Genomic DNA, 72,089 nt, shown 5'->3' with positions numbered 1-72,089 from the left:
CAATCGCCCGGCATTTCGCGCCTCACATTATCGGATCGCGCATCACACGCGTCAGCGACGTTAAACATAACGTTAAGACCGCTTAGCCGGGGTCGTTTATGGATAATGGACGTGGGATTTGCCTGCCTTCGTTTCTCACGCACGCGGCGCGATCCGTAAAGTGGATCGCATATTGAGTTTTCCTATATAATTTTAGTTATCATAAAACCTGATTGCTTCCGACAAATGCATTTCGCCACTCCATTTCAATTTATCTCCAAATTCTGACATTTGAATTTGTTCTACTTTTGTTTAAGTGATGATAATTTTATTTTAAAAAAAGTTATTAAATGTTATATTTTAAAAATAATAAATCAGGTCAAATGGGAAACATCTCTTTTTTCGTGTATATAGAATGTGAATTACATATTGAAAATTACATATTTAAACATATTATCAAGATTATATCTGCAAAATGAAATTATCCAGAGTGGCGTAACACAAATTTCTATTTTAGAATAGTAACCTCTTAGCATATTATTGATAAAATCTAAATCTATCTATACAATAAAGCTTCGATGCAGAATGTAGAACGATCTATTAACTTGCACGATCGAACATTTGACATATCCCAGTTAGGAAAAAGTAAACCGGATACCGCGGCGCACTATATCTGGCCCCCTTTCTGATAAATGCCTGTACAGAATAGATAGCTTGGGAAAACCACGAGTTTGTATATCCATAACTGATATCGACGCTGATAGTGATACGTGTCAAGATCTGCCAACTGCAAACTGAATAAAAGCATGTCGCGCACAGCTCGGTTGAAGTGCATCCGGCGGGGTGTATTCATCGGGACGCATCGCGTTGAAATGAGGATTGATACGTAACATAGGTCCGGTTTCGTCGCGTTTCATGAGACGCGACGTTAAGATGGTAATAGAATTTTCATGTAATCCTTAGTAATTCCCTTGCGGTTGCGCAGAAACCCTAGCAGGACGTGGTGGCTCTCCCTTGGAGAGTGCCCCCCTCTCGGGACATATGAGCGGAAAGTGCCCATTATTATCCTCTCTGTCTTTCATACAACGCTCCTTGTACCCGCTTTTAAATTCCCTCGAGGGTTAATTGTCGGATGTTTTGACGCGCGAGTTATCCACAAAGGGTTTTTACGGCTGGCCACAGTCACTAACAGCGAGCTCGAACTATTCATCGTCCGTTTCGTGAGATTGCGTGAAGTCGAGAATTTGAACGAACAAAGCGAAGAAATTAAATTTTTGGAAATAGAGAGTTTCTGCAATACCGTTTATCCCAGATACGGTGAACGCTGAAGTCACGTTATCTTTTTCTTCACACCTAATTAAAGAAAAGGATAACGCGACTTTAACGTTCACCGTATCAGGAATAAAAGGCAAAAATTCCCTATTGAGAACTCATTTACGTTAGATATCAATTAATACGAAACATTTTTTTATCATAATGTAATTTTTAAGCTTTCTTTTTTATTATTATGTCCAAATTATCTAAATTCTTTGGAATAAGGTTTCACTCTTTTAGTGATTTACTTCAAAAAATTTAGAGTACAGTAGCTTATTGATTTTTACACTCGAATTTCGCCATGTTGATTGAATTTCCCTACACTTTTATAATAAATATGAAACATTTTAATAATGCAACTTTAAATCAAGATTCTAATTGCATAATTTAAATAAGACTAAGTATTTATATAATCGTTTTATGGAAATTTAGTTTATTAAAAATACTTTCACTTATACATAATTATATATATTATAATTCGAGAGCTGCTTTACTTTCGATAATTTTGTCAAAACTGTTTGTTAATTAATCGGAAAATATGTGATTATAACTACAGTTGGACAATTCTAAAATAGCCTTTATGTGCCAACAAGCGTGTATAGTCGATTGCGGTCGCATATTTCGCGAATTATTCAGAGGATTATTATTTCGCAATGCCGCGTGTAAGCGGATTTATTAATACGTTTAATATATCTACCGATTCATCAGTTTGTGATGGTAATATCGTCACCGTGATATACCGTATCATACCGCGACGTTGTGTTTACAGAAGCGATTGGTATTTACGCAATGCAATTCTATGTTGTTTTAATTAATACGTCTCGTCCGCTTTGACGCACTATGTAGAAGACCATAGCATCTCTCTCGCTCTTTCGTTCAATAAAATTGTATATGTGCAAGCTATTTTCGGCTGATGTACTGTGATAAATTGGATCAAAACCGGGGTTGAACGATGAGGTCCTCTGCATACAGTTTTCACATCACGTAGGTGGAAAAATGCTAATTAATGTATTAATTCGCGCAACATAATATATTTATTGAAATAATGCAATAAATAGTTGCGCTCTTGTTTGAAACTCACTTCCTTTTAACTAAATTTTACGCTAAAATTTTTTAAAATTTACTTTAATTGCCTCTCTTTATCAATCTCTTAATTTTATTCAAATTGCTGCGATATAATCATTAATCCTGCTTTTTTGATGTAAATATCTGATTTTTTTCAAAGTTTCCCTAACAATTTTCCATTGCTTATAATACACTTTTCTTATTAATAAAGGTATATACATTGTTATTATTATCATTTATTTGATACCGTCATGTTTCTGAAAGTCTGGCGTTTCGATTGAAAAAAATTTCACAGTATGTTTATTTTTATAAAAGTTATATAAGCAATTGGATTGGATTAGATATATGTCATACATATCATTATATCATCCTCGCAGGCAGGTTTAGTTTAAAGGCTAATTTGAATATCTAATTTGTTCCAATTACATTATATTAAAAGTATAGAATAAACTTTATACAAAATAACTCATAAAATACTTTAATTAGTTCGTTTACTTCTTGTTAAATTTGAAGAAGGGGAACCGCCAAAGTTAATCAAAGGAAGCAGGAGGAAACGGAGAAAGAGCGTATGTCAGCTTCTCGCCTGACGCGAGATAATAAACCGAATCGATTCCCCTCTCGAAATTCGCAAGAAGACTCCAACGCGGGGCGGAAACTTGTGATTTCTGACTTCACGTGCTGCTTTTCTCATCGGTCTCACGCGCCCGACAATCTGTACCTCGCGGAGGATTACCTTTCCGCAACCCGCCGTCATCTCTTCAAAAAACACACTAACACTCCAATTGCACTCTCGCCATGCGCAACAGAGGGTGAGCCCGATAGATGGACGGACAGGGATGCAAGTGCTGGGCGAGCAACGACCTTGGTGTGGCTCGTGCCGCGCGCGCGTTCTTATAATGTTTTTCCAGAATAAATGGGCTTTGCGCTGGGCGCGGCGGTGGCGTCGGTTCCATGGGGTTCCCCGTAACCATGGCAACCCCGTAACGCCATTAAGCGGGCACGGGGTTTCTCTCTCCGGCACGGAGGGTATCTCCGGCAGGAGCAGCAGACGAGAGAAGGCCGTAACGCCGCTGTTACCCTCCCTCGCCTGTTCGACTATCCGAACTCGTTCCTCTCTTCGTCCGCTCCTCAAGTTTTGGAAGACTACGGTAAGGGAGCGAGAGAGGAAAGGAGGAAAACCCCATAAAAATAAATAACTCGCGAGTAGTAGCGGTATAAAGGTGATACGCGCCTGCTGCTTTCCCCTCGGCCTCAGCCTCTCATCGTCGACGAGATCCACCAGCCTAAAATACTGTATGCCCAACAAGTCGGCTAACACGCAATATTGTATCACACTGTCATTTGCTAAACGTGCGTGAAGTTATAAGTTTACAGCGATTAGGGTAATTCCGTTAAAAAACAATTTTGTAGCGTTAAGTCTTGATGGTTTATATAAATTTATTAATTGTGATATCTATATAAAATTTATAAAATATATATAACATTAAACTAGCGCCTACAGAAAAATCTTTTTTGTATTATCTAATTTATGTTTGATATATATATAATAGCGTATTTGTATACGCTATTATATGGTAAAATCGCCTGATATGAGATACCTTTTTTTAAAAACTTGTAATTTATTTAATTTGCAATCTTAACTCCTGTTTTTATGTCAATTTTATAGGAAATATATTCAAGATTTACTACCAAACGTTAGCGATCGATAGTAGCTATACTTTGTTGTATATGAAATTTTTTATCTAAAGTGCCGATTTTGCTCCTTCAAAAAAAGGGTTCTTAATATGAGATATAAGGATTTCATTGTGTAAGATGGTTTCTCATAACGGGAAACTAAAGAAAAAATAAAGATAAGCTTTTTATATACGCTTTTATTACATTATACATACAAGTAGGACAACAAAGAATTTAAATGTTATACATAATAATTATATAATTTTTCGATGTGTGTGTGAGTAATCTTAACAATAGAATCGTCATTTTTAATATTTTGTTCGTAGTATACTTTGAGATATTGAATTGTTTAGATGCTCTCATGTTAGCTATAGGAATATCCTGAGTATCTATAATATTACGACTTTCATGCCTTGCAGTTTCACGATCAACAAATCTAATCTTTACAGTTAAACAAATCATTATATCACGTGTTTTCCTATGAATACGATCTTACTCTATCACTGCACGTAGATTTTATTATCCAATAATTATTTTTGCATAATAAAACGACTACACGCATATTCTAATAATGCATTTTCTACTAAACAGGTTTCACGCTAAGAGTAAAAACTTGATGATAGAATCAGACACATGCGCTTATTAGTTTAGCAGAAACCCCGCTATCTCATATTAGGAACCTATTCCATAATAGGTTAACCTATTCATAGATGTTCAATATTCTATAACGTTGAAAAAACGATTACTTCTCATAATATTAATATAGGATAATGTCGTCTATTATGGAATAGGTTCCTAATATTGATTCAACTTGTTTAGTGAATACATTTAATTTAGCCAAAATTGACCAACCGACCGACGTTGTTGCCACGAGGCTACCTCTCTGCGTCTCCCCCGCCAGGCTTTAGTAATGTGATAGCGGTTGTATACGCACAATGGATATATACATGTATAAAACGAGAGTAATACGAAGCGAGTATACTCCGACTTCTGCAGTTACGTGTGGCTGGGTACCCTTATTAAAATGACCCGGTGACGCGTTGTCGCGTGAGCTGTATACGCAAGATCCGTCTGGAAATTTACGATTCGCCACGGCTTGTTTATCCGCGAACTTGCGCAGCACCCGCTTCATTTGGTCAGCGATCGACGAGTGCTGGTAAAACAAACGAAAAATCTCGTTACAGGGCGAATGAAATTTGGGTTATAATAAAATTTTATTGAATTGTTCTGATTGATTCCGACTTGTATTTACTGTGCAGGAAATTCGTCATAACATAATTTCCGTACAATGCGTTCAACACGACAATGGTCCACGTGAGTTAATCATCAAGACATTCTCTGCAATACTGTAACGTATATAATTTATTTAATGACGGCGAGAAAATCAGAACATTTCTAATCGTATTTAATTTCAGATAATTGTGCGCGTTCGATTGACTGTTCGAGAACATTTATTTTCCAAGGAAAGGAAAGAGAGGAAGGGTAAAACGAAAGGAAATCGATAGAACAATTACGAAAGTTTCGCTGCGTGAATCACGGCTCCAACCCAGACGTGCTCGTTTTTAATCTCGGTTACACTTTTTTAATTGTGCCTGAATAAAACAACAGATTTTTTCAGTTTTTTCGACGAAAATTAACCGAGACTCGCAAACATTTTAGAACAGAGAATACGACATGCTTTTAACATTTTATAACGTTTTGCGATGATAATGGAATGGTTCCACACCGCTTTCGCACTCGTATTTGCATTAATAACGCGGAATTATTCGCCTCGGTGAGGCATTTTAAGGAATTAGCAATTTATTTTGCACTCGCACGTTTTCCAAAATTTATGTGTTTTCATAATTTGTGTCGAGTTAATATTACATTGCTGCGTATTCTCGTGCATTCACGCATAATTAGCGATTAAGAGAAAAGGGTAGATATGACCCAGCATAATTGTGCTAACTTTACACTTTCGAATTAAAACATTATGACACTTTGGACAACGTATTTTCTGTGAAAGCAGGCCACTGAAGATTATATCCGATATATCTGTAGTCCATCCTTATATTTGAGATCGTAAGTATAATCTCTGTACCGTCATGTCGTTTGGTAGGATGTAATCTTAAGACCGCCCGTAACACTGATTTATGAGCGATATTCATAATTCGATCGTCTTAAATCTATTTATAGGCAATCTTAAGATTCCATCTAACCAATGAAATGACCGTACAGCGAGCGCGTACTCAAGAAAATCTTAAATTTTTATTTGCAGAACGTTTCGCTTTAGATTTTATGCTAAGAGCAACAGTATCTGCAATAATATTTCTACGTATTCCAATGATTAGTGTGATTTAAAAGAAATTATATGCACAAATTTTAGTAAACATATACATTTCAAATTAACATGCAATAATCCATTGGGCGCATATTCTATTTGACCATTTATAACCATTTATACAATCAAAATATACGTAGTACATCTCGTTATTATCCAGTATTTACAATTGCAATATAAATACATAAAATTCGTGAAATTTTAAATAGTGCATATTAATATTTACAATTATATGCACTGTGCGCACAAAATGTATACTCTGTAAATCTATGTAGTGTTTGCTGTTATTATGCTCTTATAATTTAACTTTATGAAAAATACGTAAAAGAGAGAGAGAGAGAGAGAGAGAGAGAGAGAGAGAGAGAGAGAGAGAGAATTATTACATACGATTATCTTTTTCCCCACCGTTCAACGACGACATTTCGGCAGACTTTCGCTAATTTCATCTCGTCGCTCGTTCCCAAGTCGAGACAATGTATTCGATGATCGTTAAAGGACAACAAAGGGGAAGCCAGGGACCGCGCCGGAGATTCGATAGAACAATTACAAAAGTTTCGTTTACTCGAGCGCCCTATGGAACCGCGCCCCGAGAGCAACGGCGCGATAGTAGTTAAGTAGGTCGATAGAGATAAATTTGATCTGTCTTTCGTATATATACAGAAGCCGGGCCACCGAATTCCGCCGGTTATCTGGCCGCTGTCAGTTATCTGTAGGATAATCTCGGCACGCATAAATCGTCTCTGCCCATTCTCGCTTAATGGCTGCATGCTCGCACAACGCTCTAGGAAACAAATTAAGTGCCACGCGCGCGTCCGTCTTCTCGTTTCCTTCCCTTCGTCTCATTCTTCTGCGTCACCCTGTGACGCATCCGCGAAAGAAACGAACCGGAACGAGCTCTCGACGACACGTGAGCCCTTAGCTCCAAAGTGTTTGAAGTCCAACTCGGTAATCTTATAGTTAGTACGCTAGAAATGCATTTCAGAGAGAGTTTATATGATAGTGTGTGTCCTATTATTTTTTTTACTTTCTCACGTAAGGTGCCTGTTAAAAAATATTCTAGGGGAAGTCTTGAACAAGTGAACGCGCGTTTTTAAAGCAAATATTTAGATACAATTTCATTCAAGTATTTTATGTCAAAATTAATTCTTGTAATTGATGATGACTTATTTGCTTTAAAGAAAACTTAATTTGATTTCTGTTACTACAAATCTCTCTCTATATATTTTCATGTAACAATGACTTTTCTCTTGTATGTGTTTCTGTCTGAAATTTTTATTTTATGAAAGGATCGGTAAAAATTGGCTTACACTAATCGATTCATGTAACTCGCGCTATTTCTGTCAAGCTATGGCATTGTTACGACAGGATTCTGAACGGCAAATCAATACTCCACTCACCGTTTTGCTATTTAAAGTTTCCTCTCGGTGAGAATCTTCGGCGGCGATGCGCTCTTTGGAAAAATCTGAGCACGTTAAGCACGTAAAACGACGAACCTCGGAAGCCATATTTTATAGTTAGTAAATTCTATGGTAATGACGTCGCTGTACCGAGCACGCGGGCTTGAAATTTATTCATACTAAGTAGATAACAGGATTTTCACGGTACTCTGTACTGGTAAGAAGATAGTAACGTCGCGAAACTTTGGTAGGTCTGCTATTGAATTGCTACTCAATATTGTCCTATTAATAAATAGAATCTTGACAAATCCGATTTTTCACGTCGTTATAAATTATGTAACATAACATCGACGTTACTATACCTATATAATAATTTGAATTTGTATGAAATAAACTATTTTGTTTAAGTATAAGCTGTTTTCAAATTTTTAAACTTAGGTATTATGAATATAATTTTGATCCTTAATGATACTTATTATAATCAAATGTGTATAAATTCATTACATAAATTTTTTTAAATAAGTTTTACAAAAAATATTTGAAATTCAAGAATCTCAATTAAATCTTTATTAAATCTTAATATAATTTTTCTTTATTACATACAATTGGCATCAATATAATATTTTGAAAAATCTTTGCGATTTGTCATTACTTATCGCAATTCCATTTGACATGAATTATTATTTTCATAAGACAATTTCTAAGGATTGAGGCATATCTTTCGAGCTTACAAACAGAGAACGTAATCTTTTAGCTAACTTTGTCGCTGCGGAAAATGTAGTTCAGGAAACAGCCGATATCTTCCCCGTTGCTTAACGGATTTTCTTCGAAGCGAAGACACTTATCCCGCAATACTTCCTACCTCGATATACGACTTCGATCGAAGCTATAAGTTTTCTTTAGCTGCAGGTGTACTCGAATGTTGCCCGCATCCGTGGCTGTAATTTGTGAAATAAATGTACGAGCTTGAGTTTCTCTCTTCTCTTGAACTAGGGCCTTGTGCTTTCGAGCTTTCCAACTTCCACGCACGATTTAGATCCGATTCGATTTAATGCTCCCTCGAAGTAGGTATACGCGAAACTCGCGAATCGAAAGGCGGCATAACTATAATAGGAGGGTGTAAAATTGAAGTACGTAGAGATAAAATTAATTAAAAATAAATTTTTATTATTCAAGTTTTTAAACGGAAAGCGTGTTAAACAAACGCTATATTATTTGTATAGAACAATCGCTACTTTCAATTCGAAGTTTTAATTAGTTCATTCGCGATATTTGCGCGATTCGCAGTTGAATTCGTATTACACTCATTTCATTCTAAGTAAAAGGGACAAAACTAAAGGAGCAAAGATGATCCTGTTACGCCTGTCACTAACCGCGATCTTAAATGTTAACTTTGCCATTCGAATTCAGCGGTTTGCGAAACTTCGCTAATCGCGCACGAATACGATTTTGCTGCTTTCTTGATATCGGACCTTTCCGCTTCTTTCACGGTGAATCCGGAATGGGGAAGACGAGCTGGAAACTTTGTTGCGATCGCATGGCGAACCGCAGGCGGTCTTATCTTATCCGAACGTTCCATAGCGCATGTCTTCCACAAAAGGCAAACATCACGAGGTAACACCTGTGTGGTTTCGTAACTATTTTGTACCGCGAGGCAAACACCTATACCTATATAGTACGAAATAGCTTTACGACTTAATTGCACAGAGACGAATTGCGTCTTATAACACGAGTGATAATAAGTACGTGGCACGATTTATTATCAGCAAAGATTATTCGTTGCTCAATAACGTCTTTGCGCTTAATCCAAGTGCCAATGTCAAGAGAATTGCTCGTTAAAATAGTTTATCCATCTGCTAATTAGCAGAATTCAGCTGCACATATTTCGGTTTTTAAAAAATATTGAATGTTAAAATAGAAATGATGAATGTTAAGTACCAGAAATGTCACATTGCTGATAAAAATTCGCATACAGAACATAAGAGTATCATATCATAATTAGCATAATTAATGAGTATCATTTATAGCTTGATTTCTTAATTACTTGTTGTCGCTGCACATGTTAATCAACTTCTTTATCATTATTAATCAAGTCTTAATAATCTGCATACGTGCTCGGTAACTTGTAAAATTTTATTTCCCAATATTATCTCTAGATTATCAGAATTAATTTGTCAATACGTTACATTGCTTGCGCTTTCTGCATTCTTATGGCTTTTCTCTACTCAATGTCCGAACATATATTTATCTCATTTTTTAAGTACAAAAATCTTGGAGAATTTCAAGAAACGTGAACTAATCAGCATATTTATCGCATCTTCCGGCTCCTTGTTTATATAATATATTATCGATTATCGTATATTCGATATTCTCAGTTAAACAGGAAAGCTTAATAACAGCAGTCTGCTGGTGCCCTGCTTCTTGTTAATATTACTATTATTATTTCAAAATGCTGTACGTCAACTAATGTTAGAGCTATAAAGAGTACCTAATGATAACAATATTTCGTAATTATGAACAGCGTTCGCTCGAAGGAAACATTCCTTGATTATGTGAAATCTTTTACATAGATCGTTGTCGTCGTAAACGTCTGCCCAAGACGAACACCTGTTTGATCGACGAGAACAAGACGTCGCGACGCTGAGGTAAACGAGAGCTTTCGATCAGGTCCTCCTTGCTCGGTAAGGTGTACAAAGTTAGCCCAGGCTCAGCTGGCTTAGCGTTCCATTAACGGGCTCGAACCCAGCGATCCGCACCACGTTAAACCTCGGATTAGATGCTCAAACCTACTGTCTCCTCCTTCCTGTATCTCCTGCCTGTTTCACGTACCTTCCGATATGTATATAGACACGTAGATGTATCGATAACATGTGCTTGTGTCTCAGATGTCTCGGTTACAAGACTACGAGCATCGCTTTAAAGTACATCAGGTCGCTCGACACGCCGAGAAAGCCATAGCGGATCTTCTTTCTTCTACGTCGAAGAGAAAAATCACTATTTCATGCAATTCTGTTTCATTCTTGGCGGTCGTAAAACTTCTTTTATCGTAAATGTATTTGATGAATAGAATCGGGTATAATTTTATGTTAAGTCGCCCAGCTGACCTAGATGCTTTAAAATATTAATCAGAATTGCACAGAATCAATTTGATCTAAAATTTTGTAATATATTATTAATATAAAATGTATCTATTAGAATATCTAAATTAAATTATCATTCAACGGAAATAGTATAGTTAAAATTTTATTTTCCGACGGAAATAACATGAAATATTTCTCTAATGTGTTATCGATATCAATTTGTCATTTTGATGAGAAGTCAATGAATCATTTAAAGTATTTTTTTCTTTAGCTATACATATATTATATATATCAACTACATTTAACTGTCAATATAAATTGTCTGTACTTACAATTTTTTGTTGTAACAAAATCAATCAATCACAATATCAATTAATTCAACTTAATGCCAATTTAAATAAAATGGATAACTTGTCAGCATTATTCCTGAAAGCACGTAGAAACAGAGAGAAAGCCAACTTTTTCATCCAATTCAAGTACCACAAAAGAGAGAACTTTTACTTATTCATTCCATCAAATTAGAGGCAGAGTAATAGCCGGAATCCGCCGAAGGATACAGAACGTTTCTTTGGTATCCGAAGCCTAACAAGATCTCGCATACTGGGCGGTTGATTAAAACGGCATTAGTCTGACTGTCCTAGGGACCGATCGATTCTAGATACAGGCGGGCCAATCACCTAATTAGGCCCACCCGTTCACCTCTTCCTTCCGGGAAGAGGACTTTCTCCACGGGGCGATCTAATTATTGTTTCACGAGCGCTTCTCGCGGAGGACTATTCTGAGGGTTGTCGCGCTTTTGTGCTTTATCCCCTTCGCTAAAACAACTGCGAGATTACAGGGAACTTTGGCTTAGCCAAGGAAAACATGACTTTACAAGCTAGATATTTTAAGACCCGTGTCGTCGAAAAGTTAATTATAAATTTGATGTTTGAAATAATTAAAGATATGTAAATTATACATATACTTTATATACAAGTTTTAATTTTATTTTAGATTTATCACAATTTTTACATAAAAAAGGTTAAAAATATACACATTTTAAAAGTTTTATTCTAATTCTAATTATGTATAAACGATTTTTTATTTTACAGAAAAAAATGCTGGGCCATTTATTTCTTACTATTTAATATTAATTGACGACTATAAACTTAATGTGCTTATATTTTTAATATTAAATATTATCATATTTTATGAAAAGATTCCATTGAACAATAACGTTATGTCTGCGTATAATACGAAAAGTTGCTGTGAATATATCTGCAGAGAAAGTGTATATAGATCAAAGAAAAGCACATGCGGTAAACCCTCCGAGTGATTAATGAAGTGCCGTCGACAAGGTGTCGATCCTTTTTCGCATGATGTAACGTCCCTCAGGACAGATATTACCCTCACAAAAACCGCGTACACGGTTTCATCACGACTTGCGTTTTATCACTAATTGCGTGATTAATCAATAGTGACATTAGTCTCGAGCGAAATATATCAAAGTATACTTTTAATTTAATTAGATTAAATAGCGTGTATACACACACACATATATATACATATATATACTAGTAGCATTTATTAACTTTATCTTACATATCTTGTATATTTTTATGCAAAAATGTTTCAACTTTTACGAATAGAAGTTATACATATTTTAGAGAAAATATTTTCTTAAAATATATTATATTTATATCATTGTGTATATTCTGATAAATGCGTATTATATTATAATTTCATGCACGAAATCTTCTCTTTACTGCTAAAGATTATTAGGAAACAGATCTATCGATGTTCGCAAATGTTGTATATCGGGTTAAAGCTGGTTAAAGCTCATGCCGGCAGCAGCCATGCAGTTAGGATGTGCCCGGAATAATGCAATCACCGTCAGTAGGAATTCCGAGTATCGGCACCGCGACGTGCGTTCTGTTTGACGAAATTCAAGACATTCCAGGGCAACAATGCTATCCGTTGTTTCTGATACCTCCTATTTCGGGGCAAAGCTGGGTAACAAACCATGACGACATGGTTGAACAGAAATTAATTGGACCTTAGAGAACAGCAAAGTAAAGCAAAGCAGTAGGAGGGAAATCAGTACTTTCGGACGAAGGTGAAAAGAAAGTGTAAAATATTTGGAGAAACTACTGCTTTAGTTTCTCACTGCAACGTTTCTTATTACATTGAGAATTACTATATTATACATAATTATTACCTATTAGTTACTGTGTTTTAATATCGTTGTAAAAATATAATATTCTCAAACTTTACAACTATTGCTTTCTTCAAAATTTTGAATCAGGCAAAATTTCTAAACTCACGATTTAGCAATTTTTCACAGACGAGCAAGTTTAAATCCGCCACAGCCGGCGTACCGAGACGGTTAACTTCGTACATTTTGTGATTCAACGTAATATATGATGATGCACCGAAAATTTTCTTACTTTATCCGAAACTTGGTGTCTGCTGCTCTCATTTCCATTTTGCGAAGACTCAACGATTGATTTAGTCTATTTATAATTTAATTTCGTGTTACCAAAATCGATATACCGCCATCAGCGTACATTGGCTTGTGCTCATTAAAATTTATAATGTTTAAAACCGTGCTCGTGCAGCACCACTTTGAAAACGATCGTGTGTTACGTACGAATTTTAAATAAGGCAGAAAGCTAGTAATACCATCCCCAGGCTAAACATCGTGCGTGCTGTAAAGTGGGTAAATGTCAATACCTATAAATGCGTATAAAATTAACGAGGAAATGAAGCGCGAGCGGTCGGGTTACTCTTCGTTACGATGGCGCCGCGCTGCACCAGCGGTTTTGTGAGTGATTTTATGGCTGCGTCCGGCGTGCTTTACAGCCTGACCTCTGATCCTGAAACACGCCAAATTACAGCACGATCTCCGTCTTTCTCTCTCTCTCTTCCTCTTTGTTTCTCCCTCTCTAGTCGCCATGAAAGCACTTCGGGAAAGAAACGAAAATTGAGAGGCTTTATCGATCCCGCGTTTCCTTTGGACGCGAACCAATAAAAACCGCGAGAGATTTGAAGTACGTCCTGCGACACACGATACAACTATAAGGATTCTTAAGATTTTTATCGGATGTTAAGCCGCTTTACGAATTTAGTTGGGATAAAGATTTTATCGAAATATTATTAGTCATATTCGCAAGGATGTGGATACCATGTATATAAAAGAGAATCAGCAAAATATAAGGTCCTTTCAATTTTACTCTGTTTTTCATTGCAAGTTAGGAAGGTTTAGATTAAAAATTTGTAGACTACACTGTTAACTATCAGTAGATTCTAAATATGATCCTCAAAGTGATAATACCGCGATATCTAAATTTTGCGAATATTTAAAAGTCAGTGCAATGTTTAATCTACATTCCGAACGAGTTTGCGATGGGATTTTATTTTTCGTAACGGTGCGCAATATGAGAACTATATTTTCATATTTCCGTATATTTCGTGTGTCACGGCTTTGGAAATAACAACTTCGTAGTGAAAAGCGCAGAATCGCGTTATGAGATCGCCTGTGTATTTTTGGGCAGGAATTTGGGAAACACACAGTAGAGGCAAATCGATACGTACCTCCCCCCCCCCCCCAATCCCCCGATGAAAGGGCGGGTATCGCGAAACGAGTCGGCACGAGGCTTGAATTAGGGTAGCGCGACGTGGATTGATTCTGAATGAGAGACATGTCTCGCGTAATCCGACGACAGGTTACTTAGCGAGCGGCTATATAGACAGATATGTAGGCGCAACAATTTAATTACCGCCGGATATATGCCATGCCAGACACGTTTCTCATAACGGTCCCTCCGCAACCGACTGATTACTACGCGCGCTAACTTTGCGTCTCGGAGAGATGTCGTCGCGACTCTAAATCTAAACAGAAGTCTCACGTAGACGAAATGTCGCCTTATGTACATCGCGTCTTAAAACTTAATTCTGTATATCTAAGTGCGTTATATTTTCCACTATTTATGCGGTTACCGCTTAAGGTAAATATACGTGCTCTCGAAAAGCGAGAGAGATCCCAAACTCGAGTTATCTCTTGCAAACTACGACACATCCGTGAAAATATATACTCGTTATTTAACGTGTAATTAGCGATATGTAACACATACAACATTAATATTTGGACTGATCTTATTTCATTAAAAAGATAACGTTATTCTTTTTTTTAAATAACGGTGACTGTAACGAGGTACTTTTGAGAATCAGTAACTAGAAACTATAATAACTAATCATTATTTTGACTCGGTAAAGAATAACTATAGGTACTTTTATTTTAAAAAGTAACTTTCCATTCTCTAACTCTCAATAAGATGAATTAACTCAATATTTCAGAAAATCTCTGCAGGGAACACAACAAGATGAGTTAATTCTTCAGATTTATAATGCACGCACGGAGATTTTTAATTAACGGAAACCTTAGCAAATTATAAACACTTAAAAGTGAAAATAAAAATTTCAAAATTTTTTTATATTTTACAGCGCTTGATACTCGTAATAATGGTTCTGATATTCAAGAAAGAAAGATATTGAGACAGAATAAGTAAGATAAGGTTGATTAAAGAGAAATTACTTACGCGCGATTAAATCAGTAAAAACTCTAAGGAGGAAAGTAAGAAGTACTTGTATAAGTGTTAGAATTACGGAAAGAGCTCGCCTAGAAACAAAACTGCATCTCGAGCATAACATCGCTTCCTTCACCTTTCTCGGGAATGCATTATTAGTTTATCTCCGTCACAACGAGACCGTCTTATTACTTTTACATCAATTGCACTTCTGACTTTTTCAAATATCTAGCTTGTTACAGTCAGCGCATCGAACACACACAAATACACACATTTACGATATGATTTTTAAACATATGTTTCTACGTGATCGTGATATTTGCATTTTTTGAAGAAACCATCTGCTCGCACCATGCATCTATCGGAATCAGAAATGGTATTGTTCAATATTGTTCTCTCCGGAGGATCCAGAAACGAAATCGAGAAAGTTTGATCGAAATTCACAGTCAAAACGATAAATTTACTTGGAGAAAAAAAACTGTAAGGCTGGAATTATAAACGTAGAATGTATTAACATATATTTTACACTTTAACTATCTAGAATAAATAACATTGCTGCTCTTTAGCGGAAAGAAAAACATCTAGAAAATTCGCATTAAAAACATATTATTAAATTAAAATAATCGAAGTCGAAATAAAACTATTTTTATAAATACAAAAATTATAATTATTGTTACAAAAAAAATTAGCTAAGGAAAATTAACCTTCCTTCCATCAGACACATAAACGAGTTATTCAACGAATACTAGATTTTAAATTAAATTAGTTCGCATAAGGAGATTCATTTGACTATGAATACGAACGTGAGTTTAACTCTAAAGTACAGCAGAACATTTCGGGAATATTAAATGAGATATCTAGCGAGATGTCTAAAGGCAGGACATTATCTTATACGCGAACGAGGAAAGATCTCACGCAACTTTTACTCGGAGTCACCTGTGATGTGGCACTCATGCCTAAACCGAAGAAGACGAGAATGTGTCCCGATACGGGATAAAAGGAGCTTTCGTTGGATACGACGAGGTATTGATCCCTTTCGCGATGGGACCATCGTCGTCTCGCGGAAAATTCCTGAAGAAAAACACTGGCAAGAGTGATGATCATAAGAAGCGGATCGCGTTAAACAATTTCTTTCCGGTCAATAATCGCGCTGTCAAATATCGATAGCACGTCAGCAATAAATTGTTATTAGTTGAGAATATTTCTTTGATAATTTTAATAACATTCTTGTATATATTAATTTAAAGTTAATTTCTTTTTATTGCGCGAAATTTTTGGTTCGCTTTCAAACTTTATTAAATCACTAAAAATATGTATAAAAGAATATACGCGCGTACATTTTTGCAAACACATACTTTTTATTTTTTTAATATTTTTTTATTACAATTACACTGTTATAAAAGTTGTAGGACATATAAATATGCACTCTTACAAGTAGCTGCAAATCGTATCAGATAATATCATGTAAACTATCGCAATAATCAATTTCACTTCCACTTTTGATTAATGTCGTTTGTGTCAAAATCCTGGATGATGGTTACACAGTGTGCACTCTTCAATGTAAAGCTGAAAGAAGAAAAAAATCCGGCCTGCGGGAGGAAAATTCAATGTTCGATAACCGGATATATGCGAGCGCCGGCTTAAAATCTAATTTTCGAACGCAGGCTGGACCCTTCTGGGCAAAATTCGATCGACCTATCTCGCTCATAACGCTCATCAAGCAACACTCGTTACAGATGTGCAATTTTCTATATAAATATAGTGTTCGCAACACACAGCATAACATATTTTAATACAAATTGGACAAAAACAAAAATTTGATAGAATTTTTTTAATATTTGTACGAATTTATTGAAATTGTCGTACAATTCATAAGCTGCACGCACTATTTTAGATCTCTTATATTAAAATAACATTTTATTATTTTTTACTTTCTTCTATGTCAAAATGTAAATCAATTTCTGTGATTGGTTTAAAAGTATATAAACGTCTATTATTAACATAAACATTTAATAACACATATTGTTGAGTTAAATTGTTTAACTCCATTGTTTTAGTACAATTAACAATATTTGGATAGAAGCAACAACGATTTGTACAGAAATGATTAAAAATAATTCAAATTGAACATAATTTGGTATTATAAACTTAACAATACAAAATTAATGATGTAGTGGTGGTATATGGAACAAGTACAATTCTTATAAGCTCTGAGCACACGCTTTCCACGTGGTTTATTCCTAAGAGTATTAGATCTTGAGACACACTCTACAAGAAAACAAAACAAATTTTGTGTATCGTAAGCATAAGCCCGTTTTCTCGAAAGAGGGAAAAGTAGAGTCGAACCTTCAACCTGAAAAGAACCCTCTCGATATGTCAGATGAGGGAAAATCCGGGAGTGTGCACTTCCTGCGTGATCTGTATCGTATATAACTTGTAGGCATAATCGATAGAATTGTCTGCGTAATGGCGCTTGTTATTGTCACGATCACAAAACGCCGACAATCTTGTTAATGAGAAGCGATCATTGACCATTTAAAAAAGTTTATGTATCTTTTGAAATCGTACAAAAGAAAATGTGCGCCGTCTTTATTCTATTAATCTAAAATCCCTTCAGCTCTTATTTTAATGGAACTGTATTAAAAAAACAATTTTCTCAAATTTTCAAGATCGTTTTAATAAAAATAATTTATATTAAAAAAAAAATTTTTCTTTTGACTATTTTTCCAACATTATTATGTACATCTCTCTGATGATGTCGACAAAATTAATAATTTCAGCGGATGCGATATCTTTATAAATTTGATGTATGTATGTACATTGCAATGTATACACAGAGTATACACTGAAGGGGTTAAAGAAAGTGTGAGTTAAATGAATTTCTACGATCTCAATTTTGGACAGCTTCAACGATAAGCAGGAAATCGCTGTGCATGGCACATGAAGACGCGCTCTAGCGCGTCCTCCTATGACCAGGGCAGAGTTGGCAAGGGAGAAGAGCTGCTTACCAGCCACGACCTCCTAGGGTAGGAGAAAGAGGGAACCCTCCCGATACGTATAGAGGAGATCAGAGGAAAGCTCGGCTGGTCCGTAATCTGTATCACATCTTTCTCCTTCACGCAACCATCCTCCCTTCGCTCTCTTCGTCTTCCCAAAATCGATTTCGGTCGGTGCGGGGCCGCGCCCAGCGAGCTCGACACGGCGAGAGTTCGACTTCGAGCGAGAGGGTAGGAAAGGAGGCTACGAGGGAGAGAATGACGGGATAAAAGGGGCGGCAGGAAGGAAGAGAGAGAGAAGTAGAGGGCGAAAGGGAGAGAGAAAGAGAGTTAGCCTCATTTAACCGAGAAGGTTCCTGCCACGTCGTGCGTGCGATACTCCCGCTCCTCGTCTCCTTGCCCTTTTCATGCGGTCCTGCCATCCACCCAACGCCGCAAACCGCTCCAAGTTTCACCTTCGAGCTCCTTGGGGATGCTATAGGCTACGACTAGGAGCGCTTAAAACCCGGACCGGAAGTTACTTGGTGAAAATCGTTTCGCGTTCTGTCACGTTTTGTTTTCTGATCGTCGATAGATTTAGAAATTCTCGAAAACAGTATAGGACGTAAACGATATAGTAACACGATATTATACGTTATGCTTCAAAAGCGCACCTTCTATGTTAAAATTAATTCTCTTTTCCTTTGTAGAATTTCAAATCGAGATAAAGAATGAAATTGGTTATAAAACACAGAGTGAAAAATTATTAAATTGAAAGTCTCATGAAATGTGAAAAAAAAAAAAACCCGATGGATGCAGTTAAACGCGCGTTCTTTGAAAAAGAATTATCCTTTAAAATTTAATGAAAAGAGTTGGATTATGAAAAAAAATAGGGGGGGGGGGGTGTCTTTTTTCTGCCATGAGGCATGCAACTATATCACGGGATTCGTATAGAAGAAGAATATACGAGTGCTCGGCTCACGATGCGCTTTGCACGGCACACACACGTCGACGTGGACGTGCGAAAACCGCGCGCGTCGCTCTACCTAGCAACTTTACCCCACGTACTACGTGTTCGCAATCAGCATGTCCTTGCACACGTAACGGGGTACTTCTGCCACAGCCACCGACCGCGCGTATATGCACGTTCCGGCGCACATGACTACCCCGTATAGTCGCATTTTCTCGAGCCAATGGCTGTGAAATCGAGCGTTTTCCCCGCTTCTTTCTCTTTCGTCGCGCGCGTCTTCTCTTCCGCGGAATTGCGGACGCACTCAAACTACTACATCTCTCCCCAAGCCGCTTGTGGAATTCCGTTCGGTTCCTCGGGCATGCCGATCGACACGGCATGGAACTCGAGAGAGGAACATCAATTCCGAGCGGCGGAAACGACCCCGCTCTGCTACAAACTGCATTTTGACTTGCATCGGCGGCCAACTCCTTTTTTTTTTTATCATGATGAAAAAAAGTCTGGATTTTTTCCGATTACAAATACATTTGAGATTGAAGGATACGAATTAAATGTCTCTTTTGTTATACACTGATTGCACGACCCTCAGAAGGGATCGTTAAATATCTATCAATCAATTGATTCCCTCTTGATGTCACCCTGTGTTAAGTCACTTGTTATAGATGGTTCGACGCTGCTTTTCGAATTTTGATTTTTTTTGACTGCTTTCAGTAGAGCTTTTTTACAATAATTCGATTGAAACGATTCTCAAGAGATAATTCTTTAACTTTTATCTTACCAAGAATAGAAAAAAAAATTTATTAAAACTAGTATAAAAAACTAATATGAAAAAATATAGGAAATTTTCGAGACACTGGTTGTTGGAAAAGGATAAAAAGATAAAAATCGAAAATAAGAAGAAAGGAAGCAACGAAGCAAAGCCATTAACGGTCAAAACTAAAAAGATTCTTATCGTAAAATTATTCGTAAAAAGATTCTTATATTTGTTTAAAAATCGAAAATTTAATCATAATTAAAAGTAAAAGATTCCATAATGCCTTGAATTCTATCTTCTTACTGTTACTCGGATTTTCGTGCTGGGTCCTATTCTCTGAGAAAACACGATCTATTCTCAGTCGCATCTATTCAGTAATTTATAAATCATAATAATACATCAAGATTATTCATGTCACGAATGACATGAGAAGTTACTATGATAAAGTTAGAAAGTTTCAAGAAAGTAATCTTTTCGATATTTAACATTTTATATAATTCTTATTTAAATATATATCTTTTTCTGTATATATAATTTAATTGTTTCATAACAATATTTTAGATTCAATCTCTCTATCTTATATATTATGTTAAGAGCCATTTAATTATATTATTTAATCGTGCTTCTAATTATTTTAATATTACCAAGTAACGTTTTGCTTATATTTTTCTCTATACAATTACATACAATAAATGTCGATTATTAATATTTTTACATTGCGATGGCTGTGTACCGTCGGTCGACCGACTGAAATTCAAGCGACCCTGTATTGTCCGTGAACAGCGAAAATTAACTTTACAAAAAGTTAAGCATTTGTGATTTTAGCTGCTCATTTATGCTTTTGTAAAGGAACAGAAATTAGTTTCATATCAGTATTATTACAATGAATTAATAAGTTTCATTATGGTTGCCAACTTTCTTTGTGTAAAATTATATTATTATACTAATCTAGTGATACCTTGTTTTACGATAGATATCTATTCTTTGACTTCTCGAGGACACTAATCGATAATCAAGACTCATCAAGAATTGTCGTTAATTCGTGCAAATAACTCGTGCGGTACAAAATCTCGTTGACCTGGTTTGCCTAACTACGTACTTGAAAAAAAAAAAAAAAAGTAGGAAGAAAAACCCGCCGAACTCAGACTAGCTGCTCTTAATCTTCCTTCGAGTAACCCAATGATTTCTATACCCGGAAAATACCGCGGCTCTTTTTACGACCAGCATAACTTCGCGGCTAAAGTTTAATTAAGTAATGCACTTCCGGCATTGCACTCGCGGTGCGAGACGCCGACTTTCTCCGGAATTTTTCTTTGCGAGAAGACTAAGTGCCACCCATCGGCCATAACTTGTCGACAAAGAAACCTTCGCTGGACCCGGTTCTTTTCAATGACAACTCGGAAAGAAGCTTGAAAAATGCGGAAATTTATCCAACAGAACGCCGCTCTTGAAAATCCGTAGCTATGACTTCCACAGCTTCCGTTGGTTTATCTTTCAGGAAATTGAGCCTTCCTCTCCTCGCACAATTATGCCATTTTTTAAAACTGGAAGAATATTCGGCGTCGTTCTATGCGCTTGTAATACGGACGCATAACTCGCATTTTAGTTACGTCTTATGTTACGGCGCTCGCCGTTGAGATGAAGAAAATTGAAAATTTTTCAACTGTCTCGTAAACTTGCAGGATACCGTAAAACACTTAAATTTATTCAGTTAAAGAGACAGAGAGAATATCTCAGATTTATGAGCTCTTTATAATAATAAATATTCAATAGTAATTAATAATAACAGTTGTTTTATTTTCGCCGCAGATAAGACTTTTATAAACAATTATACGATAAAGAATTGCGTTAAAATATTAAGAATATTCATATATAGATAAGAGGTTTATATTAAAGGAAGATTGATGTCTCTAGAAGTTCAAATCGCCCCAGTTAAATCAGAGATTAAATTATTATAATTTCAACTAGTTATTTCTCTCTCGGTAATACTTCAAGAGATATTTAATCTAGGTTTTAGTTGCTGAGAAATTTAATATTGAAAGATACGGTAAATAATTATATGCGAAGTGATCGATGCAGGATGTTGGTGTATCTCGAACGTATACGAGGAAGAGACAATTTGATTCCTCGTGTTGTTTTCGACTGAAATCCAGGACGCGAATCCGAGAAATGGGAGCATCGGAGAACTGAGAGTCGGTCCTCTCGCCATAGTCGGAGTTATATTTTCAGGCTTGCGGCAGATCTCTCGCCGATTTCGCAATATAGGTACTGGGGAGTTTTCCCCCTGGTGAGATATAGCACCCCGTGAAATTGCTCGCGAGCAGCTCGATGACGTATTGCGCGACGACGAACACACCGGGTACAACCGAGAGTTCTGCAATACGAACCAGCCGGTTGCGAAAGCACTACGGTATGCGAATTTGACGACACAGAGGAAAACTACTTGCCCCCTGATACCCCGCTTGCTCCGGTATTTAATCGGCGCTTTTCAGGTCCATACTAAAATACAGCATTTAGTTTGAAAAAAAAACTCCCGAAAAAATTATGTTCCCTTTTTTTCGCTGCAGAGAATATTTCGCAAAAATTTGTTATGCTCGTCGTCTTTTTTATCAGATTTTTTCAATGAAAATTAATTTTTTATAGAAACAGATAATCTATATTTCTTTACTTTTAATACATAAAAAATTGTTAATTAATTTCAATATATAAAACTGATTATTCTTGAAATGAGTTTGATTACATCGATTAAAATATGATATATTCATTATTATATTAATGTCATTATAATGATATTAATTTCATTAAGAACACTTGCTATACGAAGATAAAATCTCGCTTCCGTTACATTCCACGAATGCTTTATCCGTATGTCTTATTGATTTCGACAAGATGCCGCATTATTACGCACACACAATCTGGATGGGCCAAGAATAGCGGGGCACAATTACACGACGTCTGTTTCAGAATGCAGTTTGAATGGCTTTTAATGCGCGCTCGCTAATTGGTCACAGGTGTGCACCTGAGTAAGTCCCCCAAGAGAAACCACGTTGCGAAATGTGCAGTATAAGTGTATAAACCGGCCGACGCAATGTTTACGAAACGACGATCATTTTGTAAAAGCGACTAAGTTGCCCTTGTTAGTTGCCCGTGTAACGGCATAAAGGCACTTTATTTTACTTATTAATTTTATCGCGAAGGGCGCTTTTTATCCCTTTTAAAAATATTTAAAAATAAATATACACCTTTTATAGCTGAAAGATGAAATAGCGGTAAACAATTATTATTGGATTATAATGAAGGAATAATAATAAATATCATACTTAACTTCACAAAGTTATATGCATAAATATATATATATTTTTTTAATTTTATACAATTATATACGTTGCGTTACTTCACACAAGCCCTCCAAAAAATGTACATTCCGTCTACTGGTAAACAATTATCAATTTAGCTACTGCAGTCTGGAGTATGTAGAAATCAGATCTCGAAGTTACGGCGTAAAGTTCGCGCCGGTGCATCCTCTAATGTTCAGATCGGCCAACCAGCGTGGTTGTTTTCCGTCTCGCGTGTAATCTGGTCCTTTGTAGATTGGCCCTGGCGCGCTTCGCTTCGCTTGATTATTAATTATTATTTGAAGGCAAATGTAGCGTGACCGTTGCGCGCGGCAGCGATCGATAATTCATGCACGATGAGCCGCGCGCGTCGCGTCGTGCACCTGAAGAGGATTAATTCGGGTAAACGAGACTCTCCTCGGACAGACGACTTTTCTGCCTTTATCAGCGGTCTTCGTGCTTGTCGATTTTCCGTCGGAGCATCGAACCCCTCCTCGTATTTATAAACTTTTCGCCGTTGGAAGCACTCGCCGTGGTTAGGAAGAGCGACGCGGACCCACCCGGTGAAGAACTTCTCTAGAGGATATTGACGTCGAGAGATTTCCCGGCGTTGGCAGGACGATGAAAACTTCGTAATTTCGGACGTGCTCCAGTTTGCCCGTTGATGACTTCAGCCGAGCTATTGCGATCTCTTGCAGACGCGCTTACGCTCCTAGAGACGCGTTGAGACGAAAAGTTTTGAGCGATATAATCGTCTAACTAATAACGTGAGAAATATATTTCTATCGCGGAGAACAATCTCACGATAGCAAAGATCGAGAGGTGTGGTTAGAAATATTTTACAATTCCGGGAAAAAATATTGCATATGAAGCTATGAGAGAAATAAAAAGCACAATTCTCAAGAGTACGCCGGTTTATGTGGTTTAACTTTACTGGTCTGTTTAAATTTACTATGTGTATACTTGGATCGATACGATAAAAAAAATAAAAAAAAAAAATACAAATTTTTATAGAAAAAGAATTTTGCATTAATAGAGTTATCAAATAGCAGCAAAACAAGTTTTCAAATAAATAAAAATATTAGTGAGAGAAAGAGAAAGAGAGAAAGTAAATTACATTTTGAATCAAATAGACTCAAACAGACCAGCAGAGTAAATATGCTTTATATTATATCGTGTAAAGTACCGCATATTTTTAAATAATATTATCCTCTCCTTTCTTTTTTAATCACACTTTTTTAAATAATCATTAATTACGTTAAGAAAAAGATCTCTTTTACATTAAAAACGTCTTTACTAAAATATCATATAACGAATTTAGTATTTGCAATTATTCTGTAGTATCGAAAACATATCTCGAGGTAGAAAATATAATTAAGCGTTATTGAAAGCTTTCGCACAATATTTGTAGAAGAATGAGAAATTGTTAGAGTTTATCGGATATTAGAGTGAACTTAATAAAAATCTGCTGCTATTCGTCGCTGCATTAAAGACGAGCAATATAAGAAATCGCTCTGAGGCCATCCTGCTTGGAGGTCTCCGATAAATTGCGAGCTCAATAATTCCAACGGCACCTTTTCTCGGGTTTTCTCCGATCTTGCGCGTCCGAGGGACAAAAGCGAGAGAGGAAGTGAGGGTTCGTCCGGCGAGTTAAAGTTATCGTTTTCATAACTCTTCGCGTTCAAGGGTGGACCGGCCAATGAAAATATGCCTCTGTTACGGGAGTATTAACGGGGATTAGCCGGAGATTTAGATTCATCTGAGGCTGGGCGCTCGCTAAATGTCTAATCCGGAAATATGGCTGTCTTTGCTCAAAATGTCAGCAAGGGACGTGCCGAGGGACGTGCGAGCAAACGACAAAATTCTCGACGGATAAATCCGCAACCTGCACTAAATATCACTTTGCAATGTTAGCGTTACATTACGTAAAACGGATTGTGGCACAGTAAGTCCTTACTTTTCTTGATCTGGAATCCTCAGTAGGGAAATGAAAGAAATGTGTTATAACCGTAGTGCTTGCTCAGAGTCAACTTTGTCGGTTTTACCGCGGTATGACTCTGCTATTATCTTGCGATTGTCTGTATCATCGTGGAATCTTTTTAATATCACAAAATGATTTTTTAAATATTAATTGATACAAATGTATAGAATTAAATGGAAGATTAATAACAGTGAATTAATTTTTCTACAGAATTTTAATTAATTATCATGAAAGCAGCACAAACTTAATGATATACTGCTATTAGTTTTTTCATTGATTGGTATTTCAACATGTTGCGTTTGTTTCGTATAATGATATCTGCTTCTCGAAAAACAAAAAGTTCAGTGACTGCTTTGTGTAGCTGCTTTACACTTCAATGAAAGAATTCTTTGAAAAACAGTACCCGGCTTGCAAAGGCTTTACAGCTGAATATCACGAGAAAGTATATGAAAGGATTGTTAGTGGAATAAAAGATAACAGGAAATAAACATATTTTTAAAAAGAAAAAAATAAAGAAAAGAGTGGACTAACGAGTTGACATTCCAGTAGCGTAGAATTCCAGTAGCTAGAATTTTACATAACATTTTAAAGCTTTGTTAACATTTCCATTTCTTTTGTCATTCTAATTATATCTGAAATAACTTTTCTCATTTTAAATTTTTAACTCATTACATAACGTAACATATGAGAAGAAAAAATTTATAATTATTAACATCATGTGATTTTTTTCTTATATTGACGATAAATCAAAAGCAAAGAATATTGATATTCGGTTAGTTTTTAATTGTCTTCTTATTTATTTAAAATCTAATATAAATCTATAAGAGATTTAAAAATCCAAATTTATAATATACTCGTAAAAAATAAGTATAGTAAAAAGTGGCGAATGTCTCACATTATGTGTTTTTGTAAACAAGACATGCAAGATTAAAAAAGAATAAAATGAAAATATGAAAATTTAAAGATAATACACCGTATTATGCGATGACGATAATGTATCTGATAATGTTATTGTGAATTGATCCTGTCGCGTATGGTACAGGCTGTTGGATATAAGGGATGCGGTTCGTAATATCTGATATCCTAACGCGATATATTCTCAGTCCCTGTATGTGATCCAGGTATGCGGAAACAACGAACGATATAATTCTGCTACACCGCTTCACCATTAGTTTACGATCCCCAAGGGCGCACGAAGGGTTGGTCGCAATGTTTATAGGGCCCTGTTACAGGGAGCCCGCGTAACGTAGCACCCCCTTCAGGCCTCCTCTGTCCTGCTAGCAAAAGTTATAATTGCTGTATGTTAACTCGACGGTCGGGATAGTGACCGCGTTTTTTTGGCACTCCCATTACGTTTTTAGTATTATAGTATTCTTTACCTACAGAATACAGGATTGTGAAATCAAATGGCTGTTTGGAAGAGAAATAAGTTGTCAACAAAAACAACTTAATATTAAATATGAAAATTAATGCTACTAAAAAATCCAGATTTAAAAAGGAACGCTTCGTTAATTTGATAAAAGCAATACGACAGCATAAAAGTTAATATGTTTATTTCGAATCTAAAAACTTATAAAAACGATATTATCGTCTTCTCGGAAAACTTAATCAGGGAACATTAATCAAGGAACATTAATCTTCGCCAGTCCGAGATTTTATTAACTTTATAAAAATACAGCTCTTTCATAAATTGCAATACTTTTAATAACAGCGTAAATGTATTTCACAAATTACAAATGTGTCGCGTATTTTCTTAATAACCGTTACGTCGAGCATTGCGGAAAATGCACATAGGTTTGTCATAAATCATAAATGCTGAGCCCACCGCAGGGCTTAATAAGTCGGCGTATCGGCGCGGTTTCCCTCTCTTGCTGTATCCTGCGTCCTCTGGTTTCCTACGGACTCGGAGAGGGCTTTCCCAACTACTCCCAGAAGACTATAGATTATTGCAACTTCTGACGCGCAAAGGATGGAATTAAAAACTTCTCCCGCCGACTCCTGTCGGGAGTTACCTGTAGCTGACGGATAAGGATTTAATTGGCTTTGTGTGAGGAAGTTTTAATGAATATATGCGACGCTGTACATTAACGCTTTATTGGCGTACGTTCTCGTTGTCATCACTGTTCGTCGTCTCAACATAATATTTTTGCAGACGGCGCAACCACGCTGTCCAGTATTGCTGTAGCGTGTTGTTGGACACTTCGTGCACCGTTGCTGGTGTGCCGCACGTGTAAGCAATCACGAGTAATCCCCGTTTTATCTGAAGAATACAATCATTTTAGGAAAGTAGTTGTCGTCTTTTCAATTATATGTTTAGAAAGTTTTCAAAGCAGCTGTCTTTGTTACGCGAGACATTTAACAAACAAATTATGATAAATAAAATTACAGTGACAGAATGAATTAATTTCCATAATAAAATAAACTTTCTTGCATATTTTTTAAATGACAATTTTTAATGAGACATTTACCACAAAGGGATACAGATTAGAAGCATTGATAGCTCCAATGTACGCGGCAAGTTGTATAGGAGCATCGTACGTTTGCTTCAAGTCCAATTTCTGTCTGTCTGATTTCTTCCAATCAATTAGGTAATTTTCGTTCCTGTGGATTAGTGTCTACGTGTAAAACCATCTTAAATGCGTACAAAAATGATTTTAAACTTTATCACTCAAAGAATACGAAAATAAAAGTTGATATAATTTAAAATCATCTTGCATGTACATGTTATATAAAGTATATGTAAAATTAATTTAAGGAAACTCTATTTTTCAGCGAATATGTCATTAGAGAAATTGGGCTAATTAATAAAATCTGAATAATTCATGGATATAAGAACAATAAATAATTTATAGACGCAAACTATATATCTGATAAAATCTAATAATGTTTATATTCAGGATATTATCTCGAACAAAAACTTTACTTAAAGTTATACCATAATCTTAATTATAAAAATTACCTTATGAATAAATATTGTATATTCAAAATATCTTTTTAGAAAATAAATTAAAAATGTACCAAGGAGAAAAGTAAAAAAATGTATTATGTACAAAAGGTACACAATAATTTCTTTGAATAAATAAAAAGTATTTGACAAGTATCTTGATTTAAAACTTTATCTTTCGGATAATTATATTAGTCTTTAAAAAGATAATTTCAATTTTTCATAAAAATATAATTTTTATGTTTGGTAAATAAGTCGAAATACACGGAATTAATCTAGAGTGTTGTCATACTTCATTTACTCAAATTATAAAATGCAAAACAGTAAGTTAAGTCAGTTTTAGTTAGCCATTACTTTGATGAACATAACATTCTCCAATGAAAGTTACAAAAAGATAAAAGTTATGAAATAAAAACGAATCTATGACATATATAACGATACTTAGAAACCCAGCAGTGACCTCTTGTCTACTTCAGTTAGAAATAGAGTTTCCCGGTGATGGCAAAGCAAAACCTCTGTTTTACCTGTAAGAGGCTATACAGTCAACTACGCCTTTGTAATGCAATTTTGTATGAGCCACATATGTTTCGATCGCTTTCACGTGGTGCACATCTTCTAAAATGCATTGGACACTCTGAAAAACTGGTTTGATTTTCGAAGGAACTTCATACTCTTTTCCAAATAGGCTTTGTGCTATGCAAGAATGCAAAGATGCTCCATCCTCTAATAATGCTGTACCAGGATCAAATAGATTTATTTATTAAGCTTATTAAAGTTTCTTCTTCTCATGAAACAACTTATAGACCAAGTACCTTTCTGATGCATGTCAAAGCCTTCTTGCCCAAGCTTTTTTATCATTCTTTCCTTCCATTCTTCTAAAGCTCGCTTTGACTCTGGTGACATAGTTTGTGTAAGAACTTTAGTTACACTGGGAAATTTTAGTGTTTTCAGATCATCTCTTCCAGATATAGATAATATTTCTGTTGACTGTGTAGGAAAATCTTGTTTGCTACTCATGATTGGAAAAGATAGCAAATTCTTTATAATAATGTCAGGCAATCTTTCAAAATTAGAAGATATACATTTTGTGGCTGTGTTTTCATTATTAGATACATTTGAATTGAACAATTCAACTTTGTTATCATTATTTTTTAACAACAAATTAGATGTTGTATTAGTAAACCCAAGTTCTATTTCCTTAGTAACTTGATTAGATTCAGAAGGTAACAGACTTTCTGTAGTTTGATCAGTTGAGCTATTAATTTCCATTTTGTTAAATTTCTTCACAGAACTCTTATATTTATCATTTAATTGCTTGTTACATGACTGTGAAGTGGAAATAATCTTCTTGCGTTTATTAGAAGTATTTTCCATAATCCAAAACAATTCTGTATTAGTCGTATTTAATTTTTCACAGAATATCTTTCCTTTCTTTTCTAATTTTAATCTTTTTTTCTTCTGAGTTTTTGTTTCATTTAATGGACCAAATAACGATTTATATTCTCTCATCAATTTTTGAATTTTACTAATCTTTGAGAAATGCCTTTTAATGACCAGTTGGCACATACTTTGTATATTAGAAGATATATATAAAACATATTGAGAAGTGACCAACATAATTATAAGAATTGTTTTATAAAATAAAATATGTAACTATGTACTTTTTATTTTGCACATAAAACTTTTTGGTAGCTCTGTTAATAAATAATTATGCATACTATAATAAGTAATTAATATTTCGTTTTTCTTAAAAATACTTGAAAATTATATATATCTAATGTTTCTCTTTAAACTATTAATAAAAGACACTGATGTTTAACAAATAAGAAATTATGTGTAAAGTTATGAAATTTAAACAAAACTTACCGGGAAGATAGCCTTTTATCTTTAGCTGATTACAGTGAAAGGCACAATTTATTTATAAAAAACTTAACTAATTATAAAAATAAAGAACGATATATCTCATACAACAATATTATCAAAAAACTGGCAGAATTAATTTTTACTTGACGGTTCAATTATATAAAATAGAAAATGCGCCTAATAATATCGTTCAAAACAATTGAAGAGGTTATGTGTACACATGATAAACAACAACTCAATCCAACTTAAGCAAAAGCATTTTACCGCCATCTACAAAGAAATCATGTATTACCTTTCTACAGCATTTTATTATCAACATTTGATATAAATTCAGACTAATGATGATATCTGTCGTAAATAATTATAATTATAAGAATTTTTTGTGTTATTTAAAAAAAAATTTAAAGACTTTTATTTTTACGAAATGTTATTACAGTTTTTTTTATTAATATCTAACATGAATAAATATAATTTTATATTTGTATAACCTTATACAATAATTTCAGTATTTAATTTTTGTAATTGAATAAATTAATTTATTATTTTATACATTAGTTGCAAGTTCTTCAGATATTTTATTGGTATTTTATTCGATAATGACATATATTATATAATCGAATTTTTTAATACAAAATATTTTATATGATTATAATTATAAAATATGTTTAATAACTAATAATAATTTTAATTACATTAATTTATTAATAATTAAATGTAATTAATTACAGTTTAATTTTCTCATATAATTTTAGAATGAATAATTATAATTATTAATGCGCTGCAATGTTTACAATATGTATATAACGCATGCAAATATACATATCTGCAATGTACAATATAAGCGTTGCGAATATGTTATTGATAAATACCAGAATGTTGCGTCAGTACTACGCTTATTACTAAGTATATGAGCAAATCACTCGATCAATTTTGCTGAATGAAAAACTCCGGACTTTGTACAATCTGATTATTGAGGCCGTTTTTATGCCCAACAATTAAATAATTTTACACTATTTCGTTGCGGGTATTGCGGGTAGTAATAAGATGCATTGATATACTATCAGCCATCTCATCGCCAACATGTTTTCACATTATCGGTATCCGCGCGATCAGAATTACGAGCGCATTTCGCAATAAGAATCCGCAAAGTTGGATCTCAAACAGCCGTTTAATCGTATATTTTATTTTATTGCCTCGAGTCGTGTATTTCTAAAAGAAGTTTTATGCTGTTCTTTATTGATATCCGGTTCGTACTTTCTAAAGAAAAATTACTGTGTATTCGTGATATTATGCGTAATACGCAATTTACAAGAAAAATCATTAACTGTAAAAAAGTTCTGTAAAATGATAAAAATTTATAGATAAAAAGTTACAAGTACTTCGCATTTTTACAGAAAATAAAATATCATTTTTTTTTATTTATCACATCATCATGTAAGAAAAGTACTCATAATTTTTTGGTAGTAAAAGTATTTTCTTCAATTAAAAATAGACTCTCGAAAATTTCAAATAACAAGAATAATAGGGCTAATGAGAGTATATTCGCTGTTATTAGTGCAATCATTTATAAGATATATATGTTATAGCGTGAATTTATTTACCACGTATGTAGTTCCCTCAAACGCGTGCCGAAAATCTTTCAGACTTACAACGCGACTCGACTAATCAACTATCGTAGTAATATCACTTAGTTAAATTGATAAGCAATTTAACAATATTTGATGCTTAAAGCATCTTATTGGATCCTAATAATATGTTGAAAGACATATTAAAATTTAACAATGTGTAATGTTAAATTAATGATAAGTTAAAATCTGTGAAAAAAAAGATTGCGAAGAATATCACAAGTTGGCGTTTCGTCCCGGCTTCCCACTACTAGACTCATTAGTATAATAAAAGGTAATATAGTGAGAGCCTACCTTAGACGCCCGGGGGAGATATTAAAAAGAAGTTCTATGTAAACAGATACACATGTATCTCAGTACTTGCGAGAATTGACAAGCGTAAATGATCGCACTAATAACAGCGAATATATCTCTCATTAGCCTCATTATTCTTGTTATTTGAGATTTTTTCTTTAAATATCTGCATTTCAAAATTCTTACTAATGCTGTGGTTTTAAGATATAATTAATATCCTTAAAATATAACGTTTCCTTATTTAAAGAACGAAACTGTTTAGACATTGTATGTCTAGAAAAACAAACGGATTAGTGCAACGGAAACATAGGAAACATGACGTTTACATCTGGTACCGTTATGTAGAAGTTCGATCAGCGATTGCAGCGATTTCTTGCCTGGCTGTATTGTAGAGTACAGTATACTCGTATTATAGCGTATACGCTATTGCAACCCCCTGCTCCAATGCTCCTCATACTGTGCTCGGTTTACGCAACAATTGTTCGCAGGCGACCTTTGATGCGATAAAACTCTCTCCCTTCTCCCCGCAGAAAATTAACGATATGACGTGCTTTATTGTTTGACGTGCATCGATACCGCTGAGCCGTTACGCTGACGTAAAACCGGACTCATGGGCCCTTTCGAAGGCTCGAGGGTGTACCTCCTGCCCTCTTTCCCATGATTAACGAGGATTTTTCTGCTAATTTAATAACGGCCTGCTGTCGAATCGAGTTCATGGCAGACCATTTGTAAAACGGCGATTATCCCAAGTGGCGTCGAAGTAACAGGAAGATAACGCTTGCAGCGGACAGTGATATATGGCGCCGTTTATTTAGCAATTAATCCTTTTTTCACCATTTAGTTGCAAAAAAGAATTTTTGTCTTACACCCGAAACAATTATGTGAATTTAAAAAAGCAATCAATGTATATTAAAATATATATCATTTGTATTATTTTTATCTACAAATGTTTTTTTTTCCAGGGCCTAAAATACAAGATCGATTTTAAACTATATGTTAGATTTTTTATTTTAGTTACTTTTTTTCATTTGTACTCTTTCTCTTTTTACTGTTTCGTCAATCGGGATATATGATAGGTTGTTACAGAAAGGGACTGCAGCAAGAGGTGAACTATATAGACGGAAAAAATATCTTCACGTTTTTACGTAATACTGCAACCGAAAACCGTCGTCGGCGGAACCGTGCAAACAGTGAAAGTTTTGCCATGTATGAAATTTAAGATGTGCAGAAAAAGCGCACGTTGTATTATCATATCGATGGATCAAAATTAATATCAATGGGCTGCATATTATTACACATATATTTAAACATTTAAAGCCAAAAGGTTACATTTACCTATATAATATACATATATAATAGTAAGTACGTCAAAGCAGCAGTTATGTCAGCGATATATGTCATGCAATATCTTTCACATTCATGGGGATTAATTGTATCGAGTTTGGCTTGAGTTCAAGTTAACTAATTCTAGGTTGAGTAACCCATTATCCTTTCGAATTATAATCCTATCCATAATGTAGATAGAATAACAGGATTTGATAAAGTATCTTGGGTCTACCTTCAAAGTAAGAAATAATCACTTTGAAAGTCCACGGATTTACGAGATCTCAATTTAAAAAATGACAAGACTACATATGTCACGAATGTGATAAAAAATTGCTGCGCGAAAGTCCTTATTTTATTTTGCTGAAAGAATCCAGTAATTTTACAAATTAAAAGGAAATAGGAGTGACTTTATCAATAATTAAATCTTCCGATCGATTTTATCTTCTATGTAATCCTCAACCCTTCTAATTAAATCCAACGGAAGAAATTCTACAAGAAATCTGATAATTTGATATTGTTCTTATATACTTTAATCCAAACGTTTCATCAAGAATAACGGTGTCTCCTTCGAGGGATTGATAGATCGATTTTTAATTCCCACCGACGCAAGTCGATCGCTCAGTCTAACAAAGAATTTTCGTGACGAGTTCGCTAGAAAAATCGTTTTAGAAAGGCGTATTAGCTACGCGTACCATAATACCTTCTTGCCGGCGGTACTATTGCGCTGCTATAACTGCTCCTACATCTCTATTTACATGCGTATGTGTGTGTGGGTGAGCGAGGTATCGCGTATAAACGTGCGATCCACGTGTAATTCGTCTCGGCGAGATGTAATGCTGTGAGAAAAGACTCCACCGGTATAAAAGGGGGTGTGTCTCGTAAGGTCCGCAACAGTTTCAGTAGTGATCTCTGCATCGCCACAACATTATCGCCACCATGAACGCTATAGTGAGTTTTAGTTCTAATTCTAATTCTTCTCCGAGTAACTGAAATCGGTATTGCATTCGAGGGAGTGATTTATGAAAATCGCAGAAAAATAATTCGTCGCAAAGAGAACAAGAAAGTCAAAATAACGTCAATTTAACGTCATATTGATCAAATTTAGAGCATTTTTTTTGTCACGAATTAGTCAATTTGACATTATTCTGACTTCCTTGTTTCCTCCTTGAAATAATTTTATGAACCCCGCGAATGGAATTCATTACGAGATATTTCTGTGTACATAATACGGTTTGTTAATAATTATTATTTCAGGATATATGATACTAATAATTTTTTTATTATTTTTGATAGATATTCCAGAATGAAATTTTTTATTTTTTTATTTGTACACATATTTCACGTATTTTCTGTATTTTTGTAAAATGTGGTATCCGTTCGAGAGATTAAAAAAATTTTTTTACGCCCATATTACAAAAGCTTTTATAGAATTGTTTTGTTTATGTTGCACTCTCTTATAGACGAGCAACATCGGAATTTTTTTCTCGCTTTGTGTAAATATCGAACACATATATATCCGTTTACGTTTTAATAAAGAGAATTTATATTTTAATTTAGTTAAAAAAAGCGGACTCATCATCTGTTTTTAGAAGATAAACTAGCATATGATATACGATATATCTAACATATGATATATGATAATGTGTACTTAACTTTACGTACAATACTTGAATAAATTCGTTGCAGCTCGTGTTAGCCATCCTCGGCCTGGCAATGCCCATTTATGGCGAGGAAACACAAATAGAAAAAAAACAGGAGAAGAGGGGTATCTTAGGATTGGGTTACGGAGGATACGGTGGATTAGGAAACACTCTGATTGCAGGCAGTTCGGCTTATGGAGGTAATTTTCGGTTAAACATTCTGGCGATTTGCGTGCCTATTACTCTTATCTCTTTTGATTTCAGGTTACGGGCACAGTTATCTCGGTGGTGTTGCTCCGGCAATTGCCTCCACGGGTCACGGCATTTCCGCACCTGCAGCCTATAGCGTGCCCATAGCGTCTCATGGATACAGCGCGCCTCTGACTTATCGCATTGGTTATTCTGGCGGTCCAGGATACGGGGGTGCGAATCTAGGTGGACTAGGACACGGTGCCGCGGGAGTCGCATATGGCGCCGGATTGGGATACGGCGCGAGGGGTCTTGGATACGGTGCGGGAATTGGATATGGTGCCGGACTCGGATACGGCGCGGGATTGGGACACGGTGCTGGTCTAGGTGCTGGTCTAGGTGCTGGTCTAGGTGCCGGTTACGGTGCCGGTTACGGTGCCGGTTACGGTCACGGATGGTGAAGACGCGGCGGCGGCTGATCAATTATCCGACACGCACACGGTGTCGCGAAACGTCCTTCAATTTCTCTTGTCAACTTTGTCCTGAACATTGGCCCTACCACCCTTAAACTTTTATATCGTGCGACTTCCAAATAAATTTTATATTTTTTAATAACCCGCAGTATACCTTTTTTATGTCTCCATTACGGCGAGGGTGAATTACAATTAATAATCTCTTGGAAATTAAATTGGTCAATCTGTAAAGTGAAAGGCAGGAGAAATTATTGATGAAATTAATAAATTAATCACTCTATATTTCTGTAATATTAAAATTAAGAAATTTATAAAAATCTCTCGAATTGATCAATTTTGGTTTCTTGGAGACTTTTTATAATGTGACTATATCTATAGTTAGATGCGTTCGTCATGAATAATTAACGTAATAACGTTCTTGTATCAGGAAATATATGTTAATTTTACATTCTCTCTTTTTTTTATATAATTTCTATATTTATTAAATATTAATATCATTTTAATATGTGTTTGTGTTTCTAATTTCGGAATTGTACGTTTAAAAAAAATTGTCTAACGTTATGCATTACAATGTGACATTTCTGTATTTAAACATGTAATATATCAAAAATCAAATAGACAAAATATATATTTTTGTAAAAAAATAAAACGAAATTAAATACCAAAAACTAGAAATACGAATAATAAAATTATATATAATAATTAGATTAGATATAAGATTATATAATAATTAAATTAGATTTTTTCAGTAGTCGATAAATGAAATTCCTACTTATACATCTTACACAATAGTTGTCTCCTCGTCACTAGATGGCGACAATGAACGAGATCATATGTTCAAAGTAGCTTAAACATTTTGTAAGGTTAAGTTACTCTAAGTGTGTTAATTACGTTAGTCATGAATTTCTTGGCCAAAAATGTAATGAATATAGCGAGAACTTACATAGCAAATACCATTCAAAGTACGATCGCAATACGATATAATTAATTTTTTAGTTATCTAACCTCTAATTTAATTTCTAAGTAAAGGCATGGTACTATCATAAGAGACACATTTTCCTAAATTTTTTATTTTATTTATATGTAATCAGATTGTTTTAGTTTTCACTGTAATCTAATTATTTTATTTATTTCAGGTAGCAACCTAATTACAAAATTTTGTGGAAACAGCTATCATCAAGGTAATCTTACATAATGTCTATTTATTTATTAGGTGTACGAAAAAGTTCTGAGCTTTAGATTTTATACAACCGAAACCATAATTTAAATTTTATTTATGTTTCTCTTTTGCGGTTTTAATATTTTACCTTTTAAAATGATATACGGTTTGACATTTAATGCACATAATCTTAAAAATCAGTAGTGTTCACGATAGCAATAACAAAAGAGCATATTTGATTTTCCATCTACTTTGCGTTTCATCTGAAGAAACATGCTGCTGAAGCCACTGAAATAATTTGTACTGCATATGGACTTACTGCTGTAAGTCATGCTACGTGTAAAGCTGATTCTACAATGAGTTTGTAGTCGGAAGTCTTAATCGGTAAAGTTGGCCAATCAGCTTTAGTCGTACAAGTTGGTTATTGGTCAACTTTATTCATAAGACTTAGGACTACTGATTACGGATTCATTATAGAATCAGCATAAAAGATGGTATCAAAAATTTTGCCTAGAGATTTTAGTCTTGAAGATGAACTGCATACTGGATACCGTCAAAAAATTGAACCGGACAAACTACAAACATTACTAGATATAAACTCTGTACAAATTAAAAAGGAGCTTGTAGAGCAGCTTGGCGTTACACGGCAAGCCATTTCCATACGTTTACATGGAAAAAGTTCAGAAGGAAGGCAGATGAATTCTGCATAAATTGTTTGAAGACAAAAATCACTGAGACACTGCACTCAGTTTGCTTTCAAGTTCCAGAAAATCATTACAGGCGATGAAAAATGGACTCTTTATTATAATCTGAAATGTAAAAAATCATGGATTGACCCTGGTCAATTTTCAATATCAACTTTAGGTCGAAGCCTAATATCCACGTCAAGAAGGTTTTGCTCTGTATCTGGTGGGATTGGAAAGATTTGTTGTATTATAGGCCTTCTACAATAAGCCATAAGTCATAAATTAGAAGTAAGAAACTAAAAATTGACGACTGTAATTGATCCATTTCTAGCTTATGACTTGTAATTTATGACTTATGGCTTATTGTAGAAGGCTCATTACAAGTTATTACAACCAGATAAAACAATCACGGCAGATCGCTATCAAAAACAATTAATCAATGTGAGCGATGCGTTATGCTGGATTCACACAGCATCCGATTTTCGAAGAAAACTGGATTTTGCTTCTTTTCGATGAATACAATTTTTCTGATTGGTTGCAGAATCGTCGTACGACGCACATCAGATGCTGTGTGAATCCTACATTAAAAGAAAAGAGGCTATTTACTGGCCGAGGACGTCATAAGTGATCCTGCTTCATGCACTGAGAAAAAAAAAATTTGATTCAACTAAATTGGCGGTCACGGGCTGTCAAGCAAATATTTTGTCAAAATATTAATGTATTTGGGTCAAATACGCAGTAGTACATTGAATAATGACTTATATATTTCCACAGGACATATCTTTGAATTAACAAAATCAATTTAGTTGAGTCAACTACTTTTTTTTCTCAGTGTGACAATGCTCGATCACACGAAAGTTCTCAGAATCTTTGCAGTAGGCTGAGAATTTCTTTCGCACGGGATGTATAACCCAGACATGGTGCCTTTTGATTACCATCTATTCCGGTTGCTACAACATCACTTGGCTGATATATATTTCGTGACACAGAAATACGAAAATACATTGATTTTATCGCCTCAAAGCTGGTAAGCTTTTACTAAGGAATCCGCAAGTTGCCCAAAAGATAATAAAAGGTCATTGATGCAAACGGGAAATATTTCACTGAGTAATATCTTTTTGTTTGTTTTTAAATAAAAATTTAATTTTGCAAAAGAAGCTCAGAACTTTTTGTACATCCATTATTTAACAACAAACTGAAATCTTTTACTTGCTATTAACAGGAAACGTACTGAATACCACAAGAATATGTATGAATACAGTACTGCAAGGTAATAAAAATTTTTAATCTCTATGCAAGTTATAATCATAATGTTTTATATGTCATACTGGACTTCAATTCTTTCATTCGAAGCAAAAAGTATTAGGTTAATGCAAGAATAATTTCAATTTTTTTATTTTTCTGTTCGATTTCAAGTGACAAACTAATGATATAGATTAATTTCTATACAATTTCTTAAATGGTTTTTAATAATTCTGGTTCTATAATAGTCTTCGAGATTCAATCGTCAATAACGATAGGCCGTCTCCGACGGTTTTTCATTTTTGAGACTGTCATTTCCGGTCTCTCGATTTTTCATTTTTGAAACTGTCATTTCCATTACAAAATGTTTGAAACCATTATCCATTCGTTTGTAATTTCCTAGATGAATGCTTCATTCATTCTTCGACTCGTTTTTGCTATTTTAAAGCCTAGTTTAAATTTGTTTTTAAAAAATCGGAATTGTTCCTTTTTTATATTTAATAATAACGATAATAATCATAAAGGTAGTCTAATTGGCTAGGACACGCGTGTAAAGTGAGTGATCCGGGTTTGACTCCAGCCGAAGTAATATTTTTTCTAATAAGAATTGTTATTTTCAGATTTTAACGTCGTTAAATATTAATACTAATAAGATGCCAAAAGAGCATCAAATATTATTAAATTGTTAATCAATTTAATTTAATCAATTATTAAATTGTTAATCAATTTAATTCATGATAGTACTGCGCTAGTTTATTAAAATTGCATTTCAAAACCGACAATTGTTCGGCGCGCAGTTTAAAAAGACTACATATAGGTATCAGTATATAAATTCACGCGAAATTACATATAAGCAATTAAGATTCAGCTAGACTGTTATAGGCTTCACATATTCGTATTAGTTATGTTGTTACATTGACGGCGTTTAAAATTTAAATAATCATAAAGTTAACAATGAAAACAAAATTACTAGCACAGTTAATAGAGTAGAATCTGCGCTTGAAAATGATACAATATGAACACAATTGAACATATCTTTATTGTAGAATAAAGCTCCAAAGTTTGAAGTAGTAAAAACATTATATATATATATATTTTTTTTTTTACCGATTTTTGCATCAACCTAACACTTTCAATATAAAATAGATAATCATATTTTTATTACAACAGTTGATTTATTATCACTTATTATTGCAAACTAATATCGACAGAAATAAGAATCGTAATTTTAAGATTGAGTAATTGAAAGAAAAATCAAGAAAAACTATCTCTTTCTAAATTTCAAACAACTTGTTTTATGGGCTTTATTTCTGAACGAAATATTATTTTAAACGTTTCTAAATAATACTTTTTTAAATACAAAATTAAATTTTATTTTACTGTTATAGTTTATATATAGTTTATATTACTATTATATTACTATTTTATTTACTACACTTAATTATTAAAAATTATTGTAATCATTACAAGACATCAATTATAAATTTTTGAAGATTGTTGATGATTATTAATTGTATGTATATAATATTATAAATATTTAACATAACGTGATTAAACGCACTCAAATTTCTTCGTACGAAGAATATTTGAGGATATTCTAACGTTTGAGGAATATTTGAAAATAAAAAATCAAGATGAATGTAGATTAGTAGTTTGATGACTTATTTATGTGAAATTGTGTGAAACGTTAGAAGTATCACATTTCCTTTAAGCGTGACTAGATTGGTCCTCTCCGAACCATCTATAATCGTCTATAGATACATATCTTCGCGATTTTCTGCTTGGATCCGGATTCTGCTAAAGAAGTGGTCGAATCTCGTAGGAAGTCGGTTAGATTTCCCATCGCGACCGGCATTCTTCTGCCGCGAAAATACGTGCAGCCTTCACCTCTTTGATCCCCACGGACAGAGATCTCCAAATACCAAAGGGATCTATTCGTCCACTTCGTAAGAAAGGGCTCGCGCTGCGTAAAGACGGAGCCCTTGTGACCACTAGCGAAAATCGCTGGGAATTGAGGGGTGTGACGTGTCCATTTGTGGTTGACCAGTTGTTGCTACGGGATCAAGCATTATCCATGTGTTTCCCTCTTTCCGCTTTTCTCGCAACCCTACAAAGGGTGGGACTGTGATCCATTCATGACAGCATTCGTGACAGCATTCGCAAACGATGCCTTATCAGAATTAGAAATCTTGCGTTTCGTTAATTTGATGGTTCTGGACAGAACTTTCTTGTTTATGCTTAGTTTCTATAATATAAATATCTACATTTATAATATTTCCATCTTTTGTTTCGATTTTCTATCCGAGCTATTGAATTTTTTGTATGTACAATATTTTAGTAAGAAAGGATGCTCGTTATAAAGTAAACAATTTTCGTAAATGAAAGCTGTCCGAGATGATATTGATAATTTTAGAGAGCCATGACATTCTACGATTATGTTAAATTTTATGCCATATATTACTTTCACAAAAAAGTAATTGCAAATGAATAAACAAAAAAATATTTTTACAAACAAATGTAAAATAAACTAATTTTTAATGAAAAATCCAATCATTTATCGCTTATTTCGACTTCATCAGGAGACGCGGTAGTGTCTCCGGCCATGTTCAAAAACTGAAAGACACTACAAGTAAATGTTTTTAGATAGTATAAAGAAAAAGCGACATTGTGTGGTACTGTGCTGGTATAATAATTTGTTTGCAGATTATACGTTTATCTCATTGACATCGAAATGAATCGCTGAAGGACCTGTGAGTTCCGAGACGTTCAATTATTTGTATACTTTTATGTATTTTATATTTTTATTTTATGTTTCTTAGTATTATTGTAAACTAGAAATCTATTAATTAAAAAAATCTTATTACTGCTCGATTTAGACCGTTTTTCTCTATACTCTATACTGCATTACAAAAAACGAGCGAAATCTAATTGTTTTTAGATATCTTGTGAATGAATGTAACCGCTATTTTACACTCACATCTTAGCAATTCAAATAAATTTGATATAATATTAATTTAACATTAACTTATTAGTCCTAATTATTATGATGTAATTTTTGACAGGTTAGAAGAATCCTGAAACTCGCATTTCTTTCAATTGTAAGATGGCAATCATAGCAAAAAAGATTCTCGAAGGAATGAAGGAAATAGGGAAAGAAAGAAAGAGGATTTGCGACGTTGTAACGATGCAACAAAGCGTAACACCGACGTCGAAAATTTTCGCAATGTAATCTTACGTATTCATCGGTAAGAAAAGGGTTTGCCTTTCGTTCATAATAGCGTCTGGCATAGTAAGGAGGAGGAGTTAGGATGGATTAGTCGCTATGCCGCTGGACATCTGTCGTATTGACGGACGGTGGTCAACCAACTCTCGATATGATCAACAATAGCTTTCTTTTGGTAAACCTTGATGATCGTAGAATGTCACGGCTCTGGCAGGCAACTCTAAAATTGTCAATGTCACCTCCGACAGTTTTCATTCTGGAAAACTGATCACTCCATAACGAGCATCCTTTTTACCAAATGTACTGTCATAGGATACTCGTTTTAGGTAATCTCTTGAATCAAATGTGAATATTTTGTAACCAAAGAAGACATTATTTTTTACAACATATTTTGTTACAAGAATATATACGTACTAGAAAAGTAAAAATTCCAAATTAATTTATTAACATCCAATATATTCTATATAAAATTATTTTAGTAAGTATGATGTCCTTTTTTATGATTTTTTGATCGTGAAGATTAAATTTGTATACTGAATAATTATGAAACGTGAATGAATTCGTTATCTCATTTGATACAACAGTATTTTTTAAATTGTTTAATGACTTGCATTTTGTGAGAGACACGTTAGTTTTATTTTTATTAGCATTTTAAAAAATTATTCAGATACGAAATTACAAAAAAAGTAAAATTTGACGTTTATTCTGTGATTTTACATTTATTGAATGATTATTGTACACGGAGAAAATTTTATATTCATAATTACTATAATGTGGTAGAAGCTGCATGATAGAGACCATCGTGTAATTATAAGTTTAAATACTATAACCATTTTTTTAATAACAATAATATAAAGTAATTTTTACACTTTTTTCATAATAAACATTTTATACAAAATCACACCTTGTTGAATAAAAGTTAGTATTGTAAAGATAAAGAATATATAAATAACCTAGCAAATATTGTTTGCGTACCGTAGTAAAAATTAACTCTTTCCATGGCTTATAAGCACTGGATTTAATAAAAGTTACTTTATTTATGTGATAAAATTAGTATTACCATAGTAAAAGTTATGTCGGTATATTGTTGTGAGAGCCCACCCGAAAATATAATAAGATATAGTAAAATGTAATTTAAAATTGTATTAAAACTTAATATAAAATTTTCTCCGTGTAGCCAATCAGAATCTGTACTCGGCGCGAACGCATCGAGGAAAAATATTTTTTTCAGTGTATAAAACGTACAAATAAAAGGACACAAAAGAATCAACATTAAAATTCCGATATGGTTTAAAAAAAAATTTCTTTGATGTAAGGATTGCTACATCATTTATCTTATTTTTCTAGGAAGCTTTGTAAATTTTCATGTTGTGTTTACATAGTGACAAAACATTTTCGTAGCCCATTCATCTTCTAATTCTGTCATTCTTTCGTAATCCCTTTTATAATGGCTTTGGGAAAAAGTTTACATATTTCGCAATTCTTTTCATTTCTTGGTTTTATTTCTTGATAACTTTTTTGTAAAATTATGAAAATTTGTTGAAACGTACACGAGATGATAAATAAATTCAGACAATTAAACATATTTAAAGATAAGAATGCATAGGAGCTATTCCGCGTGAAGCGAATCAATCACCTCTCAGAAATTTTTTAAATTTTGCACATAGTGTTCTGAGATAAAATTTTGTGCCAATGTATTTTTTTATTGCAAAATTGATCGAGATATAAATAATTAAAAATTAAACTACTTTATTCTGCAAAGATTCATATCTCTGTTACTAATAATGCTAGCTGACTTCGTCTTTTTTTTAAATTCACGCTAAAAATGTTCTAATTTACAGGAAAATATTAATATTCCGAAAAGATTTCTTTTTCCATTGTTTATTTAACAATAAACTTTTTAACAAATTTTTTAACATTTGAGAAAAGAGTCAAAAAGTCTGGAAAATTTTTAACGTGAATTGAAAAAATGAAGTCAGCTAGCATTATTAGTAACAGAGATATGAATCTTTGCAGAATATAAAGTAGTTTAATTTTTAATTATTTATATCTCGATCAATTTTGCAATTAAAAAAATCCTTTGGCACAAAATTTTATCTCCTAAGAGCATTATTTATGTGCCAAATTAAAAAAATTTCTGAGAGATGATTGATCCTCTTCACGTGGAATAGCCCATAGACAATTGCTTAGAGATACTTTTCGATTGTCATAATAAGATTGATAATTTTTTTTTTGCTGAATTATTTTCTACTTCATTGTGGGAAACGATTGCATGATTATTTATATACCGATTCAGGATTGGGACAGATCAGATTTGGGAGCACCTTATGGCAAATGCATAGGAGAGGCAGATCATATAAAAAGCACAAACCTTCGAAGAATCCTTTTGATGGTGCACCATTTATGAAAGGCGTAATTTTAAAAACTGTTATCAGAAAACCAAAAAAACCTAATTCTGCGAATCGAAAATGCGTCATTGTGAGATTGTCGAACGGCAAAGAAATGACGGCATATGTACCTGGTAAGATCTCGAATTCTGACTTGCAGCAATACTGCATTCGAGTCATTGTCGCGCCAGGAAATTTGGGGCGTTATATATTTCGCATTAAAAAATTTAAACGAATTAAATTATTTCAGGAGTCGGTCATAATCTACAGGAGCATAATATAGTACTGTGCAGGAATGGACGATTGCGAGATACACCTGGAGTTAAGATAAAATGCGTACGTGGAAAGTACGATTTACCACATGTACAGAAGCGCAATTAATTTATAACTGTTAATTGTCATCGTACTATGTGTGACAAAATTAATGTAATTTATGTAAAAAAAAAAGGACACATCAGCTATAGCATTATTATCTATACTTTTGTTAATGTAAAATCGACGATATTAATAAAAAATAATAATAGTTCCTAAAAACCGCATTTTTAATTTTGAAAATGCATCATTGTGGGATTATTGAGCAGCACAAAAAAAATGATGGCATGTATTTCTGGTAAGATATAATGTATATAAAGATATAGTATTATCTATAAATCTACTTTCTGGGAATTTTACATTTTCGAATTAAGGTTAAGAAAATTTTGCATTTATAACAATAAAATTGTGACATTATAGGAATGTTGATGTCGCGATCAAGGAACATAATATCATAAGAATTTTCTGAATTCTATATATGATTTTTTAATATACGTTAGAGATATTATTGGAAATGTGATGATCAAGATATTTCGATTTCGCACAATCGATCAACATAGCTCACCCTCGCAATTGCGGTAGAAAGCAATTTTCGGGACGTCACGGTTTAGAGATTAGCCGTGAAAATTGCGGCCCTTTGACACACTTTTGGGATGCTCAGCTCCACCACACATTTACCGTTACCTGGCTCGCGGGTTCGTTATTGTAACGGTGGATGGACAATGGAACTCTGCTATCGCAGCATAAGGGGAAAAGAGTTGTCACACAGCATCCGCTTTTTCCACATTATTACGGAGGGGTTGGTCGTCGTGCATCTGCACAACCTTAATTCGCCCACGCGGCCATCGACCAACAACCAGGGACCATATGACATGCTGACCAATATCCCGATATTTGGAGAAGATCGGCTCTCAACCTGAAATTTTCAAAGGCGAAGGAAGATTCTTATATAAATCTTTTTGGATAAGTATGTATGCAAAAGTTGAATTTGGATCGTTTAATCGAATTTTCGTTCCATTTAAGAATAAAATGATTCTTATGTTGCAAATAGGGGTTTTTAATATTAAATATTAAAATGATTCAAATTCGATGGAAAGAAAACAAATTTTGATAAGGGTTTTTTATTATTCGTTTTTTATAAATTTAGATAATTTTCAATATTATATATATATATATATATACATGTTTGAATTGAGAACCTATTATAGAATAGGCTTATCCCAAGGGAGGTGGCTATCTCAAGGGATAATAGCGCCACGAGGCGTGTGTATGCTAGAATGTTTCATTAAATTTCCGCAATATATGTCTTTTCTATTTTGTGGAAAGTATAGCTGACGTCATGATGTTAATTATACGTATTAATTATGGATACTTATTTAGAAATTCATTGAATCAGGAGCAGAATTTATACTTAAAAATTATAGAATTATGAAAATTATTTTTATAGAAGCTTTTTATATTTTTATTTCAATTTATATTGAAACGCAATTTTTTTATTCTCGATTATATCAAGATGTTTTAGTTGTTTTGTATTGTTATTAAAAAATTATTTTTGGCATTTTATAATTAAAATTTTTTTTAAAATCAATATGAGTGGCTCAAAAAATTAAAGTAAAACGATATATTTCAAAACAGGGCTACGAGCCATATATAAACAAATAGAAAATAACATTAATGTGTCAAGAAATACATTTAAAATAAATACAATTAAAATAAACCGGTTAGACGTTTTGCGACTTTAATCGAATCATTTTCAAGAATATAAACAATAAGATTAACGATTTATATTTCAAATAAAAGCGATTATAAATTGATAACTCGATGTATTTCACATATTGAATAACAGATATGCACTCCACAGTAACACGGATGTACAAAATTAAAATTGGTCAATATTGTCGTCAATTATGATGTAAGAAAAGAAAATAATAGTAAGTTGATAAATTAAATTAATAATAGGAAGAATGTCTTGTTATTAAACATTACAAATGTGGAATATGATTTAAACAAGTATAGCCAAGTAAGTAGATTGCGAATGTGCTGAGTGTATTATATCTCGACATTACTATGTAGAGAGAAGTTGGAAAATCGTATAAGGAAATGGAAAGTATATACGAAGGATAACGAAGGGGAAAGAACCAAGAAGGGGAACGAGGAGGGGATAAATGGGAAGGGAAAACGGATTGTAAAATAGGAATCCTATACGAATCATGGAAAGCCTTTGTATCATTTTGTCTGTTTAAACTACACTTCTGTTTTTTAATATGAACCATTTCAGATATCAAAAGCTTGTTGTAAGAACGTTCACTATTTAAAATTCTTAATTATTCCAATCAAAATTATAATTATGATTGATTCGGTGGTCAATGATAACAGAGGGAGAGCTTGTTTTTTTATTTATATGCTCTTGTAATCTACTTTCTCTTTGTTTGGTCAACGTAGCTAGCCTCACAATCTTCGTATTGTATTTTATAAACTACTTGGTGTGATAAAACAAAATGGTCTTTGCCTCTTTTTATATAAGTTTATAACGAGTTAGGAATCGTGTAAGCTAATTTATAATTTAATTTACGAACAATAGGGGTATGAAACTTTCAGAAATAGATCTGACATAAGGTACAGTAAAACATATATTTTTATCATTCTTCTTTTTGTTAGCTAGGGGTTTAATGCCAAAACTGTTAATGTGGAAATAATAGTTGAGTCTTTTATGTCTTTTATGAAAGGATTGTTTAAAAAAATGTGAATCGTGTCAATAAGGTTAGTCTTATTCTCGTTTCCTGTTGAAAACGAGGATAAAAGACAACACAAGATAATTCTATCCATTACTCCCATAATAACATCTTTTTTTATGGCATAATGGTTTTGGTAAGAGTGAAGTGAAAAAATTCAGAAATCTACCTGAGAAAACGTCAGTTTATGAAAGGTATTAAAAATGATTATCTGTCAACAAGAATAATAGTATCGAAATAATCAATTTTCCGTAGATTCATCAATTTTTATAATGAATTGTAATCTGTTGTGTAATGAATTAAAAGTGTTTAAAATATATTCAACATATATGTATATTATTCGGATCGGGCTGTTAATAGAATATCATTAATAACACAATGAAAATAAAAAACAGTAGTTGTATATGAAGTTTTCCAATAGCTAATGATTCTATGTCTTGTAAGATTATTTCAAATATAATGAGGGATAAAAGTGACCCATGGGTGTGCTAAAAATTTGTTTGTAAATTTTATTGTTAAATAAAAAATATATATAGAATTGAGGATTAGACGTAAACCAATTAGAAATTCATCCAACGTTAACTTGGTGTTGGAAGATATGTAATTCTATCTCCTATTAATATTTTTTTACTGTCAAAACTATTGAAAATAATTGTTTACATATTTTTTAAAGTGAACAATTAATAGTGAACAATAAATAACTAAAATCAATTAATTAAGTAAATAAAAAATAAATCATTAATTACTTTGTGAAACATGTAAAAAATATTTTGAATTTCTACAGCAGATAATGATTTTAAAGTAAGAAAATCGTAATATAGAAAAATATATACATTTTTAATGGCTTTTGATGAAAACGAAGTACAAAATGCCCCGATTTAGAAATTAGATGTCAGAATCGAAATTTTGCATAACTAAACTATTATAATAAATACATACGAGAATATTTGAGACAAAAGTTTGCTTAAAACACGAAAACGTTTCAAACAAGGGTTTACAAACAATCTCCGAGCAGAATCACCCTGGTGAACTGATTCAACAACGGTAACAAAATTGAAAGAAAGTTTATAATGCACAAGTCTTCAAATGACTAACAGTACTGCCAAAAGCCTCTCAAATAAATGGCGTGTAAACATTTTCGGTGCTGTCGCATGGTTGTGTCCGAACTCTTTACTCTTCGGCTTAGTAACCGGACACCAGACAATCTCTCTTTCTAAAAATTCTGCAGTCGCAGTTTGCCCGACTACTATAATATTTTCCTTCTATCATCATAAGCATTCTTTTTATGCCACATATGTTCAGCTGTCCTGTTATTTTATGCACATGTAATTTTTAATAAAATTATTTTATTTATAAATATTTTTAATATTTCTGCCAATATATTGGCAAGTTAATTCTGTGGGTACGCTTGTGAATATAAAGGTATGAAAAGTGTTTATAAAATCAATTATTAATTGTGTTAAATCAATTTGCTTTATTCTATAATAATTTTTGTTTTTAAAATTCAAGACAGGTCTCTTAGTAAGTATCCGTCTTAATATTTGCTAATATATCTTGAATTACAACATAATTCAAGTACATCCCTTTTTGGGGTGTACTTTTATACCTACCGTTATATATACACCGAGGAAATCCATCTTCATCAAGCAACAAAGAGAGAGTCAAGAAATAAAATCGATCTTTGAAGTATGAGGGCGTGTCGATCGAAACAGCATATAAGAAAGCAACTAGAAAGAGTTTTCGCAGGAATAAGCATATCTCGAATAATCAATTGTTGGTAGGCGGTCAGGAAGGTAAATGGAAAATGATTTATGCGTTCTTCTGTTTTTAAACTTTTCAAGTATTGAAAACAATTAAAAATCTAACAATAACGTGTCTAAGGTCACTTCAAAAGTCTGAAAAATTAGAAAAATGAACAAATTTAAGATAAATAAAGGAAGGATACAAAGTCATTAATAAAAAGTAAAGGTACATATACAATTTGAATAATCTACCTAAGATGTTTTCAAAGGTTTTTTTTCAATTAACATATTTTTGTACGTATTACATTACTATCACATGTTATTTTTATAAAATATTGTTATTAATGGAAAATTAGTTTGCATTTTTATAACACTATAATTTAATAAATATTTTGCGTATAAGTAGTACTGAATAAGAATCAGTAAATACAATAAAAATTATACATATGATAAATATAATCCATTTTAAATGTAATTTATTTTTAATATAACTTTATTATACTTGACTCTTATTATACTTGAAATTGATCTCTCAAATTAAGATTTTTTGTGTTTACACATTTTACGTATCTCTTGAAATATAAACAAATAAAGATTATCAAAGAGTTAACAGGAGAGGCTTTTGTTCATTCCTTATTTACGATTGCAGTTAAAACAATCGATTCTTATATTGAAAATTAATTAAGTACAGTATTAAGATATCATGAGTTATAAACCAATCAAAAAGCCGCGTTAGCATCTTAACACATTTCTTAAGATATCGTATAATATACCTACAGACTATAAATATCTTGTAACTACACATACAATAAGTCAATTGCGTCGATCAGCCCATGAATGGGTGATAATCACGTATACATTGCATGATTGAAACACGTACTTATCTTATGATATTTACTTGGTAACAGTCTAGTCAGGAATAATATACGTTTAAAGTGACGTAGAATCAAATTGTATAATGAGTCAATGGAAATGTGTTTGATTGTCACTTTACTCCCGCTTCGATAAGGTCATATCAGTATTTTCAATGAAAACAGTATATTGCACATTTGCACCGTAAAGTAAAATCGAATTGAGGACTTCGGTGGAAACTAGTAGCGTAATATATAATATTATATGTGTACGTATAATATATTATGAGAGCTTTCCAACAATAAGCGACATTGTGTGACACAGCGTTACTTCATCCTTGTTTAACATTGGCGAACAGCAAGGATGTAACAATTGACCGTATTGCACTCTGTGTCTCTTGATGGAAAGCTCTCTATATACAATACAATAACGTGCATTATAATATTTGAAAATCGGATAGCGAGTCCTTGAATTTGAAAGTATACCAAGAATGAAAAATGTCTTAATCGAACCCTTCAAATGCTTTAATAACTTAATTAAGTATGTTTATGAATATAATATAATTAATTAATTTGCTGTGGCGATATAGCATGGTCATCGTTGAATCTAAGAAATCCAAGGAAATATGATGTCCGTTTCAAATGTCTTTGCTTTATGGTCCTGCCACTTGTAAATACCCTGAGAAAACTATCAACGGTGCATCTGGCTATTCACGGCTCGCAAATCCAGACGTTCGAGGAAAGCGATGGGGTGGACATGTTGTGTCCATCCGATACCGTTACGATGCGTTGCTGTGCCTGTGAGCGTGAGACAGATGCAAATAGCAAATGCATTCATCCGTTGCCGGGACCGACGATCACGGGAAAAATCGCAAATAACGGGTTGCGGCCGCTTCATGGACGCACCATAGAAATGTGGGTTATGCAGCCAAAAGAGCAAAAATTTGTATACATAAGAAAGGAGGCTGTGCGGTGAATTGAGCGCCGGGATGCTTTTCTATGAATGACAAGTTTCAACTGGAGCCTAGAATGGACGACTAAATTTGGCGTGATCGCGAGACACCGACATAATGAGGCTTTGCTGTCGTCGTATCGGAAGTGTAACTCTTCACTGACGAGATTCGTTTTTCATTTTATTATATATTTGTGTATATTTTCTTAATCTTTTTTTAATATTAATGAGACCGCCAATGAAAGAGCAACTGCGAATATGTTAAAATCTATGACTTTATAATGTACAATGACGATTATTTTTTGAAAAAAGAGAGATAATGTGATAAATGTGCTCACAATTTAGATCTTACTGAGAGACATTTGTTTGTCTCTTTGTTTATTGCTTTATTAATATTGAGAATGATCGAAAAGTAATTATTCTCTCTTATTGATCTAATCAATACACTTTTTTTTTAAATATGAAAATTTGTAGATGCATATACTTTAGCTAAATTGATTTTCCCGTGCAAGGTATAGAAAAATTTCATAAATAAAAGAATCCGTAAATGAAAAATAGATCCTTTTATTAGAAAATAAATTGTCTATCGAAAAATGACGTACACGTTTACCGAGTTTCGGCTTTTATTATTGTCCTTTTAAAAATGATTGAATGCTTCTTTGAGAAATAGAATAACGTTCAAATGCTCAACGTAATCCTTTTGAACAGAATATTCTCGGTTTCGCAATTCTTATGCAAGTAATACTTAAAATTGAACTTTTCCATAAATCATGTTGACAGAAAGGAAAACATCTATCAATATCGTACGTAACCCTTTCTTCTAGTTCAAAGTCATTAGTCTTCCAGTTTGTAGACTTGTATATGGTAAACATCGGCGCGTGCGTATAAGAATCTTCAATTCCATATATTTATCAATTATTTAATGTTATTTTGCAATTTTTACGCAAAATATACAATTAAAACTTAATCCTTTAATCAATTATGTTGATAAGAGCAATTAGAAAGAGAAAATCTTTTTTTCTTTGAAGTCAATTTAAATATCTGTGTATTCCAATTAAAATTTTATTTATTTTAAAACATAGTGTATATGCTTATTCCTTCTAAAAGCTTTTCTAAAAAATGAGTTACAATTAAATAGTTAAATATATATGTATATGTTTTCGTGTACATACATTAAAAAGACTTACGTATTATTATTCTCTGGTCAATGAGGTTTTGAAAAATAATGACGAAACCTGCAATTTTTGTGCTTTTTTTATTTATAACTATAATTATTACCTTTATCATTAGAAAACACTATAAAAATATTTTTAATATGCAATTATTCTTGTATTTGAATGTATTTTGTTAGATACATATCAATAATATCATAATATTGCATTATATTATATACATTTGCTCATTATTGCCTTTACCAAGGAAAATTTAACTCGCTTACAATCCAATTCAGGACGTTCTCCGAAAAATCGATTTTCTTTAGATTTTTCTGAAACTTACAGGAAATGCTTTTGTCTTAGTGTCCTGAACACTGCTTTAAAACTCAATACTCGAAACGAGATTAAAAATCACGATATTCCACTTCAAAATTGAAGCGTTTAACATAGGATTCCTATCTAAGCTTATATTTGAAAGTGGTCTTTTTATTCACTATTAAAAAGTTTTTTTTACAGTTTTTTGAAACAATGAGACATAAAACTTGATATCACAAGAAATAATATAAAATTTGTCTGAATATGGCTTCCGATATTCGTTTTTAAGAAATCATTGAGCAAAGTAAGTAGCTCCGCTATTTTTTCGGCCGACGGCAATGGCAAAGGTGGAGGATATTGACGATTTGACAACGTCGTATGAAACGTCGTCGAAATTATATGATTTATACTTACATGCAGTATCTCATATTTTAATAATTATAATTAATAATATAATTAGTAATATATATAAGGGTAATTTAAAATAAAAAAGAATTTTATTTCATAGCACACCTGCAGTCGGAAAACGTCCTTCAATTCGAATGTTTCGATCAACACTTGGAGTCATTATCGAAAAAGCATCGAAAAATCAAAAAGTTGTCCACTCTCGTGTGTATCAAGGATTTTTATTCTATATATGAGAGAATATTCTCGTTATATTTCCATATAAAATTCATATAAAAAGCAGAAAAATTGATATAAAGATTTTGTATCACATTTATATAATCTATTCAAGGAATGGAAGTAATTTGTTATACTTGTAACGAAGTTACAGTTACAAAAGTTACTTTTTTGGTAACTTTACTGGTAACTGCGTTACTTTCTTTTTTTTGGTAACTGTAACGGTAACGTAGTTACATCTTTTGGATAACGGTAACAAAATTTACTTTTATCGTTACTTTGCATACGATTGGACATGTTATTCTGTTATATAATTATATGTTATTAATTACAACAGCTATAAATGTGGTTGTAGGACATTGAATGTTTTTATTTAATACAGGCGTACAAGCTGCATTTAGTTTAATCTAAACATTGTATAACACATTTGTTTTAATTTAGTTGTATAAAAAGCTTTACTCGATCTATACATTTCTGTGTACATTTACGTTGAGCAATTGGAAAACACCCCTTTTTGCAAAACTTCTGTTATATATTTTAATTATAGCGTTATAATTTTCTTTCTGTCAAAATATTTGATTTACAGCTAAAAGTATACATTAAGTAAAAATATAGCTGTAATATAGATTATGTGTATTTCTTTAATTTTCCTTTTAATTTCTAACTTATATGTATATATCGTAATTCAGACAGTTCTATACAATCCTATATAATCTTTTCGTTTTCTACAAAGTATTTAAAAAATCCTGAAATGTCTTAGCTATCAACTACTGTAGTGATCCTGAAGTGATCTTTGACAACTGAGAAATATATACAGTATCATTGTTTCAGGAATTATTTTACACTTCTATCTTCTATGTAATACATCGGACTATATATATCTCAGTTTGCTGCATATTTTACAGGTTTTAGAATTACGAAATTGTGTTAAAAAAAAAACTAAAAAAATAAAACTATACATAGTGTCAGTGTTATACATGCTATATATGTATTGCTTTTATAAATGTTTGAACAAAAAATACTGCAAAAGTACATTTTCAGACTGATTTTTAAAAAGCAACGAAAAGTTACCTTTCGAGTAACTGTAACGATCGTTACTTTTTTTACTCTGTAACGAGTATAATTGTAACTTATTACTTTTAAAAAGTAACTTTTCATTCCCTGAATCTATTATATTTCTCACAAATAGTGTACTTTGTCTAATCAATTTCGAAATATATATTAATTACGTCAGAGATGTTTAATGAATGATGTCATAGATGTTTAATGATTGTGCGATACGTATGTACATAGCTAGACAATGGAAGTTGAAATTTGTTAAACACTATATGTTTAGACGTATATTGTACAAACGCAATGAAATCCTAGCTTTCTAAATTGACAGTTAATTGTCTTCGTTAAAATTTTCTTCTATTATTCATCTCTATCAATATAGAGATTTATTTTCTTCTATTATTTTCTTCTATTATTCATCTCTATCAATATAGATTAATTTTACTGTCTTGTGTATCTATTTCTAAGAATGTATAGATTTACTTTAATCGTGGTTCGATTTACTCTTTTAGTATAAACTATAGAATAGAATAATATATTGTCTCTCACATAAACCTTTAGAATGTAAAATAAAAATATATTGCAAATATATGTATGTACATATAAAGAAATATTTTTAAATAAGAAACTACGCGCGCGCGCGCACGAATTTGTAATAAATAATAAACCTACGGTATTGCGTCGTATGTTACTTAAACATTTTGAAAATTACTTATTATGATTATTTGTAGTTGAAAAGTGCTACACGTGCTCTATTTCGACCAACAGGTTGCATAGTTTCCCCACTACTTTTCCAAAGAAGAAAGGGTTTTGGGATCTCAAGGGTCTCAAACTATATAAAGCTTCTCCATCCCCTTGAGAGACTAGATCCATATAGAAATTTGCCCAGTAAAGTTGGCCTGGACTAGAAATCCAGTTCGTCTCTTTTCTTATATTTCGAAACAAATACGTTTTATAAAGTAATCGTACGTTCGCGGTAATCGAATACAATAATAAGAAGACGAGGATATTGTTATATAGTGTTGTGCTATCATGGTTTCGATGTAACCTTGGATTAAACTTGGATTATTAGGTAAACGTATTTACAAATTGCGAGAGAATTCCATCGAATAATATTTTTGCAATTTTTTTCTTGATCTTGAAAAATAAGCTTTTTTTTTAAATCTTGTATCATATACTACGTATCGAATTTATTCATCAAATTATGCTGAAAAATTGAGAAGCTCTCTCTAAAAACGGTCTTGATATTTTATAGATATCTCAGTGTGTTTGCATTATTTTAAATTACTCTATCAAAGAATATGTATTTTTTTTTCGCTTTTAAACCGCTGTCGACAAAATTTCAGATTTATGGTTCAATTTTTCTATTTATAAATAGAATCACGTAAGACTCGTATTTTCGTAAAACTTGTAAAAAACTTACGATATTAATAACTTGCAATATCTTTACAGAGATATTTTCTTGCTAGCTGTAAGATTTACAAGAAATTATAGATATTTACAAATAATCGTACGTTTTATGGTATATATGCATATAATTACAATTAATTTCAATCTATCTCTAATACAAGAAAAAAATATAAAATAATTTTTATTACATAAATTTAATAACACAAAATATAACTAATTAATAGGCTTATTATTTACAATTATTATATATGAGATTTATACCAAGCTAGTTCGTTATCGCTCGTATTTACATTATGCGTACATTTTTAAAGTTGCATTCTTTCACATTTTCTTTCGTTTTATAATTAAATTTAGAAAACGCATTCAATGAATGTCATTGACTAAAGTTTGGGTGTAAAGTTTGAATAAGTATATAGGCTCATAGGACGAGTGATAAGATCGATACGCTCGTCTTACAAAAATATTTATTTCGTTCTTTCGACGTATACTCACTTATGTCACAGGTACAACAGTAATGATAATCAAGCACAAATGTATCATATTTTCAATGCATAAAATTTCTTCGAGCAATAAACTTATCAGTGCAAACTTATTGTGAAAAATTAAATAGTAATTGTTGCATTGTGAATTTATTATATAATCATAAATTTATTTTGAGTCGACAGTTACTTGATCTATTTATTAATTCCTATTACATCTCAGATAGAAATTCGAAAGAATTTGAGTTACTCAAATTGTTCAGTAGACATTTTCGAACTTTATATTCGAATAGAATTAATTGTTTGAACTATTTTACATTTCTAATTATACATAAATAAATCTAATTAATAATAATTTGTAATCCTATTTCAGCTAATTATAAATGATAATGGAAAACTATTACAAACTATATAACGAAAGGCATTCTGAACATTCGTCTGAGCAAAAGGACGATTCAGACTGTAATATGTTGGTGCTGGATCTATCACGCAAGAAGCGCGTGGCATCTACGTTATACGAAGCCGAAATAATTCAATCCATTGTTTCATCGCAAACTTTGCTTCCAAACACAAAGAAGCAAAAATATCAAGAAATAAATTTTCTAGATGAAAATACACAAACTCCCGCGAGAAGTAGTGCCATGTTATCGCCATATTCCGAATCAAACTCGCCGAAAGAAACGAAGATTAGTTCAGTGGATTATGAAAATAATAATCAATTAATACATACCTTACCACACACACACACACAACACGCATTGTCAAATACGTATGGTATTACACCACGTACAACAATGGTAACGCCTCCGCAGCCATCGCTACTTACATATCCAAACGAAGCCACGAATATGCCCGTAGCGGTACCAAAAATATATTTACCGTATATAGAAACATCGCAATCTTGTGTAATAAATAACGATGCCAGGAGAATCATTTCGATGCCAGCAGAATGTTCGACGTCGGATGCGAAACCATCAACGTCTTCGGATGTTACGAAGAAAACGCCAAGACCTTTCAAGGCCTATCCGAACAATTTGTTGTCTGTTATTAGTAACGACATTGACCATAATTCGAATGAGAACTACGTAAAGTTCCGTAAGACGGTACTTGAAACCTTTGAAAAAGGGAACAAACAGACATCAAATCCTAAAATGCGTCGAGTATCCAAGTCTGTTAGTAATCCTGGAGTGCCTACTAGTACTGTCGATGAGAAAGATGCTATATATTGGGAAAGAAGAAAAAAAAATAATGAAGCAGCGAAGCGTTCGAGAGATGCTCGAAGAGCTAAAGAAGACGAGCTTGCAATCAGAACGAGTTACCTCGAATATGAGAATGCACGACTGAAGATGGAAATACGGACACTCAAGTTGGAGATACAAAAATTTCTTCACTCATTTTAATCTGTATATCAAAATAATTTAATTAGTTGCGAATTATTATTATGGTACGTGTATCTAGTATATAATAACGAATTTAGTATTTTCACAATTTCAAGAAACGTATTTAAATGTTTGGTACATATATTGTGTATATATATATTCCTATAATTTATCTAATATATGTATTTGGTATATAAAATATATAACTATAAACTATATATAACGTATAGTTTATATATATATTTTATACAGTATGTATGAGTATATACAGTAGATATACACATACTATATTACACTCTTAGATATAATGCTACATATATAGTATAATACTGTGCATATATGTGTACATATACCTATTATCGTTATCTAATATAATTCTTTACCGTGTCATGAAAATATTCACAACTTTAAAAAAAATTTTGAGATTTCTTGTATAAATATATTTGTAAACATTTTTCTTTTTATATTAAGTATATATACAGTATTCAGGAATTATTATACTCTGAATGAATTAAACTTTGTACGACTATGTGATGTAAAAACTGCAAGTTGTATCGTATAAAAAATTAAAACTGACAACGTGTGGAGTTGCATGGTAATTTTTAAATATGCTTTATAATTGACTATTAAAATTGATTACAAATAATAGATTAATGTAAAATATTACATAATAGATTAATGTAAAATTGACACATTGATATGACTTTATCCTATTACAATACAAAATAATACGGATTAAAATTTGTTAATATGTAAAATTGTCAAAGTGTTTAATACCTGTGAAAATAGAAAATTAAAAATATTGTGTACATATAGTAAGCATTGATTTAAGATAAGTTTTAAGTAAAGTTTGTAAAAATTATATATATATATATAATATACATATGCAACAGCATTATATTTCATAAAAAGGATAAGTTCTTTTGTATCATTATGTACATAATTATATTGTGGCATCACAATATTTAAAATATAATTTCTATTATATAATTTGTGTAATTTCCTTTATTATATATCATACAAATACCTATATTTTTAAGTACGTTTGTTATATGTTTTCTTATATATATACATAAATTATCAATAAAATTAATATTCTTACAATTATATATACAAATCTTTCAAAACATTTCATTAATTAAAAAAAAATTTCGTATATAAATTATTAATCAGGTAATGTTTCTGTAAGTTCCATCATAGTAGCTGATTCAAGAACATTCTTTTCTCTATTTTGATTATTTGTAAGTACCTTTGAGAAAGATTTTTGTACTTGTCTAGGGATAAAAACTAATGGCGTTGCCTTACTTTTGACACTAGTCGATGAAATTGTTTCTACGCTATCATTGTCTTTACAAATTGCATTAGTGGTACATTTTGTGAACATTTTTTTTCTCTGATTTTTTAAGAATATCTTAGGTATCTTCTTTTTATCATCAACAATATCAAATTCCATTTTATTCGATTCTTCTTCTTTGGTGCAATACTGTGTATCGTCAAACCGATATTTCTTTGGAAATTTATGTACTTCAATGCAATGTTCCTTTCTTTCCTTTGGATTGTTGAATTTTATGTCACATTCAGAATCATAACATTGATACTAGAAAAATGTCAATATTAAATATATGTGATAATATTGTATATATGTAATAACATAGATTTATAAAAAAAAAAGTATATATGTGTACCATAGCTTGTTTCTCTGATGAGACTTTGAAGAAGGCATCGTGCGTCTCCTGAATATGAATCTCCAACAACCGTGGATTTGGCTTGGACACTTTACATTCTGTACAAGCGTATCGATGCGAGCTATTATAATGCATTTCATAATCAAGTAGCGTTTGAAAAATATTCTTGCATCCTGGGACATAACATGGAAATTCCTTAATTCTGAAACAAAATAGTGACTTTTTTATCTACTATAAATTAATTAGACAACAACTTCTTCTTCATTGTAATAGAAAATGAACACAATATTTTAGAATTCTTGAATTAAATTTTTTTGCAGAATTCTTTAAAAGATGAGTCATGTAAGTATTGAAGCACATGGTAGAGATAGTGGTAATTAGTGACTATATTTTTTTTAAAGAAAATATAGTCACTAATTACTAAGGACAAATCTGAAAATTTTAGGTCTGTTTTTAAGGTCTGATAAATTTTAGGCATTATATAAAATTGTATTGCACAATATGAAATAATATGCAGTTTTTTTGATAGTTTAAAAATTGGTTTGGCTGTATATTGGAACAAATGTACTACTTGATCTGAAATAAGAAAAAGTTCGTAATAATAATCAAATAAAAACAACTCTAGTTTGAATAAATTTTATTTAAAAAATTAAGTAATATATTTAACAAAAAAAACTAATTATATTTATATGCAAGAAACTGTAAAATATTTTCTGTAATAACAAAATAAAGGATAGTAAAAGGCAATATTGGAAAATAAAGGACAAAATTAAGTTTTGAAACAAATAAATCTAATGGATTATCACCTAAAATAAGGAACTTAATATAGGAAGTGATAATCAAAACAAAAACAAACTTTTAGGTTATGTCACTATCTTTCTTAAAGAAAAGTCCGTACTCACACTTCATGGCAAAGCTCCTCCTCGTCATCAATCGTGACACCCTTTCTCTGGAATACCTTGCAGGTGTTGTAAGAATCTTCGAAGAAGGGATCGTTCACAGGGCGAATTCCGACACCTATCAGCTGAAGAACCTCTTCCATAGTGCATTAGATCAGATAATCATATAATCGTATAAGTATACAGCGCGCGTTTCCTATGAGAAATCTCAATGTGACTATATTTATTAATTTTTATTACATTTACCGATCAAATAAATGCATTTTATTTATCAAATAAATACCATTAAATGCATCACTGTGCTCCACGCCGCATCGTGCAATCACCGCGCAATGTATTCTGTAATTAGGTCTGTTCTTTTTAGCTGAACTTGTTGCACGATTCATTTCTCTCTCCCAATGTGAAGAGAAAAGGAAAAAAGATGACTTTGCACACTTCAAAAGAACAGACCTATCTGTTCGCGATTCAAGATGACGCCTCGACGCCCATTGGCTGCCGGTTCGACCTATCGCAGTGCACATCACTTCGATTATCGAAATTTGAACGCATGCAATTTCCGTGTAAATGACGCGACCCAATTTTCGCGGAGTTTCGTGGCGAGTTGCGAGAGAAATACGCGGGAAAGAGTTCGCGTTTGCGAGTGAGAATCGGTAACGCGTGTCGTTCGGTGAGAAAGAAATCATAGACGCGTTGCAATTTTTATCACACACGCTCCGAGTGTAACATTAATTCGAGAATTAAGCTGCGCCGAATTATCACAGATCCGATTAACCATGTCATGGTCGCTTTTCGATCGCAATCGTGAAACCGCGCGTCGGCGTACTTATACAATCTTAAGGCAATATTCGAGATGTTGATCCTGATGAATCTTTTTGATATTTACCCGAGGAAGAATGGGACTGAGTCTTGACTTGTGAATTTAGGAAGGTAAATACTGTTTATACGGCGAAATACTAAAAAGTATCCCAATCAGTACAAGGTGATATTATTTGCTGCCATTTTGACGTCAAAATGTTAAAAACGTCATTTGACTCCAAAATGATGACTATTATCATATCATCTTGCTATCTGAGATGATATAACTTTATTATTATATAATTTTATTATTTAATGTATAATTCAGAGTACCATCCTGTGTGGTGTCTTCTGGATATTTGTTGGACGGAGAACGAGGAATTGGCAAGGTAAGGAAATACTGAAACTTTAATGTTTTTCAAACAACATAATTTTATTATAGCATGAATACAGCGATATAGAAGCAATATAGGCATAAATGGATTGATAATAATAATAATGGCGTAAATACGGAAATTGAGATAACTGAAACATATAATTTTGGCGAGCTTAATTTCTGATGCCACTTGTATGGGAAAAAGAACGTCTTATTCGCAAATAAACTGAAGATTCATTATTATTTGCAATAAATAAGTACTTGAATATATGTGTATAGTATTGATAAAGATTGATAAATCAATAGGGACTATGCTGATGATTCATTTTATTTTTTCATGAAATCCCGCAGAACATAATGAGAAATAATGAAAATACATTGTCGGTATGTAATAAAAGTCGTAAATATAATAATATGCATAATCAACACTTTATTCAACTAATAATCGCGTCTTCAGGTTTTCTAATATCTCTGTCATCCTGTTCTCTAGCTCGTTCCTTCTTTGTATTTCATCTCTTTTCTCCTGTAACATATATATATATACGGAAAAAGAATATTTTAACGTAAAATATTTTTTATTTTATATAATGACAACCTGTTTAGATAAATTCTAAATTATTTATTTTTTTGCTAATATAATTATCATATATAAATGATTTGATTAAAGATATATAGAATATTCAAGATATTGAACATTCTTTTCTTTTATTTTACAAAAACTGAAAAAAAGACTTCCTTGTTTACATTTATTTGTATGTGTGTGATTTTATTGCATATGTAGTCTGCATAGACTATTAATATTATACTATTAATATTTTGTTGCCATATATTTGTGTGATGTTATTTCACATGTGATCTGCACAGAATGTTAATGTAATTAATTTAGATAATTATATTGACTTATATGCTTCTTTATATTTCATTGTATATTAATCTTGAAAGAATAGCAGAATACAAGAGAATTATTAAAATAAAAATTGAATACAACTCGAGAACTTCATGCCAGCAACACAACTAGGTATATGAAACATATTTTCCGTATCGTGAAATAAATTTTATTTGTTGCGCAAATGAACATCGTTTTACTCGTACACTAATAATTTACTTGAAATACGTTTACGTAACGTTAGAATTAGATATTGCGTATAAAGTCCACGTAGTGAATCGGTCCATTCGGCTTTAATTGCCTCCGCTCCGACACTCTCAAGGTCGCCACTTTGTTCCGGTACTCTCTGACTTTGGCTTTCTCCGTGTCATTTTCTGGTTCATCGGTCTGTTTCATGATACTTTCGTCATCGTGGTGATAAGCGGTCGGTTCCGGTACAATGAACGCGTCTGATTCCTCCGTAGTTTTGCCATTCTCTTCGGCAACTTTCGTTGCATTATTGCTTTCGCTTTCAAAGTTATAATCATCTTTGCTGAAGCCGAAGAAATCATGCGCGCTCTGGGGATTGTCGAATGTCTTGTTCGGAATCGGTTGCGGAGACTTTGCCTCTTCATCGTTCTTGCGGCTTTCTTTTTCTGGCTGCGAATTCTGTCGTCTTCTCAACAGCCGCGAACGACGCGGCCTTTCTGATGATCTACTTTGCGTGTTTTGATCCAAAGGCGCAATATTTTGCAACGGTGTGAAGACTGGTCGAGGAGGATCAGCCGTATTACTTGGTGATTGCAGCCTGTATATTTTGTTCGACCAGTTTTCCGTGTTAACAATTTGATTTCTTGTATCAACATTAAATGGTTCTTCGGTTTGTGGCGTATGCTTTTCAAAAGTGTATCTGTAACGGTCGAGAACGCTCGCTGGAATTTCCTGAGGCTGATAGTAATAGTTACGTGGACCAATTGTGGTTTTGTTCAGATTGTATTCGGTGATATTAGGTTTCACTTGGACGACTTGTTTACTGATGCTTTGTTGAGCAACGTAGACTGGGTCTCGCGGACGCGTAACTTCGGCATGTGGATTAGACTTTTGTGGATTAACTTGACTTTGCGAGTTTACAGCTTCGTTGGAGAAATAATAAAAATTGTAAGGTTGTCCATACGGATGTACTGGATTACCAACGACTACGAGATAACCGGAAGGTTGTTCTGAAGACTTGTCACTTGCGTCTTGTGCTGCGATTTCTTTTACAACATGTTGATAATAATTCGGGGCATAATTTTGTGTGATAGGGTAATAGTTCGGTAAATTTGGCGGAACGACAGTAGTAGCCGGTTCCGAATTGTCGAAGGCGTAGTCGAAAGGCGGTGGCCATACCTGAAACTCCTTATGCTCGCCTTCGTGTAGTTGTCGTGGTCTTTCAGGCAAACCGATCTGCGGAGTCAGCAGCAGATTCTGCTCTTTAAGAACTGTTTGTGTGGAACCCACATTGTCTTCATTGAACCGTCTATCCGGTGGTCTATCTGTCTCTTCATAGTTCAGTCGTCGTATAGTTGCTTGCTGTACCTTGTCATTCGCATCGATATAACGCACAGGCACAACTAGAGGTACGTACGTTCCAAAATCGGCTTGTTCTTGCGACCCCGAGTTCTCCAACCTCACAGCACCATCATCATCGTCATCTTCCTTATCACGGATACTTCCCGGTTTCTTAGGTTTTCTCGACATTATCGAGAATGTATTATTTTGAATTCTTAGGTTTTCTCTATCATTTCTATCCGCTTCATTTTCGTTACTTAAGTCGTATTCTTCGTACTTATTCTCTGGCAAGGCGTATTCTTCTCTGAGCTTCTGCAACCTGGTCAAGTGTTCGTCGTACCCATCTTCGGCAGACGTCTCTTCTTCATTCCTTTCCCGTGACGCGTCTTTAAGATTGTTGCGAACTTTTTGCAAATCATACGCGTTAGTTTGAACATATGGGTGCCTGAACATACTTATGTAAGCGGCGATTCTGTCATCCTTTAGTTTCTTATTGTCCAATACCTCGCCGTAGCTGTCACGAATCACTTCGGGGTTACTCTCGTGGAAGTAATCGCCGATAGGCAACTGCTGATTGTATCCTATTTCTACGTATTTGTCGAAATTCTCTGGTTGTTTATATCCGTTGAACTGTTCGTTAGAATTATCGTCGTGATAATCTTCGCTTTCCTCTTTCTCACCCTTCTTCGGCGATTGCTTCGAGGACTTGTTCGGGAGATTCTTCTGGCTGGCGTACTCCTTGTATCTTTCCGCGGAGCCCTTCTCCTCTTCATCATCGTGATACGTTGGTCTTCTTTCTTCCGTTGATTCGTTCTTGGAAGCGTCACGATTTCGATCAGCGATTTCCTCTTCGCGATTCCTATATCTGTCATTTATTTCTTCCTCCTTGTGGTCTGCTTTATCACGATCTCTTTCTTCTTCCTGCTGTTTTGGATTCTTGTTGCGTTCTTGTTGTTTACGTTGCAATTCGTTATGCTTGTTGTTCTGCTGCTTGTTCAGCTCGTCGATATATAATTGATAATTATGGTTGCTCACTGGATTTTTCACGTCCTTCTCATCGTAAATTTCTTTTTCCTTCACCGTATATCGTTCTGTGTCTTCATTATTCCTGTATACCGTCTCCTGCTCTTTCCGAACCGGCGTCTCCGCATTTTCGTTTGAGTCACTGACGGAAGCTGGAGCAGTAGGATACGATAATTCGAGATGCTCGACAGGATCGATTGGTATAAGATTCGGCGCGATTGGCAATGGGATCTTGACGAAGAACGGCGCCAATAGAGGCGGTTTCGTCTGTGAGTTTGTCCTCGGATCCACTGGAATCTTTGCAGGAAGCGTCGATGCGGGTCGCGGTATCGTTATTGTACTATTTTCACGACCGTGAAAGATCTGCTCGTATTGCTGAAGATGTCCTAAAATGTCTGAGTTATTGCCAAAGTTCAGTACACCGGTAAACTTGATGGTTTCTTGCTGCCTTGGTACAGTGATATTCGTAGGTTTAGAAGATGCGACATGTTGTCTTACATCAACCTTGGACAAATTGGACATTGCAGTGGATTTTGTGGCATTCGGATTCGGCAGCGAAGCAAATTGAATTGGAGTCACCGTGTATCCAAAAATCTGAGCCAGACCTGATAGTAGAACACCGAGACCTCTCTTATCGCGAGGATTTTCTGTAGATTGTTCATCGATTCCATCGGTTTCTTGTATAGGGATTTTCGATATACTTTTGATGTATGTCAAGGGTCCTGCTCCGAATTCGACGATTTCCTCCGGTGGTACTTCAAATGCGCGCGCGACGCACAGTAAATATAGAATAAATATTTGTACACACAATTCCATCGTGGAAGATACTTAGTTGATGTTCGAAAACAATCGCATACCGCACATTGGATCTACGTCACTTTTAATGATCAAACTAAGGCACTTAATTTTTGTACTAAACACGCGTTTCTTTTAAAATCGGTCTTTATTTTATCTGAAAAATTCACACATGTTTATATTCTAGCGTTTGTCTGACGTGACAAATCACTATTATACTGTTTTTATTAGAAGACGAGCAATAATAAATTTTATAGATAAATGGCTTAAGACTTGGCCGTAGATTGCAATAATCGCAGTCGGATCGCGCTACTTTCGTGGCTCAGAACTCCACGAGGACTGTCAGCCGATTGCGGTGGCATAGCTGTCATTAAACAATGATTTGACGGGCGGGGATAATTTTTGCATAATATCGGAAAGAAATGTTGAGTTTCTCTTGAATTGTACGGGCCTACTCGTTGATTTGCGACAACTGAAGCAGTACGACGCAATGCGCGCGCGGGAATAACCGAGAGTACGGAATCGCGCGCGGATAAGTTGGTGTTAAAGAAATAAAAAATGCAAAAAAATTATGCGCGCTCATGCGATTCTGGTTGGAAAATTCTCTCATTTAATTGCACGCAAAAATGATATACCTATCGTGATATTTCACAGTTTTTAAGAGAACGATAGATCTACATAAGATTTTTAGTTTATTAATTTCTATCGTTAATAATAATCAGGTTTGAAAAATAAAAAATAGAAGGCGCGAGTGTTACTTAATAATTTAAATATTATTGTGGAAATAATTGCAGCGAGAGAAACAACAAAAGAAAGGAATTTCTATTTATCTTAATTATCTATAAAGAGGCTATTTGTTTGCTATGGTAATATTTTTAATTCTATACAGATAAGTATTTTTTTTATGTAAGGATTAATTCCTACAGTCCTTACAGATAAGTATTTCTCTTTATAAAAATAAAGAATATTTTTTATTTAAAATTATAATGCATCAAAAAAAGTTTAAGATAACGAAGCCAGCTATTAAAAATACGATAGACTTGTCGTGCATGCTTGCATTTATGCATTTTTTTTTAGTTTCCTAAGTGAAAGGGGATTCACCAGTGCGTGTACAAGCGTAAAATTAATTTGTATTTACTGCCGGTATATCTATCTCAGATTCTCAACTTACAATAGCTTGTTTAATAAATGCAAAAATATTTTTATTTGTTCCGTCGGGAATTATCAGTGTGAAGAAAAATAATTGTTCTCGTAACAAACTTTCTTACATTCGGGTCGACCACCTTATACTTTTAGAATTTCTAAAATAAAGAAGCGGATATTAATTATTATACATATATGTTACGGGCAAAATCCGCATATAGTGGGCAGTGTTGCCCGAGTTACCTCGTATATAATATTAGCATTGCCCGGGTCATACCAACATTGCTCAACCCAAATTTGCGTGGGACAATGTTGTTACAGCTCGGGCTGCCCACTGCACTTGCAGACTCTTTACCCGTACTCTCTACAAGTGAATTATATTATTACTGAATCAGTATATTATTACTGAGAAAACAATAAATATTTACTAATGACTGAAGTCAGTGATATGCACGGATGAGACGGTCGGGATGTTAGGAAAAATCCCGAAGAGCCGGTCCAGACCAGCCCGAGACTGGAATCTTTCATGATTATGAACATAGAAAAATCAATTTTAAATGAAATTGATAATCATGAAGTTATTAACAGTCTGGCAGTGCAAAGTACTTTACTAAAAAAAGCTTTAATTTATTAAGTTGTGGCAATACTTTAATAACAATTTTCTGTTTTTGTTCCGTATTATTTATATTATGGTTTATTTTAATTTTGTGATAGTATCACACATAAAGAGAAAAGTTTATTTTGTTTATTTACTAATAGATGTTTATAATATATTATGGAATTTTGTCCCCCCCTTTCCTTAAAGGAGATTTTGATCAGGGCTAGCCAGATAGTTTTCCAAGATGAAAATTATACCCCATCCGTCCCTGGTCAGTGATAATACTGATTTACTTTTAGAGAGTATACATATATATTGTTACGCTAACTTAATCTTCTTTATCGTAACATTGTTTTTCAAAATAATTTATAGAACAATACATTTTTTTTCTTTGGCTTTCTAGCAAGAAATAAAAGTTACAATTGATTCTACTCATTTTGTTCCGTTTATTATAACTTATAATGTTATATGTTTGTTACGGCTTTCGTAAGTAGATATATACGACTTGCTCTTTGGTCAGAGAAAGTTGCTATTTCCTAGTTTGGCGACGATAAAACCTCTTAGGACGACGATTCGCGAGGGAGGGATAGAATAAAAACACTCACTGCGCGTTTAAGGAAGGACTTGCAATTACATAACGTCCTTAACACGTTTAAGATTACGTGGCTTTGGATGAATTCGGAATACTTCATGAACGAATGCAATGTAAACGGCAGTGCTATTCGAATAGCAATGCGAACGACGCAGTTGTTTTAGCTCCTTTAATGACATTTAAGTCTTAAATATTCAAGTTTACGCGTTTGCGAAATAAGAAATTGAGAATGCACTTATTTTCATAACATAACGTTGTTACGTTATGAATTAATGTGGCAATATGGCGAAAACACAGTTACTGAATGAAATCAATTAGTACGGTCACGAAACCGAATATTGCATATAAGGCAAAAAGACTTCACGGCATTATATTGTAATCTTATTACATTCTTGTTCAATTAAAAAATTAATTTATTAAAATAATTTTTGCATTAATTTTTAATATTGAATTGAACAAATTGTATACTTCATATTTTTTTTCTAAAATCTTGAAATTGATTGTAATTAATTTTATAAAAATTTACAAAAAAATATTTCTTTAAAAAATTGACTTATGTTATTCTGAAAATATTAGTTTTTACAAATTTGCTTTATTATTAGTCACCTAAAGATAAAGATTATTATTTATTCTTGTAAATGATAAAATGATATTATAGAAAAAAAGAGCAAATTTTTTTTTATTTTTATAAAAATCTTATGTTACTCATGTGTATAATTTTTTTGGAATGATTTTCTTCAGAGAGATCGTCTCGCGAAAGTAAACGTTTACAATATAACAATGAAAGCTCGTCAGTATTTTTTGCTCAATTCTTCACTTGTCGCGTGAAAGTATAATACTTTTATCTCTTATAGAATAATTAAGAGAACATTTTCTTTTTTTTTTCAATGTATATTTAGTTCAATATAAATCGTGCAATTTTATCTTATAATTTTATTGCATTATATTTGAATGTTTTCCGTAATATCTTTTATATTGTAAAACGCAAGTAACAAATTAATATTCTAATATCTCATTTATCTTGAATATCTCATATATTCTTAGTTAAAAGACTGACCTCGGAGACAAATCGCTCTTTCATGCAATCATTATGTCGTTTAATGATTCTTTAGAATGGGAGTGGTGTAGTAGTTAGTCGAGATGCTAGTTGTACGTGTGCGCATACCAGCGAATCTAGAATTCACCATAAATTTAGCGAACGACGTGTATAAGGAATCCAGTATAAAAGAAGTGTCAACCCCTTGGGCACTAGCAGTTAGTACACACCATTCTTAACATGAAGCTGCTGGTAAGCTAGTTTTATTCGTACAAGTTGAAATATAAAATTAGTGAATTTTCTCGGTAATTCAATTTTATGCGCGTGAGATATATACAACATCTTTGATTTCATCAATCCGAAGTTTTTTATGTGAACAAACGTACTGTACGTCATTTTTCCAGATAAAATGTGGCATGTTTCGGAGAATATATATTTTGATGTAAATATAAATCTAGAAAGAGCAATTATATCAACAAGTATTGTGTTAGGATGTGTGAAGTTAGCATCCCAACTATAGTACTCAGGAGTTCTGATTAGAGTTTCCACTTCCTTTTGACGAGACGAAGAGTTCTCTATGGTTTATCTTGATAATAAAGAATTCCGCTTAATAACTATTTTTTAATCATTTTTTTTTTAAATGGAGTACTTTCTTATCGAAAATCGAGATTGATTAGTTCTGAGTGGCTGAATAGTTTCATTTTATGAATACCTAGAGTACCTAGTGCACAAAAAAATTTGTCGAAAAATAAAAAAAGAAGTTTTTTTAAAAATAATTTTTAGATACAATAGTTCTGATTAAAATTCCTGCTTCCTTTTAACGAGACGAAAAGTTCTTTGTACAGTTTAACGCGAGATTCGCTTAATAACAATTTTTTGATCATTTTTAAAAAGTGGGGTGCTAACTTCTTATCGAAATTAGAGATCGAATAGTTCTGAGCAGCTTAATAGCTCTAATTTATAAATGACTAGAATTCCTGATACATAAAAAACAATTTTGATATATAACTAAATTAATTTAAAAAGAAGGTAAAAATATTTGAAAAAAATTTTTTTATAGGAGTATTTATATAACAGTTCTGTGACACGTTAATTGTTACTATATCTATTTCGAAGAGTTATCCACGATTAAAACCTACAAAGACCCAAAAATAAAGGAGATATGTACTTAAATTAAAATTTCAAAAATTAGTTGCAAAAGCACGTATCTAATCAGAACTACTTAGACTCTCAAAAAATTTTTTAAGTCCATTGTCGACAATTTTTTTATGCCTCAGGAATTCTAGGTATTCACAAAATGAAGTTATTCAGCCGCTCAGAACTATTTTATCTCGATTTTCGGTAAGAAGTTAGCACTCCATTTTTTAAAAATAATTATTATTTGGAAGTCTTTATTATAAACCATAGAGAACTCTTCGTCTCGTCAAAAAGAAATGGAAACTCTAATCAGAACTCCTGAGTACTATAGTTGGGGTGCTAACTTCACACACTCGTGTTATAATTTTAAAAATCTTGCTATATTTTACAAGTATTAAAAAAATTTTCATCAAGCTGGAAACAAATATTGTATTTGAAACGTTTATTTATTATTTTACATTATTTATGTTATTAATTATCATGTTATTGATCGTAATACATTTTAATTGACAAAATAATCGTCCAGCTCGCAATATCTCGCGCAGTCGTTCGCTAATTATTGTGACTCGTATTCGTATTGTCCATAAAATATCGATAATTGTTTTAGTTTTTGTTGTCGTTCATCATTCTGGTCTCCGGAGACGAGAGTCTCGTCGCGGAAAGAACAGCCGACGGCAATGATGTATCATCACAAGTGACCACTGTTTTTCAAGCTCAACCGAGCGCTCAGGAATTCATAGGAGGAAAAAGATTAGGAAAAAGAAGCTACAATTTGCTTTCCTTGCCCTACATACGCACTTACTCTCCCGTGTTGCCGTGGTAAATAGTACAGATAAATATCTTGTCAACGGCGCGAATGTAAAAATCTCGAAACAGCAATTTGGCGCTGACAATTGATTTATGCGTTCGATTTCTCAGGTATCGATCGGGCGGATTGAGTAACTACGGATTGTACGGCAATGGTTGGTATCCGTCGGGCTGGCCGTTGTCATACGGTGGTTGGAACGGTGGTTGGTATAAAGGATGGTAAATTTCGAGTTTTGAAGCATGCGACTGTCGCTAGGAAAGTACGCATCGATTTTTTGGCACACCTTTTTTAACACTTGATTTATGAGTGTCACAATTCGCGTTATTGTAATTCATAATATTCGTTGAGGTATTTGTGAATTTATTGTAGAAAGTGTCATGACAAGGCACATATCTGTGTTTATTTTAAATTTAGATTTTATTATATAATAGTAGTTAGTAGATACTCTCTCTCTTTAACATTTCATATTTATGGTGCCAATTAATTATAATCGCATGTGTCAATTGTAAGACGGTACAGCACTCAATCACTTACTTATGAAAAAAATGAAAGCGTTAAAAGTAAATAAATAAGTCTTACGTAGAAAGAGCCAAATTATTGTGTGCGTACCTTTAACCGTTTCTTTATATATGTCGCCAATATTTCTTCGCATATGGTGAGATTCTTGTCCGTATCCTGTGCAATGAACCAAACGAAATCTCTTAGAATTCATTGAAAGACGAGTTATTTCACAAACAACAAAGAAAAACTTCATTAATCATTTTCTATAAACGAGACCTTCAAAATATTTGTTAACTCTTTGATCTTTTGTAACTTTTGTTCTTGGTCGATGGTTTGTGGAACGTTGCACATTCGATATGATCCGTACATTTCAAGGTGAAGCCGATAGGTAGTTCGACAATCAATGGTTTTAGAAGTGCATACTTATCACTTGTCCGTCGCAGTACGTGTCCTCATGCGCAATAGTTACGCAGGGGTTGCTTAGAAACGAGACGGCAACAAATATTTTATCGGTTTCCTTTAAGTATTAAATGTTTAGTATTTTAATTTCTCACATTATTCTGAAGAATAATAATTGTTTTGCAACGTGCGTCCGATAATTTCTTTATTTATCCTTCGACTTAAACTAGATATTAATATCAATTAGATATCATTAATTGATTTGAGAGTTATCAACTATACCGAGTTATTATCTACAGCGAGTATTGAGACCCGGCAGATAATTCGTCTGTCTTTCTCAGTGCGCTTATTTACTTTATCTAAATACGTGCTATACTGTTACAACATTTGAGTAATAGAGGAATGTAAATAATCAAAAAATTAATG

The 72,089-nt window shown here is 33.2% G+C and overlaps 5 protein-coding genes across 5 annotated transcripts; 3 read left to right on the top strand and 2 right to left on the bottom strand.

Moving 5' to 3' along the window:
- Positions 1–27,056: 27,056 nt before the first annotated feature.
- Positions 27,057–29,970, bottom strand: LOC108772564 (mitochondrial genome maintenance exonuclease 1). Its single transcript, XM_018538120.1, has 4 exons — positions 29,166–29,970; positions 28,878–29,085; positions 27,878–28,010; positions 27,057–27,669 (listed from the first exon to the last, which is right to left on the bottom strand). The coding sequence occupies exons 1-4, from the start codon at positions 29,968–29,970 to the stop codon at positions 27,502–27,504; spliced, it is 1,314 nt and encodes a 437-aa protein (XP_018393622.1). The 3' UTR covers positions 27,057–27,501.
- Positions 29,971–34,360: 4,390 nt separating this feature from the next.
- Positions 34,361–36,002, top strand: LOC108772575 (keratin-associated protein 21-1). The gene is made up of 3 exons (XM_018538131.1): positions 34,361–34,409; positions 35,148–35,301; positions 35,366–36,002. The coding sequence occupies exons 1-3, from the start codon at positions 34,398–34,400 to the stop codon at positions 35,749–35,751; spliced, it is 552 nt and encodes a 183-aa protein (XP_018393633.1). The 5' UTR covers positions 34,361–34,397; the 3' UTR covers positions 35,752–36,002.
- Positions 36,003–36,611: 609 nt separating this feature from the next.
- On the top strand, positions 36,612–44,955 carry tko (30S ribosomal protein S12 technical knockout). Its single transcript, XM_018538108.1, has 5 exons — positions 36,612–36,725; positions 36,900–36,944; positions 38,831–38,878; positions 44,370–44,594; positions 44,711–44,955. The coding sequence occupies exons 1-5, from the start codon at positions 36,662–36,664 to the stop codon at positions 44,839–44,841; spliced, it is 513 nt and encodes a 170-aa protein (XP_018393610.1). The 5' UTR covers positions 36,612–36,661; the 3' UTR covers positions 44,842–44,955.
- Positions 44,956–55,223: 10,268 nt separating this feature from the next.
- On the top strand, positions 55,224–57,481 carry gt (transcription factor giant). Its single transcript, XM_018538038.1, has 2 exons — positions 55,224–55,264; positions 56,455–57,481. The coding sequence occupies exon 2, from the start codon at positions 56,465–56,467 to the stop codon at positions 57,479–57,481; it is 1,017 nt and encodes a 338-aa protein (XP_018393540.1). The 5' UTR covers positions 55,224–55,264; positions 56,455–56,464.
- Positions 57,482–58,625: 1,144 nt separating this feature from the next.
- On the bottom strand, positions 58,626–60,376 carry l(2)k10201 (zinc finger protein 511 lethal (2) k10201). The gene is made up of 4 exons (XM_018538126.1): positions 60,328–60,376; positions 60,048–60,240; positions 59,146–59,347; positions 58,626–59,057 (listed from the first exon to the last, which is right to left on the bottom strand). Exons 2-4 carry the CDS (start codon positions 60,185–60,187, stop codon positions 58,626–58,628), a joined length of 774 nt encoding a protein of 257 aa, XP_018393628.1. The 5' UTR covers positions 60,188–60,240; positions 60,328–60,376.
- Between the last annotated feature and the right edge of the window lie 11,713 nt (positions 60,377–72,089).

This window comes from Cyphomyrmex costatus, unplaced genomic scaffold (assembly GCF_001594065.2).
Source record: "Cyphomyrmex costatus isolate MS0001 unplaced genomic scaffold, Ccosl1.0 scaffold192, whole genome shotgun sequence".
NCBI classification, from domain to species: domain Eukaryota; kingdom Metazoa; phylum Arthropoda; class Insecta; order Hymenoptera; family Formicidae; genus Cyphomyrmex; species Cyphomyrmex costatus.
Note: the sequence above shows the minus strand (reverse complement) of the source record. Positions and strands in the feature narration are given on the sequence as shown.

What these genes read in the sequence shown, in the direction of transcription:
- LOC108772564 (XM_018538120.1), bottom strand. Translation starts at nt 29,970, where the DNA reads ATGTTGGTCACTTCTCAATATGTTTTATATATATCTTCTAATATACAA. An exon ending in CTTTGACATGCATCAGAAAG is followed by an intron (nt 29,086 to 29,165) that starts GTACTTGGTCTA and finishes ATCCTGGTACAG; the next exon opens with CATTATTAGAGGATGGAGCA. An exon ending in GACTGTATAGCCTCTTACAG is followed by an intron (nt 28,011 to 28,877) that starts GTAAAACAGAGG and finishes ACTAATCCACAG; the next exon opens with GAACGAAAATTACCTAATTG.
- LOC108772575 (XM_018538131.1), top strand. An exon ending in AGGCAGTTCGGCTTATGGAG is followed by an intron (nt 35,302 to 35,365) that starts GTAATTTTCGGT and finishes TTTTGATTTCAG; the next exon opens with GTTACGGGCACAGTTATCTC.
- tko (XM_018538108.1), top strand. Translation starts at nt 36,662, where the DNA reads ATGAATTTCTTGGCCAAAAATGTAATGAATATAGCGAGAACTTACATA. An exon ending in CATAGCAAATACCATTCAAA is followed by an intron (nt 36,726 to 36,899) that starts GTACGATCGCAA and finishes TATTTATTTCAG; the next exon opens with GTAGCAACCTAATTACAAAA. An exon ending in TATGAATACAGTACTGCAAG is followed by an intron (nt 38,879 to 44,369) that starts GTAATAAAAATT and finishes ATACCGATTCAG; the next exon opens with GATTGGGACAGATCAGATTT.
- gt (XM_018538038.1), top strand. Translation starts at nt 56,465, where the DNA reads ATGATAATGGAAAACTATTACAAACTATATAACGAAAGGCATTCTGAA.